The sequence below is a fragment of the Cervus canadensis genome, chromosome 12 (assembly GCF_019320065.1).
Source record: "Cervus canadensis isolate Bull #8, Minnesota chromosome 12, ASM1932006v1, whole genome shotgun sequence".
In the NCBI taxonomy this organism is placed as follows: Eukaryota; Metazoa; Chordata; class Mammalia; order Artiodactyla; family Cervidae; genus Cervus; species Cervus canadensis.
Genome location: NC_057397.1, coordinates 51,083,481 through 51,155,569, shown reverse-complemented (window position 1 = coordinate 51,155,569; position 72,089 = coordinate 51,083,481).

The window sequence follows — 72,089 nt, the reverse complement described above, 5'->3', positions numbered from 1 at the left end:
AACCCAAACCCAAGAAACCAAGATATGCCTGACACATGGAATGGGTAGACAAGATCACCTATCAAAGCTAGATTAAGTATTTTTTGTTATTTTTATTTTTCATTGGAATTATATGACTAATATTTTGATACTAAAAGATTATTAGCAACTTTTCTAAAATATATATCCTACCAATCAATTCACTAATTACCTCTGTAAAAATATTACTAAATGAAGTATATAACCAATATGAACAATTTCTAATAGAACAGTGAGCCAGAATTTTTATGAAGATAATTAAAATGCATTGCATAATGTATAACACAAGTTAGCCAAATTTCATTAAGAACAAACACATATTCCCAACTGTTTTTCTACATGTTTTTCACCTCACTGAACACAGTGGACATCTGACTTGTGCTACATTCACAGTCATATTCAAGTGTGCAGAAAGGTGAAAATTTCTCACAAATTCATTAGTAACACCTGGGACTCCCTGGGGGCCAAGAAGGCACATTAATCAGAAAGATGGACTGAATCAGGTTAGCTAATAAGGAACAGAGCTGCTTCTTAACAACTTGTTTCACATCAACTATGAAAAAGTGCTCCACTTTTGAACTCACGGCTCTAACCAGATAGAGGATCTAGAACAGTAGTCTCACACAAGCAGTGGTGATGAATAAACTTTTTATAAAACTGCACTAGACTATGAATGGGACATTTACTTATGAGCACAACAACTACAAATAAAATATTCTGATTTCACCCTTATCTTTCTTTTTTTTGTTTCTTAAACTTTTTCTAAACCTGAGATGTTAAGGTGTGACAATCTTACATGCAATTTTAACTTTTGATTTCAAATATCCAGATAATTTTGTGACAACTATAGTGAACTTACTGCATTAAGTGATGGAGCAAATTTCTCAAGGTTCACAACTAACTAAAGAATACATGGATTCTAAGCTACTTTACTTTTAGAGAAATTAGTCAAAATCAGAAGAGAGACATGACTAAAATTAATGGAAAGCTATTTTAGTATGAATATGATAATGAGAATATAGCTGTATGCAAAACCCTCCAGTTGGAAGTGAAAATATTTTAAATTTCAAGGGGAGCTTTATTGTTTTTCTACCAATTTCCATACATCTACTAAGCAATATAGTATTTTTCTAATTTAATTAAACTTTGACATCATATATCATCCAAAGCTTTTTGGAAACCTAACAGAGTCAGTTTTAATTCTTTTTATTTTCAGCTTATCAAATCATTAATATTTGCCAATATCATTTAAAAATATATCTTAATTGTCTTCTCTTCATCACCACCATAACTACCATTTTCCAGGTAACCATTATCTTTCACTTAGATACATCCAAATGTCTATCTTTTTCTGTCTGCATCCTCTATAATTTTTATCCAATTAACTTTATAAAACATAAAAAATTTATATAATTTATATCCCTTCTATACTAAATGCTTCAATAACCGTCCACTGGGATTCCCAGGTGACGCTAGTGATAAGAAACCTGCCTGCCAAGGCAGGAGAGGCAGGTTCCATCTCTGGGCTGGGAAGATCCCCTGGAGTAGGAAATGATAACCCACTCCAGTATTCTTGTCTGGAAAATTCCACGAACAGAGGAGCCTGGCAGGCTATAGTCCATGGGGCTGTAAAGAGTTGGACAAGACTGAGGGACTGAACACACACACGACAGCAAACATACTTTCCACTACATATAAAATAAAATTTTCACTACGTATCATCTCACCATGTTGCTTTGTCTGACTTAATTTCAACTTATTATGCCCCTTGACTGGTATGATCAAACCACATTGGTCTTCTTACCATCCCTCCAGTACACCTATTTCTTCATAATTTTCCAAGTGAATTCCTATAGGTATTATTGTGTTTAGATGCATAGAGTGACTGGAATGCATCATTTTATTAAAATAAATATTCCAGTATTCATATAAGTAAACTGATGTGAGAAATATTCTTTACAGAATCCAGTACCAAATATTTCCCTAGTCAAATAATCACACAAAATTGAAGCAGCAAATATGGCAGTTTCACATTATTTAAGCTTAAAAAGAAAAAAATGTGTTCATTACAGCTGTGTTTTGTTAGATTTTTAATGTACCATGAATGTTTGTTTGTGTTGGTGTCTGTCTGAGGTTGGTTCATGCTTTGCCCAGGGACTATTCTCTACCTCTTTCAAATTCTAAAAATTTTCTAAAAGAAGTCTTATTTATTTGAAAAGTTTTAAAAACAATACTGATGTTCCAATTCTTGAGGATAAAATGTGAATTAAAAATGATCAAGTTGCTTCTCTTAAGAAACATAGTCTACTGAGGGAGTCAGAGGGAAAAATATACAAAAACATGAATAAAATAAAATGAAATATCTAGTATGAAGGAAAATAAAGAGAGTGCTGGATTAGATCTTCCTTGAGTTGAAACTTGAGCTGGTATCTGAAGGATGAGAAGGTGCAGGCACTGAGAATAATGAGGGAGGGGGTAGTTTAAGAGAATTCTAGCCATGAAAACTTATTATAACAAAGATAGGTGAGAGTGTGATGTACTGGGGGCACATCCACACACAATAATACCTATCTGAATTAACTTGGAAAATTATGAAGGAATAGGCTTGTAAAAAGGAATGGATCCCTATTCAGAACAAAAACTATGCATGCATAATACACGTATATATACACTTCTAAGCAACTTTACACAAATTTTCGCTCCTCTTTCCTAAGGAGTTAGTATTAACCCTAGCTATGTAAATTATCTTTGTTTGTTTTATTTTGCTTTTCTCTCTATGATTCATGTTTCTTTTGACTAATGATATACATTTATATTTTACATTGAGATATTAATTTTCTATCTCTGGACTGAGTCTTTTATATATATAAGTCTGTATAATATGGCATTTTCAACTTTCTAACCTAAGCATAAATATCTCTGAAAACAGTTTTCTCTTACTTTTTAAATGATGGAACAATTTGGAAAGCCTAATTAGCAAATTGGCTTTCAAATTTGTTTTTAACTCTAAGGCACCTGATACCTGATCATGAAAAACAATGTAGTTTTATATTTTAAAAATATCCTGTAAATAACATGTAGTTTTCCAATCTCCTAGTTAATGTTACATCTTCATTCTAAAGCAAGTCCATACAACAATTCTATGGGGGGATATTTCTTTGTCCTCCCTTCCACAGTAAATCATTATATCTTCAATGCTATCTGTATCTATAATATTTTTGTCTGTATTACTTATGTGTTGTTGTGTCAAAAATAGCCCCAAACTTAAAGGCTTGAAAATACAAACATTTAGTATTTCATAGTGTGGATCAGGAATGTGGAGGTGGTTTAGCTGGACAGTTTTGATTCTTTCATAGGTTGCAGTCAAGATGTTCAAGATGTCAGTTGGGCTGCAGTCAATGAAGTCCTGACTGGCACCAGAGAATCCATCTCTGTGGTGTGTTTCTCACAAGACTGTTAGGAAGAAGCTTTGGCTATTCTCCATGTAGACCTCTCCATAAGGCCGCTTAATTGTCCTCATAAAACGGCAGATGGTATCTCTCAGAGTGAGAAATACAAAAGAGAGGGCTGAACTTTGGGGCCACATATAGTGTGGGTTCCCATGCCTCCTCCAATTCTAACTCATTATGTTTTACGGAACTATGAGAACCACATTCCTCTTCTTGTCATAGTTACAGTCACCTTGTATGTGACAAGTGGAAAAGATAATGGAATGGAGGACATTTACTTTTCGGAGATGGGTAAGATTTTACTACTGTTTAGACACAGAGTAATCTTTTGGAGACTAAGTAAATTGTAGACTAAATTGTCTCAACATTTAACATCTTCATCATAGTTTGATTTTTACTTTAAACTCTTATAGAATGGAGTGAGAAAATTTAAGCCTCAGTAAACTTCCATGTCCAGAGAAGGCAATGGCAACCCACTCCAGTACTCTTGCCTGGAAAATTCCATGGATGGAGGAGCCTGGTAGGCTGCAGTCCATGGGGTTGCTAGGAGTCGGACATGACTGAGCGACTTCACTTTCACTTTTCACTTTCATGCATTGGAGAAGGAAATGGCAACCCACTCCAGTATTCTTGCCTGGAGAAACCGAGGGACGGGGCAGCCTGGTGGGCTGCCGTCTATGGGGTTGCACAGAGTCGGACACGACTGAAGCGACCTAGCAGCAGCAGCAGCAAACTTCCATGTCAAAAGCCTTTATTATACATCAACACACAGGCAATGTAGGTTCCATATGTTTTTGTCAACACAGCAGCAGGTCTTTCATTTTACCTCAGTGATGGATGTCAATTGATTTTAGCAACAGTTATACTATGGTTCCTATCCATTAGAGATGCATCATCACAAATGATTTCCTAAGATATTTTCCTGGGGAACAAATATTTTTTGAATAGAAAAAAAGTGATATCCAGCTGCTTTTTTTCATCATATGTTTTCTCATTTGTTCAGGCTTTATTTATTTATTTTTTTTTTCTGTTTTCTTTTCTCTGAAGTCATGCATGTTTACATGAGGTAAAAGACTGAAGCCTTAGCTCTGTTAATGCAAACCAGGATTCCTGTAAGGCCAGCAAACTGCAGCTTTCAACTTACCATTATGGTACTCTATTAAATATTGGTAGCTGCTTCTCACTTGTTCCTTTCTGATATTGTTTCTCAGTGGGGTTTTGAATAGCAATGGGCTGTATTATTAACCTTAATCATGAAAATATGTCTACTGCATCTAAAGGTAAATGCTTTATTTTGGATGAGACATATGAATCATCAACTTGGCAAAGAATTTCTCTTTAACTTACCAAGCAGTTTTTTGGTTGAGGATCCTAAAGATTTAAATTGCTCATATTTTTAAGAATTATTATTTTAGAAGCAGCAATTAAGTCAATCAATTTTTGATATAACATGATCCCTAATATTGGTGCACCAATCTAAATTTCTGGGAAAGGGTGTGAAAGAATTCTTGGCTTTTATATAGCATGCACTTATTTTCTTCCAAAATGAGAAAATGAACTTATTTTTAAAGGATAAATCAACCTGTGTATAGAAACAAAAATGTAATCTCAAGTTCCTCATAAGAAGCTAGGCGTACCAAAGAATGAAATAAAAATAAAAATATCCCTGCTATGTCACTCTTCAAATCTAAATATCAATTGTTAAACTTCAGTGGTTAATGTCCAGAGAGGAATTTATGATTGTGTAGAAAAATAATAATATTTTATAATAAGGTAATCAAAACCAATTATATCAAATGTGTCCTTCACTAATCAACTGTAACTTGTTCTAACAACTGACTATATATTTAGTTATAATTCTGACTTTCTAAGTTTCTACATCACTTTCCCCCCTTAATTCTACCTCTCTCTGTGTCCATATAACTAAATATTGAATAATTTTATTTAATTCACATGCATGCTAAGCAAGTAGATTTAAAAATTATGGTTATATAAAGTTATTATTCTGAGTGGATTTGTTTTCTTCATTAATAATTTTACAGTTTAAAAATAGTTAATATTTTAAAAATATTCTCAGTCATTTAGTATATCTTTAGATTGTACAGGGAAGTTTTTGTACTTAATCATAGCCGATTTGGACACAAACATTTCCAAATAAGTAGTTTCCAAAAGGCAATAATTGCAGAAGAAATGGTAGATATTCCCAAAGCATGAACTATCTTCCAAGGTCATATGCATACTTAGACAATTTCAGACATATCACCACTGCCTAAATTGGTCATTCATTCTGTGTGACCTTTCATGACTTGGCACTCCCTCCTAGACAATGATAGACTATTTCCTAGCAAGACATGGATAAACTTCCGTCTTACAACTCAACTAAGCATACACAGAAGTGAATAAAAGCTATGGAAATAAATGTTGGAGATGGGCAAGATACAAATTTTAAATAAAGAACCAACTAATAAATTGTCAACTAAGAAAGTTATTATTAGTCAATGGCTTAAGCTTAAGATATTATAGGAACAAGTTTTCCAGAAAATGTAGCAATGACATGAATTGAACAAAAGTTGAACAAGACAGAAGATAGGTTGAATGAATGTAGTAGCTAAGTCATTTAAAAGATACACATTTCTAATGGTATTTGTGGCCTATAGGAAGGTGGTCTATTGTACTTTGATGCCCTGTTTTAAGATCTCTTGGACATTTTGGCCCCCTTGTCCAAATATTTGCTCATTAAAGGCCATCTTCCTTCCTTATTTTATTGACATTCCTGGCTTGCATCTTCAGTCATGCAAGGAACCATCTAATGATGCCACAATCCTTAAGGTTGGCCTTCAAACATTCAATCATTTTCTAAGCTTCTTTGCTTTCAAGAACTTTGTGAATGCACCACGCCATCCTGCAGTAGCTGCTAAAATATTAGTCAGCACTGATTCACTGCATAAATTCAGTGTTGAGTACTTGATATTTTTAAAAATACTGATTCAGCCTCAAGTAGAAGCTGAGCATAGAGCATGGGAGCATAGAGCATGGAAGTACAGAGCATGGAAGAATGTTCCATACAGAGGGACCAGTGTGATAAACATGCAGAGGCATATATGACATTGCTGATTGTTTAAGTATGAGTGGGCCTATCAGCAATGGAGTAAATCAGGAATGTATACAGGACTCAATCAGAGTCCATTTTTCTTTGTCCCAAAGCATGCTTTTTTTCTTCACATAGAATTAAAATATGCAAACATTACCTCTTCTTATAATTCTTTTTATAACTATATACTGCAATTAAAATTATCCAGTTATTGTAAATCAAGTATACTCCAGTAAAATTTTAAAAAATATTCTGTAACCCTTCAAAAAATCTGTAACCCAAGCCTAAATGATAGAAATGGTGAAAAAAAATCCAGTTAAAAACTCTATATATTATATATTTTATGATTCTGAGGAAAATATAGCAAATATTGTTTTACTATTATGTAATCTAAAGCATATATTAAATATAATGAATAGGCTCTTAATAATTTAAACTATATCTTTAAATATAATACATTTAATTTGACAATAGTGTACTCCTTTGAAAATATCCCCATAGGTAAATGAGAGATTGCAGATATGAAAATATTTTATAATTAAGCATATATAGAGGAGGCTTTATAAGATCACTTAAAGCTGGGTGATTTTATTTTAACCTATATTTCACTGTACTACTTACTTTATCCAGAAAAAAATTATTTTATTGTCTGCAGATTATCTGCATAGCAGTAATATCTTTTCCATTTATTCTATATTCTACTATAAAAAAGCTGTATATCTTTGGCAAATCATTTAACACTTGAGACTTGAATATTTCTGTCATAAAAACAGTAGTAATGTTTTGATAAGAAAACGATTACTTAGCAATATTTATGATCTAGGCTTTAGGTATCATTTAAAGACTTAAAGTATGCATTTGCTTAAAAGTACTCCACAACCTTCAAATAATGCCTAGTTCTCTCATGAGGCTGTATTTTTTAGAAGACACTATTCACCTGTCTGGTGGTATTTTTTTTTCTCTCTAGACTGCATAATACCTAGAAAATAAGTGGTATGTAGAAGACAAGGCATTTTTGTTGTTGTTGTTATTTGTTACTGCTGCTATTGCTTCCACTGCTATATATCCTAGCAGTAATGATATTAAAACAGAATAAACAGAACAGGATATGTATGTATGTGTTAACTGACAATTGTAATCATACAACTGGCTCTTTTAAAGTGTAAAATGCAATGCTTTTTAGCACATTCACAGAGTTGTGAAAGTGTCTGCCACTCTAATAAATTTTTGGACATTTTCATCATCCCCAAAAGAAAACCTGTACACGTTAGCAGTCCTTCCCCAGGGTCACTCCTTTTTACCTTAAACATTCTCAATTTGGAAATTTGGAATTAAATTTTCAAGCATACATAATCAATTCTCCTCTCTGATACAGTTTGCTTTATTTTCTCAGTTTGGTAGATAACCCAAGTGATCAGCAGCATTTTTAATCCCTTGTCCTCTGGCACAGTATAATTAAATTGCTTTTAGCTTTTGAACTCTGGTGTTGGAGAAGACTCTTGAGAGTCCGTTGGACAGCAAGGACATCCAACCAGTCCATCCTAAAAGAAATCAGTTCTGAATATTCATTGGAAAGACTGATGCTGAAGCTGAAACTCCAATATTTGGTCACTTGATGTGAAGAACTGACTCATTTGAAAAGACCCTGATGCTGGGAAAGATTGAAGGCAGGAGGAGAAGGGGATGACAGAGGATGAGTTGGTTGGATGGCATCACCGACCCAAGGGACATGAGTTTGAGTAAACTCCAGGAGTTAGCGATGGACAGGGAGGCTAGGCATGCTGTGGTCCATGGGGTCACAAAGAGTCAGACATGACTGAGTGACTGAACTGAACAACCAAAATAGTTTATAAGTAAACTAAATCTTTTGATAGCACTATAAATCACATGAAAATACAATAAATTTCCTTTAAAATCACCTGCTAGCATTTCTAGAGTGATAATATGGATAATTAAGTGTGGCAATGAGTTTATTCAATGAACATGAAAAGTTAGCATTTACAATAATATTAGTCACTACTGAGTGTGATTTATCAGTACAATTAGCAGAATACTTAATAAGAATTTCCATAAGAACACAAAAGAAGGACTGAAATTTACCTAATATCAGAAAAAGAAAACAAAGAAGTTCATGTTGTTTATCAGGTCAACAGAAAAAAAAAAAAAAAATTGGGGAAGGCTTGTTTCCCAAGCAAAAAATAAGACTATTCTGTATACTATTCATATGTCTAAATCTCAGATTTACAGTGATATAAAACCACCTCCAGGGCAGCATTCATTGCAAGGAATGGATTAGTTATTAGGTTTTTGTATTAAAGATGTTAATTTTTTTCTCTCGCCTTGTTCCTGATAAATTTGTTTTCAGGGCGGAATCCCTAACATTACACCAAACAGTTATGCCTCCCAAGAAGCAAGTGGCTTCTTAACGGTATCTTCATTCTTGAGGAAATATGGAGAAAGTTTCCAGAGGAGAATTGATATATTAAATAAATATACATGTTTTCTGCTAGACTAATATATCTATACAGACTTGATGTACTCCTTTTCCTATTTGGAACCAGTCTGTTGTTCCATGTCCAGTTCTAACTGTTGCTTCCTGACCTGCATACAGGTTTCTCAAGAGGCAGGTCAGGTGGTCTGGTATTCCCATCTCTTTCAGAATTTTCCACAGTTTATTGTGATCCAAACAGTCAAAGGCTTTGGCATAGTCAATAAAGCAGAAATAGATGTTTTTCTGGAACTGTCTTGCTTTTTCGACGATCCAGCAGATGTTGGCAATTAGATCTCTGGTTCTTCTGCCTTTTCTAAAACCCGCTTGAACATCTGGAAGTTCACGGTTCACATATTGCTGAAGCCTGGCTTGGAGAATTTTGAGCATTACTTTACTAGAGTGTGAGATGAGTGTAATTGTGCGAAGTACAAGCTGGAATCAAGATTTCCAGGAGAAATATCATTAACCTCAGATATGCAGATGACACCACCCTTATGGCAGAAAGTGAAGAAGAACTAAAGAGTCTCTTGATGAAAGTGAAAGAGGAGAGTGAAAAAGTTGGCTTAAAGCTCAACATTCAGAAAACTAAGATCATGGCATCTGGTCCCATCACTTCATGGGAAACAGATGGGGAAACAGTGGAAACAGTGGCTGACTATTTTTGGGGGCTACAAAATCACTGCAGATGGTGACTGCAGCCATGAAATTAAAATATGCTTACTCCTTGGAAGGAAAGTTATGACTAACCTAGACAGCATATGAAAAAGCAGAGACATTACTTTGCCAACAAAGGTCCATCTAGTCAAGGCTATTGGTTTTTCCAGGGGTCATGTATGGATGTGAGAGTTGGACTGTGAAGAAAACTGAGCACCGAAAAATTGATGCTTTTGAACTGTGGTGTTGGAGAAGACTCTTGAGAGTCCCTTGGACTGCAAGGAGATCCAACCAGTTCATGCTAAAGGAGATCAGTCCTCGGTGTTCATTGGAAGGACTGATGCTGAAGCTGAAACTCCAATACTTTGGCCATCTCTTGTGAAGAGTTGACTCACTGGAAAAGACCCTGATGCTGGGAGGGATTGGGGGCACGAGGAGAACGGATGGCAGAGGAAGAGATGGCTGGATGGCATCACCGACTCGATGGACATAAGTTTGAGTAAACTCCAGGAGGTGGTGATGGACAGAGAGGCCTGGTGTGCTGTGATTCATGGGGTCACAAAGAGTCAGACATGACTGAGGGACTGAACTGAACTGACTGAATATATCTATGGTGGGGGTGGGTAGTTGTCAGTCTTCTGAATCACAATGAATTTGCACAATTTTGTTTGCAGGGCAGAATTCGAGGCCCTACAGTTAGAACTCTGCAAAACACAGTACACGTGAGCTGTGGGTGACTCATTACACCTTGTGTTAATGGCCTCACTCAGTTATTACCTGGATGGTTTTAGAGATTAAATCACCAATCTAAAATGTATTGGGGACTGCAAATCAAGTCTTAAAAAGACAAATGTCTATACAAGCATTGCTGCAATATGGATTATTTTTCAGATTGTTGTGTTAGTCGCTCAGTTATGTCCAACTCTTTATGATTCCATGCACTGTAGCCTGCCAGGCTCCTCTGTCCATGGAATTCTCCAGGCAAGAAAACTGGAGTGTGTTGCCATTCCCTTCTCCGGGGGATCTTCCCAAACTCGGAATTGAAACCAGGTCTCCCACATTGCAGACAAATTATTCATCATCTGACTACCAGGGAAGACTTTATTTAACACAAAAATTTATGATGAGATTATAAACACTAATTTAGTGTTTCTAAACACTAAGCAATGACATTTCTCAATAGTAGGACTCCCACAATTAGTTGGATTTCATACTATATCTAGGATTGAATTTGAGACTTTGCACCAGGCCTCAGAAAAAGATGCTGACTCCTGGGTATAATTCTTGTCAAGGCACCCAAGCAGTGTCGCCTCCAGGATGAGACACTGTTATCACTGTGGATTATAGACTGCCAGCATGCACAGATTAACTTGGGAATGGAGTTTTTAGATTTTTCTTAATTGTGAGCTTTCAGTTGGTAAAAACAACAACAACAACAAAACAGTGTGGCATTCTGTTTACATTCTGTTATGTACAATTATCCATAGACAACAGTCTGTGTTTTCATATTTTAGAGTAAATTAATAATAGTGAAAGTGTTAGTCACTCAGTCACGTCCAAGACTTTGTGACCCCATGGATTGTAGCCCGTCAGGCTCCTCTGTCCATGGACTTCTCTAGGCAAGAATATGGAGTGGGTAGCCATTCTCTTCTCTAGAGGATCATCCTAAACCAAGGACCAAACCCTGATCTCTGGGTTATAAATAAATGTTATTCAAATAAATATTCACAAGCTTGGAAGAAAAACACTTTGGGGAAAAGACATTTTATTCAAAGCTATAGACTTCTCTATTTGAAAGTGCTCAGTGTTAAAGGAGCATCAAATTGTTTTAAGTGAGTTTTCACATTATTTGATGAAAAATATTTAATTTCATAATTTTAAAAAATCTGTAATAGATTAAACTATATAGACAGGTAATAGACACACACAAGAATTTCACAGAAGGAGAAACACAAATAGCAAAATATTGAAGATATTCTTCACTTCATTAATAATCAGGAAAATGAAAACTATAGTGAAACAACATTTACAAGTGCGAAGTAGACCAAAACCAAAGTATAGGCAAAGAAATGGGAAAGCATAGACAGATGAAAACATTAAAATCAGAGCAGAAGTTATTTCTAGGGGCAGCTAGAAGGATGAGTTGGTAAGAACGAATTGGTGTATATTTACTTTTGGCTTCTGGGATCATTTTCATACTTTTGTATGTATTAACTATTATATAAATGATGAAATTCTATAAAAATATGATCTAGCCTTGATTTTCTATCAAATATGTCCTCAAAAATTATAAAGCTATTATTTTACCATGCTCAACTCAAATTCTTATGTCTAATCATATCAGTGATACAAAAATAAAAAAACTGGGTCCTCTCATATCGTATTCAAGAATATTTGAAAAATGAAATATAATTATTTTTTTAAAAAGAAATTCCTTGTGCTCTTGATGTTGTGATCACCATTTTATTGCCAGTCAATAAATTTTGGCAAATGCTGTAGATCATACACTGAAAATGCTGAAAAATCGAGAATTTCTGCAACATTCACAGCCACTGTTAAAGATGTGGGTACTTTCTTATGACATAGCACTTTTCCAGAAAATGTATAACGGCATCTGATTTGCATTTTGGAACTAATTCTGTTTTCTTATTTTTGCTTTTGTACCATAAGTACAGATGTTACTAAATACTTTTGCCAGCTTATCTAATGGTGTGTTAAAAATGAATCCAAACTCTTAAAAAGTCCCTTTGTCGAAAGTTTCACAAAGTAATAAATCTTCTTTGTATTTGCCTATCTAAAATGTTAAATCAAATAAGTAAATAGAGAGCTTTGCAACATTCATAGTTCATTAGTTTAACTGAAAACATTTCACATATTCTTAGCATTTGTTACATCAACTGCATTCGATATACAATGCTACTGATTCTGTTCTCACAGCAGTTTTCACCTTAAAAAGTGTTGCTGTGTTATTGATAAGAAAACAAAGAGCTTTTTAGATCTTATTACGCCCTTCTCTTTCACATGTTATTCAGTAAAATAAACACATGAAGTGTGTATACAGAACATGAAAGGTCTAGAGAACATAGTTTTGAAAACTGCTATATAACCTTAGGGCTTCCCTGGTGGCTCAGATGGTAAAGAATCTGCCTACAATGCAGGATACCTGGGTTTGATCCCTAGGCTGGGAAGATCCCCTGGAGGAGGGAATGGCTACCCACTCCAGTATTCTTGCCTTGGAGAATTACATGGACAGAGGAGCCTGACAGGCTATATAGTTCCTGGGGTCACAAAGAGTCAGACATGACTGAGTGATTAACAGTTTCACTTCACTTAACTTCTTACAACCTTAAGTCGTGGAAAATACTGATAATTTTCTAGGAAAAAGAAAAGAGTTAACTTTTAAAGCAACATTTCATATTCATAATTCCTGTCTTTCACAGTTTAATTACAGATTTAATGCTTTAAACATAATGAAAATATAATGCAAGACAGTATTCTGCCCAAAAGAGTTACATTTCTAATTTTTCCCCACAAAGTAATGAGCAAGACAAAACTAACCCACATCCCAAGCTGTGAGTAGGACACTTGGGTAGTTTGTTCCATTATAGTACGCTGAGAGAGAAAAGGTAAGCGACTATGTAATCTATTTCTGCATAAGAAACCACATCAAAACCAGTGCCGTAAAACGTTATCTCACAGTTCGATAACTCAGGGAGCTATGGCTCATCTGGGTATTTGGCTTCAGAGTTTCTTGGGAACAGAAATCAAAGTGTTAACCATGCTGTAGTCATCTTAAGGGTCAACGAGGAAAGAATCACTCACACACACTCACACTCACACACACTCTTGTTTGTTAGATTCTGCTCTTCATGGGCAGTTGAATAAGGAATTGCAGTTCCTTGCTAGCTGCTGGTTGAAGATAAACCTCAGTCTCCTGACATGTATACATCCCTGTGGAGAAGTTCACAACATGGCCGCTTGTTTCACCAGAGCTGGCAAGTGAGAAGGCAAGAGACAGTGTAAGCAAGATAGAAGTCAGTCTTTATAACCTGACTGTGGAACTGACATCCATCATTTTTGCCATATTCTACTTAGTGGAATTGAGTAATTAGTTTTAGCCCACATACAAGGGGAGTGAAATTTTATAGTGAATACCAGGAAGTGGGATTGTGGGAAACCTCAGAATTTTAATGGCCTCAGAATAACACAGTTATTTCTGAATTTTCATCTATATCTCAGGTTTCAAAACGTGAATACTAATTTCAGAATCTTCACCATAGTAGAAAGATAGATAAATTTTTACAACAGTTTAAAGAAGTTGTAAATGATATTGAAATATGTGTTTGGTTAATTAACTTTTTAAAAGCTAAAGCCAAAAGTTAGTAGGAGATTTAGGCTGATTATTAAGAAATGTCATGTATGTCAAGTTTTTTTGTTGTTACTGCCATTATATTATAATTTAAAGGTATCCATGTCATATTCCTGATTTTAGGTGAAATGTTGGCCATTAAATATGACATCTGATTTAGTTTTTGGTAGACAGCATTCACATAACACCTACCAATAAGAACCTCTGAATTATGAATGACCAGATTAACTTAGGATAATCTTTGTATGTCTTATATTTCCTTTTCCCTCCTAATATATATATATATATATTAGAAGTGGACGACAGAGGATGAGATGGTTGGATGGCATCACCGACTCGATGGACATGGGTTTGGGTAGACTCTGGGAGTTGGTGATGGACAGGGAGGCCTGGCGTGCTGTGGTTCAGGGGGCCACAAAGAGTTGGACACGACTGAGCGACTGAACTGAACTGATATATATATTATATATACATAATATATATATATATATATACACATATTATTTTGAGAGAGATAGAAAGAGCACTTTCTTCCAGTTTTCTTTTAGGATTAAAAAACCCCTTATACTCTAATCCAATCATCTACTTTTAACACTAGCTTTTTTTTTTTTTTTTAACACTAGCTTTTATTAATTAACTGCATACTGGTCTGTGTGCTTACGTGATATATGCAATCATGTGGTTAAAACATAAAAGTGTCTAAGTAACATCCAAAGTCAGATGACTTTTCTTAGGGCTGGCCTCCTTCTACAAAGAATTTTTGTGCTAGCAGAGTTCCTTGTATTATCCTGTATAGTCCCTAAAATGATTTCTCCCCTAAACTGGTTCCTGCTATTGTGGCAATATTCAAAATGTCCCCTTGGTTTAATCAAATTATCCAGAATTGGAAATAAAGAGGACTTGCATAACAGTCTAAAAATTTCGAGCTCACATATTTTATCACCAGCACTGGAACTGATTGGGAAATCAACCTTTCATCTTTAAGATTCAATTTGTTTGCCTGTGTAAGCAAAGATGTAGTAAGCATACAACAATCTATCTCTCCTACTTACTACGTCTAAAAACTGTACAAAACACAGAAAGTAACTATGGAAGATATCTAAAAAGTAAAGAAAAGAGGTGGATTTGAGAGGGTAGTTAAGCCTGGAGATGCAACATGTAAGGGGGATAAATTTCCTTATTTTTCTCTCTTCACTCTTGAGGATTGGATCCAAAATTTGATAACCTCAGTCAAAAAGTTTTGCCACAGGGGTGGTGGCATAGTCAGCTAAAGCTATAAAGATAAATTAAAACCAGTATTAGGGCCAAAGGATCAGGGCAAAATCTTCAACCAGAGATTATGGAAATCCTAGAGAGACGAGAGCTGGAAGATATCTCCTATTTCTATAACTGAGCATGGAAACCTGCACATGTTCTGGGCTTATCTCTGTGCTGAAGTAAAAAGGACAGACCCAAAGAAGTATAACTATAGAACTAAGCTTCTGTTTACATTTCCACCAAACTGTCGAACTTTTGTACAGTTTGGGAAGACCCAAAAAGTATAGCAAAGACTTTAAGAAATGGGCTAAGATTTAAGCAAGTGACCCAAATTCAGACTTCTTCCTGAATATCACATGTGAGGAAAAGACTCAAAACAGCTGAACAAAGGTTTTGACAGCTGAAAAAACATTGGGACTACAGACTACAGAAGGCAAGACATAATTTGTCATCTGAACCTAACTGGAGTGAAGGCCTGTTAAAACAAATATATCTATCAAGAGAAGACTCTTGACAAACTAAACCTCATGGGCCAAGTCCAACTCTCTGTCAGTCTGGTTAAAAAAAGAGAAAAAAAAAAAAGCTTTATTGCACCACATTCACACATATTCATGTGTGACTATCATCTATCATGTCACTTGAGTCTCAGAAGGAGAGGACAAAATTACAGTGCAGACAAATATACATTAAGAAATGATGGTTTAGTATTTCCCAAATTTGGTGAACTATCTGAACATTTACAAATTCCAGAAGTTAATTTAACCCAAAACAGATCGAGTTTAAAGAAAAACATGTCCAAATACACAATAATCAAACTGATTAAAACAAAGATAATTAAAAACCTAGAAAGAGGCTAGAGAAAAATTACATGTTACATACAAGGAATAAAATTACATACAAGGAATAACCTTTTGAATACTGTGGACTTTTCATCAGAAATCATGGAAGCCGGAAAGCAGGGCAATATCATCTCTAAAGCAGCAAAAGAAAAGAAAACAAAACAAACAAATAAAACCTCTGCCAGCCCAGAAAAATTAATTCTCAATTGAAAGGAAATTCAAAGAATGTGTCATCATTAGACCTGCTCTAAAAGAAATATTTTTGATATGAAGGAAATGATACCATAGGAAAAGTCTGAAATTCAAGTAAGAGAAAGAGCAAGAGAAATGTGAAATCTGAGTAAATATAGAAGAATATCTTTCTCCTCTTAAGTTTAAAAATCTGACTTTTGAAAGCAAAGTGGTTTTTAGAGTTTGTAGATACAATACATGTGTCAAATATGCAAAGTGGGTATAAAAGAATATGGTTATGAGACTTCAACATTTTAGTTGAAGTGGGAAAAATAATTTTAAATGATGAAAACAAAAACACTATCATCTAATGGGTTTTCAAATAAGTACATATAATTATTGGGTGATATTAGCAAATGGAGTGTGGCAAAGTACCTAATTCTGTAGAATTTATCCATTTTTTTAGAAGTTGTAATATATTAATACTAGTAGACTACACAATCTTGAAGATACAATCTTCCTGAAGCAAAATAAATTAATAAATGATAGAGAAATAAAAATGCAATACCAAAATATATACAACTGATAAAAAGAAATATGGACACAAAAATAGACGGTCAAATAAAAAATAATAAAATGATAGAAGTAAATCAAATTACCTCAATAATCATATCATATGTACTCATATATACCTGAAGGGGAAAAAAAGACCTCAGTGTATGCTATCTTGTAAGAAATCTCAAGTATAAGAAGACAAAGATAGGTTAGAAGCAAGAGGTTGGAAACAGGTGAACCATGAAATACTAATCAACTGGTGCTGAGAAGATTAATGCTTCTACCAAGATGCAGTAACAGGGCCCAGATTTAATCTCCTTCTTGGAAAAATAAATACAGAAAAGAACACCTGAAACAATGGTTTTCAAAACACTGGATATCAGGCAACAAAGAATAGCATTCCCTCAGATAAGGGGAAAAAAATGAGCTGAGTCCTATGGTTTCCCTAGCTGAGGGTCTGTCTTACTCTACTCAGGCTGCTAGAAAAAAATACCACAGACTGGGTGGTTTAATCAACAGAAATTTCTCATAGTTCTTGAGGCTGTGAAGTCTAAGGTCAGGTGCTGGCCAGTTTTATTTTTGACGAGGACTCTCTCCCCGGCTGGCAGACAGCCACCTTCTACCGTGCTCTTGCATGGGAAGTCAGAGAGCTACGGTATCTGTTCCCTTCCTTAAAAGGGCACCAGTTATTTCAGACTAGCGCTGGGAGAAATATCAATAACCTCAGATATGCAGATGATACTACCCTTAAGGCAAAAGAGAAGAGGAACTAAAGAGCCTCCTGATGAAGGTGAAAGAAGAGTTAAAAAGCTGGCTTAAAACTCAGTATTCAAAAAATGACTATCACGGCATCTGGTCCCAATACTTCATGGCATATAGATGGGGAAAAGTGGAAACAGTGACAGACTTGATTTTTGGGGGCTCAAAAATCACTGTGGATGGTGACTGTTGCCATGAAATTAAAAGACACTTGCTCCTTGGAAAAAAAGCTATGACAAACCTAGACAGAGTATTAAAGACCATAAAGAAAGTTGAGAAGCTAAGAACTGATGCTTTTGAACTGTGGTGTTGGAGAAGACGCTGGAGAGTCCTTTGGACCGCAAGGAGATCAATGTGACGTGACATGAAAGTCGCTCAGTCGTGTCCGACTCTTTGCGACCCCACAGACTGTAGCCCACCAGGCTCCTCTGTCCATGGGATTCTCCAGGCAAGAGTACTGGAGTGGGCTGCCATTTCCTTCTCCAGGAAGGAGATCAAACCAGTACCCTAAAAGAAATCAGTCCTGAATATTCATTGGAAGGACTGATGCTGAAGTTGAAGCTCCAATATTTTGGCCACCTGATATGAACAGCCGACTCATTGGAAAAGACCCTGATATTGGGAAAGACTGAGGGTGGGAGGAGAAGGTGACAACAGAGGATGAGATGGTTGGATCACATCACAGATTCAATAGACATGAGTTTGAGCAAACTCTGAGAGATAGTGAAGGGCAAGGAAGCCTGGCATGCTGTAGTCCATGGGGTCGCAGAGTCAGACATGACTTAGTAACTAAACAACTTATGACCTCATTTAATCTTTATCACCTCCTGCTAGGTCCTAGGTCTTATCTCTAACCACAATAACACTAGGAGTTAGGGCTTCAATATATGAATTTTGGGGGCACACAAACATTCAGTCCATTACAGGCCTTGAGAGAGTCTGCAGACCACAGAACAGGGAGAAGAAGCCTACAAGAAGTCTGGCAGTTAAGCAGATGGAGATGAGAGTTTCTCAAGATCAATGCAACTACAATTTACAGAAGGTAGCGCTCGGGAGAAGAGAGCTGAATCCTGGAAATATGCACAGGTCACCCTTAAAAAATTTGGCAGGATACTAATCATAGCATACAAGGAAGTTACCCATGACCAGAGACAGACTCTCCTAAAGAAGAGCAGAGGGGAGAGTGATTGGCACTCACGTAAGACATGAAAAAGTACCTGTGCCACCAATCAAATTACAAACTCTTATAATATAAGGCATGTTGAATAGAGTACTCAGGAAGGTCTGGATGGTGAAGAATAATTAGTCTAGGAATAAAAGTTGCCTTGACCCAGCCTAACAAATCTTAAAAGCAATACACAATAGGATTAACCTGTTTACGAGTAAGATGAAAGCTTAGGTAATTCTTTGAAACTTCTCAGCAAGGTACCAACATTTCACTTAGAGCTCTGTCTTTAAATAAAAGTGCTTTTCCTAACATATCTCTGATTTCACAAAATATGAAAGTAGGGAACTCTTTTTCAAGAAAAAATATTTTTGCAATTTCTACAAAGTGTTAAAATATTAATTACTTATAAAGTAACATTAATGGCTTATTTTGTTATTTAATGAACACACAGCTCATTCACACTTTGGGCTCTTAACATATCCTTTTGATTATTTCAATGGAGCAGAAAAAAACTTCAGAATACACTATTATTTGTGATCAATTATATTTTAAAGTATTGTACTAAATATTTTTCTCAAAAAGGAGATTTGCTAAAACTTCTCCAATTAAACACTTAAAAATTAAACTATTCTATATAATTTAATAACTTCATCTGAAATTTTAAAAGGGAACCAAATGGAGTAGCCTCTCATTCATAAATTCAAAATACAAACCAACCAGAGATTTCTACAATTAGGATGATGAAAAGTTAAGATTAAAAGGTGACTACTTCCACATAATGTACCTCATGAGCACACTTTCAAAATATATTATCCTCAAACTGACATTTTTCCTCAAAAGTAAGTTATTTATGGCAGTAGTTTAAGGCTTACAGTAATAATAACCTTTTGTATCTAGACAGAAAAAAATTTAATTTGGTGATTCTTATATTAGTTAACATATGCTTTTATAAGGTAATTCTTTTATTTTTTAAGAAAACATTAGCAAATGTAATCATAATACAGAATGCTTAAATTATAGTGTAAATGCAAAGATAAAATTAAATATTTCTAAAATGGACACATTTAACATATTATCAATTTTTTGAAATAAGGCTTCAGTTCTATGAAATCATGTAAACCACTGTCTGTCTTAAGAGCAAAAATAAACAGATGGGACCTAATTAAACTTAAAAGCTTTTGCACAATGAAGAAAACTATAAGCAAGGTGAAAAGACAGCCTTCAGAATGGTAGAAAATAACAGCAAATGAAGCAATTGACAAAGAATTAATCTCAAAAATATACAAGCAACACCTGCAGCTCAATTCCAGAAAAATAAAAGACCCAATCAGAAAATGGGCCAAAGAACTAAACAGACATTTATCCAACGAAGACATACAAATGGCTAACAAACATATGAAAAGATGCTCAACATCACTCATTATCAGAGAAATGCAAATCAAAACCACAATGAGGTACCATCTCATGCCGGTCAGAATGGCTGCTATCAAAAAGTCTACAAACAATAAATGCTGGAGAAGGTGCAGAGAAAAAGGAACCCTCTTACACTGTTGGTGGGAATGCAAACTAGTACAGCCACTATGGAGAATGGTGTGGAGATTCCTTAAAAAATTGGAAATAGAACTGATATATGACCCAGCAATCCCACTGCTGGGCATACACACTGAGGAAACCAGAATTGAAAGAGACATGTGTACCCCAATGTTCATTGCAGCACTGTTTATAATAGCAGAGACATGGAAGCAACCTAGATGTCCATTGGCAGATGAATGGATAAGAAAGCTGTGGTACATATACACAATGGAATATTACTCAGCTATTAAAAAGAATGCATTTGAATCAGTTCTAATGAAGTGGATGAAACTGGAGCCTATTATAGAGTGAAGTAAGTCAGAAAGAAAAACACCAATACAGTATATTAACGAGTATATATGGAATTTTGAAAAATGGTAACGATGACCCTATATGTAAGAAAGCAAAAGAGACACAGATGTAAATAGACTGTTGGACTCTGTGGGAGAAGGCAAGAGTGGGATGATTTGACAGAACAGCACTGAAACATGTATATTATCATATGTGAAATAAATCGCCAGTCCAGGTTTGATGCATGAGGCAGGGTGTTCAGGGCTAGTGCACTGGGGTGACCCTGAGGAATGGGATGGGGAGGGAGGTGGGAGGGAGGGTCAAGATGGGGAACACATGTATACCTATGGCTGATTCATGTGAATGTATGGCAAAAACCACCACAATATTGGAAAGCAATTAGCCTCCAATTAAAAAAAAAAGTTCAAATAAAAAAAAGTGTAAAGTATAATTACAGAACTAAATTAAGATTTCTTTTTACCATGATTTCCCTTTTTACTTTACAAAGGAGAAGTATTCTCATTTTATATAGATTATGGCTTCAGCTTGTTAGAACTCACAGGATTAGTGAAGAAACATATTTAATGTATAGACCTAGGTTTATACTTATGGAATATATATTTTTTCTTTTGATTTTTGGAAATAACTCTGTTTAAGACTGGCTTATTTTTCTGATCAAATAGAACCTATAGAATCTGTTGCAGTCTGGAAAATAATGGCCATTTTGGGAAATGTCATGAAATTCTTGCTAACCAAGAATCCAATCTTTTTCCCAGGTGTATTAGTGAAGAAATTTAGTTACAAATAATACAAATCACTGAAGATGGGGACTGCAGCCACAAAATTAAAAGACATTTGCTTCTTGGAAGAAAAGCTTTGACAAACCTAGACAGCATATTAAAAATCAGAGACATTACTTTGCCGACAAAGGTTCGTCTACTCAAAGCTATGGTTTCTCCAGTAGTCAGGCATGGATGTGAGAGTTGGACTGTAAAGAAGGCTGAGCACCAAAGAATTGATACTTTTGAACTGTGGTGTTGGAGATGACTCTTGAGAGTCCCTTGGACTGCAAGGAGATCCAAACCAGTCCATCCTAAAGGAAATCAGTACTGAAGATTCATTGGAAGGACTGATGCTGAAGCTGAAGCTCCAATAATTTGGCCACCTGATGCGAAGAGCCAACTCATTAGAAAAGACCCTGATACTGGGAAAGATTGAAGGCAGGGGGAGAAGGGGACAACAGAGGATGAGATGGTTGGATGGCATCACTGACTAAATGGATATGAGTTTGAGCAAGCTCTGGGAGATGGTGAAGGACAGGGAAGCCTGGCTTACAAAGAGTCCATGGGGTCGCAAAGAGTCAGACACAACTAAGCAACTGAACAGCAACAATAGAAGTCAAATCAATATAACTAATAAAGTGGATTTAACTTAAAAGAAATAAAATAGAAATCCTAGACCAGGTCCCAAAGTCACCTGGATTGAGAGATTCAAACAGAATCTGGATTTGCTGTCTTTGACTCTCCATTTCCTTTCTCTGTTTGTGAGTTGCCTTATTACCTCTAGATCTTTCATATCAGTTGTATCCAGCTGTACTCATCTGTGTAGAATTATTCTCATAATTTAAGGGAAAAGAGAATGTGTTTTCTTTCAATTTGAAAAGTATTAGTAGAAGACTGATTTATCTGTATTAATTTGGCTTGTGTCAAATTCCTAATCAGTTGCAGCAATTACTGTACCTAGAGGGATAGCTCTGTGGTTGGCTTTTCCTGTATCATGTCCTTTCTTCTGAGTCAAAGGAGGACAGTAAATTATTCTACGTGAATTTGAGATTCTTTTGGTTACTCAAGGCTGGCAAAGAGTTCCCTGGTGGTCCAGGGATTAGGACTCTGTGCTAGGGCCTGGGTTCAATCTCTTCTAAGGCCATGGGTTCAATTCCTGATCAAGAACTAAGATCTTGCAAGTTGCATGGTACAGCCAAAAACAGAATTTAAAAAAAGACTAGTAAGAGGGGCACAAGAAAGATAATTTGATATTATTTACAAAATGAATGTTTAATTAATCAGTGATTTAACATAGATAAGCCTTAAAATACATTACTAAGACCTCTGAGGGGACCTGAGATATTTCAGGAGAAGCATACAGTTAAAATGATTTTCAGAATCATACTAAGATATTATTATATTTGCCTTTTTTCACTATAGTGATATTTGCACTGATTGTTTGAAAGCATTAATGGACAGTGGTAATAGTAGGTGCCTTAGCACAAATCAAAGCAGAGGAAAAAACTATACTAGTAGCTACTCTATTCTTGATTCCACATACTAGTAGTAAAAAAATCAAATCAAATTCAATTTTAAAAGATCAGTTCATTTTAAGGTTTGACAGCAAACGGCAAAATTCTATAAAGCAATTATCCTTCAATAAAAAATAAATAAACTTAAAAAAACATAAGAAAAAAAAGATCAGTTTAAGACTCTTTATGATGAAACAGTCAAAAATATTCAGTGTATTAAATCTCAACAAGAATATACATCTTTTAAAAATTCTGTGTGACAAGATGAGAAATGTGCACAAAGCACCTCTGCTTCATACTGAATTGTATCAAGGAAAATCATGTATGTGGTTGTTTCAATTGTAAGTGGAATTCTCTGTTTTTTTTTTTTTTTTCATGGAACAGCATTTTTGCTTGAAAGAATGACTGACCCACCAACTGTGGCTATTTGAATATTAGTATTTGGCAGAATTTTTTTTCAAAAATTAATGAAGTGAGCTTATAACTCCAAGCATAACCATGGTATTAGTTGTCAATAATGAAATAAGAGCTTTCAAGTGAAAATCAGAGTTTTGGAAAACATATCTATCACTATGAATTTTAGAATATCCCCATATTTAGTTTTCTGATGAAGTTAGTGGTGATATTAAGGAATAGAGGGAATATTGTATAATGTAGCATGTTAACATTTGGAAGAGTACATAGTTCAAAAAATCAATATTTTCTAAATGATGTATGCATGACACTACAAACTACTTGTGGATAAAAGATTCACTCAAAGAACGTAACACAAAATAGATTTTCATGCAACATAACAGCAAAGTTCACTGATGGGTTTCAAATTCATTGATGCGACTATCATTGAAGAAATTATCAATTATTTTTAATTTTTTGGCATCATGTCAAAGAAGACTATCTACAGTTATATGAAGAGACTATCAAAATACTCCTCTCTTTTGACACTAACTGTTTGTGTTAGTGTTTGACACTTAACTTGTCTTCATAGAGGAGGGCATAAAAGAAATGTGCCCACAAGCTGACTTGTGAGCTAGACTGTGGGCAATGGGAGGGTCTCCAACCCATCCCCTGGCCTTGGCATGTGTGTTCTGCTTGCCTTCTCCTTGCCCAGAAGCTACTCCCAGGATGGAGCCTTGAAATACAAATGTGTTGTTGAGGCTATTGGACTGGGTATCTGACTAAACCCAGTCAAGGCTTCTATGTAAACGCTTAAGATTCAGGTTAACAGGTGCAGAATTCTATTCATCTTGGAGGTGATGGAATTCCAGTTGAGCTATATCAAATCCTAAAAGATGATGATGTGAAAGTGCTGCTCTCAATATGTCAGCAAATTTGGAAAACTCAGCAGTGGCCACAGGACTGGAAAAGGTCAGTTCCATTCCCAAAGAAAGGCAATGCCAAAGAATGCTCAAACTACTGCACAATTGCACTCATCTCACACGCTACTAAAGTAATGCTCAAAATTCTCCAAGCCAGGCTTCAGCAATACGTGAACCGTGAACTTCCAGATGTTCAAGCTGGTTTTAGAAAAGGCAGAGGAATCAGAGATCAAATTGCCAATATCCGCTGGATCATGAAAAAGCAAGAAAGTTCCAGAAAAACATCCATTTCTGCTTTATTGACTATGCCAAAGCCTTTGACTGTGTGGATCACAATAAACTGCGGAAAATTCTGAAAGAGATGAGAATGCCAGATCACCTGACCTGCCTCTTGAGAAACCTGTATGCAGGTCAGGAAGCAACAGTCAGAACTGGACATGGAACAACAGACTGGTTCCAAATACAAAAAGAAGTACGTCAAAGCTGTATATTGTCACCCTGCTTATTTAACTTATATGCAGAATACATCACGAATAACACTGGGTTTGAGGAAGCACAAGCTGAAATCAAGATTGCTGGGAGAAATATCAAAAACCTCAGATATGCAGATGACACCACCCTCATGGCAGAAAGTGAAGAACTAAAGAGCCCCTTGATGAAAGTGAAAGAGGAGAGTGAAAAACTTGGCTTAAAGCTCAACATTCAGAAAATGAAGATCATGGCATCTGGTCCCATCACTTCATGGCTAACAGATGGGGAAACAGTGGGAACAGTGGCTGCTTTTATTTTTCGGGGCTCCAAAATCACTGCAGATGGTGATTGCAGCCATGAAATTAAAAGACGCTTGCTCCTTGGAAGGAAAGTTATGACCAACCTAGACAGCATATTAAAAAGCAGAGTCATTACTTTGTCAACAAAGGTTTATCTAGTCAAGGCTATGGTTTTTCCAGTGGTCATGTATGGATGTGAGAGTTGGACTATAAAGAAAGCTCAGCGCAGAAGAATTGATGCTTTTGAACTGTGGTGTTGGAGAAGACTCTTGAGAGTCCCTTGGACTGCAAGGAGATCCAACCAGTTCATCCTAAAGGAGATCAGTCCTGCTGTTCATTGGTGGGACTGATGTTGAAGCAGAAACTCCAATACTTTGGCCACCTGATTGAAGAGCTGACTCATTTGAAAAGACCCTGATGCTGGGAGAGATTGAGGACAGGAGGAGAAGGGGATGATAGGGGATAAGATGATTGGATGGCATCACCGACTCAATGGACATGGGTTTGGGTGGACTCCGGGCATTGCTGATGGACAGGGAGGCCTGGCGTGCTGCGGTTCATGGGGTCGCAAAGAGTTGGACACGATGGAGTGACTGAACTGACTGAACTGCAGCTGCCCAAGATAAGCTTTCTAAGTTCCTTTGCTTACTAAACCGCCACCTACCAGTCTGGAGGGGTATGCGTCTTTCTTTTACCTCTCCATGACCTCTGAATATTGGGGTGGTTTCAGATTACCACGGGAGCCTCTCAAGGAGATTTGTGAACTAACAGTATACTTCCACCAAAATATTACAAATATATAATGCAGAGGCAGACAGAATATTACAGTTGCCATCTACTCATCCAAACACCATAATGATATGTGAAAATGCAAAATAATATTATGTTTCTCACTAAACATTTTATTTTTTAAATCATCATCATTTTTTATGAAGTATCTAAATTTCTGTCCATACATAGGAGATTATTGTTATTGTGCTATTGAGATAATTTAATAAATATTTTTAAATGTATCATTTTAAATTTCTAATTTGGTCAATGTCAATAGCTATAACATACATTAACAAAAGTTTTTGAGTCCTTAATAATCTTTGAGAGTGTGATGTGATCTCAAGATGAAAAACATTTATAATCACATACCAAAAAAACCCACTGAATATCAATGGATTGCATTTGTATTACTAAGCCTCCATAATTACATTGTACAGTGTTGGGGCAGGCAGAACATAATAACAATTCTTTATCTTTCCAATGCTAGTACTGATAGCATTCAACAAAGAATTCCTCACATCAGATTGGAATACTTTTAAAAATTATAATCTGAAATGGCACAGAAAATGATGCATATATTGTCCTTCATAGGTGGATATGGTTTACCATCTATATTTTTAATTTCCCTTTTTAGTTTACAGATGTATAAAGAAATGCCTCCTTCACATTGCTAGTATTTCAGTTTACTACGCATTATGTCTGATGTTTGGGGTTCATTCCAATCTCCATTTTCTCAAAACTGTCTTCCTACTCTAACTTGGACTAGTGTCTTCATATTTTTAATAAAGTTTTATTTTACATGAGTTTCTAATAATCTCTCTTTGTTTCTTGCATTTTAGAACATTATTATAATATTTAGTTTTTCCATGTCTCAAACATACCACCTTTTCTTTTAGTCTATTTCATCCCTTCCTATTCTGTTCACCAAAATGTCATCCTGCTGCTCCCTGAAATGGTTGCTGTCTATCTCTCTTGCTCAGGTGCCATCCTGTCTTCCTGAACTAAAATGAAATAATTGATTCTTTGGCTTTTTTCATCCTCTGTATTATACCAGATTTTTATCTTTTGTCTTTAGTTCTATGAACTTTGACTATGATGGTTCTTGATGTTGATTTCTTTGAGTTTTTCCTTGAGTTTGCTCAACTTCCTTGAATCTTAATGTTTAAATGTTTTGCCAAATTTGGAATATTCCATTCATTAATTTTTTCTGAATAATTTGTATAGCCAAACCCTCTTTCTGCTCTCCTTCTGGGATGTCCAGTGACACAAATCTTAAGACTTTTGTTATAGTTCCACTAGTATTTGCAGCTCAACTCATTTTGTTTTTGGTCTTTTTCCTTTTGTTTGTTCAGATTGGGTAATTTCTGTTGTCTTAGTTTCAGATTTGCTGATTTTTTTATTGTTGTTGTTCTATTTCTGCCGTTCTTATATTGGGATAATACACTGAGTTTTAAATTTTTATCAGTTATTGTATACTGTTAAGACATTCTATCTCTTTGCTGAGACTATATTTTTCATTCATTTCAGGAATTTTTTGCAATTTCTCATTCAGCATTTTTATCATAGCTATTTTGAAATCTTTGTCAAATAATTCTAACATCTTTATCATCATGGTGGTGGCCTGTATTGATTGTAATTCGTAACTCAGTTTGAGATCTTTATGATTCTTTGTATGACAATATTTTGTTGAAGCCTGGACATGTGGGAGTATTATATAATGAGACTCTGGTACTTACTTAAAGCTTCGGTTTCAGTTAGTCTTCTCTGAGAGCAGTCCTGATGGGGGAAGGGAGAATGCTGCCTCATTTTCCAGGAGGATTGGAAGTCTAGAGTCCCCTCCTCAGCCTTTGTAGACACGCAAAAAAATGCTCTTTGCTATGACTAGGTGGAATTGGGAGTTCTGGCTTTCATTCGGCCTTCAATGGTACCTCTTTGACTGGAAGGTTAGGAGTTTGTCATTAATGCATCTTACTGACATCTTGAGGGGAAATAGTCTCATAACTGAGTAGAGGTAAAATTCTGACTTCTTCCTTTGGCTTTTATGGCATTTTCAGAATTTCATGTTTGTTTTACATTTAATGTCTAGGGTTTTCAGTTGTGTTGGGTGGGAGAAAGATGGAAAGAACTTTACACCATTTTTATCAAAAGCAGAACTCCTCAGTTTGTAATAATTAATTCTTTTAGACTTTCTTCTTCAATTTGCAAGTATTTCTTATTGCATGGGTTTCTTGATTTTGTGTGGCTGGAATGTGTACAGAGCTGTCTGATGAACAGGCAAGGTGTTGGCCTTTATAATATATCATTCATACATGCCAGAACCAGCTTTTTTGTTGCCTTCTGTGGTGCTCAGACTCACTTGTACTGAGGTTTCCATACCTAGCATGATAAGCTGAGGAAAGGGTTTGAGTCTCATAATATAAATACATACATTGTCACTGAAGTCCCAATCTTAATATATTAATATTAGTCAGGTTTCTGACGCATTAAAGGTAAATAGCAAGTAATACTCAAACCTTGTGGTTTACAATGACAAATGTTTATTTTTCTTATTCTCTGGTCAGTGGGTAGGTCCAAACTGGTTCTCAGCTGTGAGTCTGGTAAGGTTCTTCTCTACATATCTCATCTGGACCTAGAAGCAAGACTATGCTCTTCTCATGGAGATAACAGAAATGTAAGATGGTAGAAGTAGAGGAAGCCAAGTTCAAGTGCCCGTGTACATCTAAAGCTTCTATTTGCCTCACACTGTTTAACATTATACTGGCCAAAACTAATCATATACCCAAGGGCAATATGAATGAGATGTGGAAATACATTCTGTGTTATACAGAGTCAGAGGCACTCCGATGTCAAATTGTAAAGAGCCTGGGTATGTGATTCTATAACAGAAAGAAAAGGCTGGGGATGATTAAACATTCTATCACAATTAACATTATGCCTAGAAGTGAATAAGCAATTTTTAGCTAGAAAATCATTACCATTAGTGTCTGCTCCACCAAATATCTCAAAGAAAAATGACAGGAATATATCAGTTACTGCACATGAAACTACTTGAAAACCCTAAGTCGTAGTTCAGATGTAAAGCCATGTACGTCTTCAAATCAAAACAAAATAAGTAAACGCTCTTACTAAAAAGCATTGGTTATTACATCTTCCGTATATTTTCACTTAAATAAGAGTCTCAAGAAGTAACCAAGAGGAAAAAATGTTTGAAAGAAAGCCTGATGTATTATACGCAATTTCGAAAGCCAACTCCATTGAATTGTAATAAAATACAATGGAAATTTGTCAGTTACCCAGCTTGGCTAACTATATTTTTCAGACTTACTTATATTAACTGCCTAATTCTTAAAGCTTCACTTCACTTACTACTGTGGAAAGCCAAATGTGGCACATTCTATTTTAAAAGGCAGACAAAAGTCACACTACGTCAAACAGCCCCTTAAAGAAATAGCTCAAGGTTATATTGACATGTGGAAAATGAAGTGGAAAATTGAGATAATTATTTAGATAAATCAAGCGAAAAAATAATACTAACCTTTGCCCCATTTGCTTAAAATTTCTGGACAGTTAAAATGAATTATAAAATGTCAGGGCAGTTGTTTCAAATCTCTTAGCCAATTTCTGAATAAATTTAAGTATATTATTATTTATTAAAAGAAATATTGTACTCCTACTTTGTGTTACCACAGTTCTTAGATGCTAAACCTGTCTTTCACTTTACTTTTCTTCTTTGTTTTTATTGAATATGTGCCCCAGACAAAGTCTTCATAATTTTGTCTGTTTGCAATTCTTTTCCACTCAGAATCTCCATTTTGAAAGAAGGACAGGAATAGCATTGCTGTTATTAGATCAGATTCATGGTCTACATTATTGTTTTATACTTTTCACTGTGATAATATGTTATATGTTAGAGAATTCTTTCTCAGCCTGAATCAATGAAATGATTCACTGAAACAAAAATGTCACCACCTTATAAGCAGCCCTACCAAATGGACTTCCCGGGTGGCTCAGATGATAAAGAATAACCCTGCAATATGGGAGGCCTGGGTTCGATCCCTGGGTTGGGAGATTTCCTGTAGGAGGGTATAGGAACCCACTCCAGTATTCTTGCCTGGAGAATACCCATGGACAGAGGAGCCTGGTGGGCTACATTCCATTAGGTCACAGTTGGACATGACTGAGAGACACACACATACCAACTTAGAAAGTGGCCAGAAAATATGTTGAATGCATCATGTGCAGTTCATATAATGGTAAATTGTACAAATGGAAACTAAAAGACTGCTTCTAAGTCATGTTCACTTAACAATAAGAGCTAATGTACATTGAGTAATTAATATATCAGCCACTACACTAGCTGCTTTACTATTTTCCTCTCCTCCAATAATCCGATAAGCTAAATTCAGTCACTGCCAATTTATAAATAAGAAAATAAGACTTAGAGATTGATAACTGTTAAAAGAAAAAACTATTTCTTTACTTACAACACTCTGACACCAAATGGATGGATTTCCCACAAGAATTTCTTCAATTCCTTGTGGACACCAACTGGGTGTCCTACATTTTAATTCAATTCTGAAACTACCTGAAATTATTACAGACTTCACAGTTGAAAAGCTCAATCACACAGGACAGCCTACTCCAACACCATTTCAGCGGCCAATCACAAGTAGTGGATTTCTAGGTTACCTTCACCCTGTCCAATTTGGTACAAAATCAGTGGTTGCCATGATCCCCTCCTCAGGTTCAATGATTTGCAGTAAGAGGTCACAGAATTCAGAAAACACCGCATTTGCAGTGTGTGCATGTTCAGCTGCTCAGTCATGTCTGACTCTTTGCAGTCCCATGGACTGTAACCTCTCAGGCTCCTCGTCCATAGAATTTTCCAGGCAAGAATACTAGAGTGGGTTGCATTTCCTACTCCATCAGATCTTCCCGACCTAGGGATTGAACATATGTCTCTTGTATCTCCTGTATCAGCAGGTATAGTCCTTATCACTGCACCACCCAGGAAGCCCAACTGTATTTGCTACTCCCTGTTTATAAAAGCACAACTCTGGAACAGTCAAAAGAAAGAGATGCATAGGGCAAAATATGGGTAAGGGGTGCAGAGCTCCCATGCTCTCTCCAGACAGGCCACTCTCCGGGCACCTTAATCCTTGTGTGTTCACCACCCTGAAAGTTTTCCAAACCCCTTAAGTGTTTCTAGGGAGATTCCATTAAGTAGGTAAAATTAATTAGATCATTCATCACTGGTGATTTACTCAACCCCCAGTCTCTCTCCCTTCTCTGAGGGTTGGGAGTGGGGCTGAAAATTCCAACTCTCTAATCACTAGATCATTTCTTCTGGCAACCAGACTCCATCCTGAAGCTACCTAAGGGTCTACCAAGAGTCACCTGATGAACATAAACTCAAGTGTGATTTAAAAGTAAATTTTATGAATAACAAAAGACACTCTTTACACCCTCATCATTCAGTATTTCCGAGTGATGCTCCATAGGAGCAACTGGGAGTGGGTAAATATATATTTCTTACTATATCACAGTATCACACTTATTAAGATCTGTTGAATGTATAAAAGGAAGAACCCAAAGAGTGATAATCTGGCACTTAAAATACATATGATTTTTTATATGTGCACAGGAATTTGGAAGGAACTACATGACAACACCAGAATGAAGTCCTTTTGCTTCATGTCTATAAGATTTAGAATATTTAGGAACCTTTCCTGAGATAAAAACTTGTGTGCTGGTGGTAGCTTATTTGGAAGTTTATCTCAGGAAGCACAGTTGAGGCAGTGGAGTGATGAGACAGGAAGAGGAGAAAAATTTTAATTGTTTTATTAAACTAACTTTTGTAATGGACAACTAAGACTCAAGTCCTTAGGAACTCTGTGAAATATGCCTCAGACTTACACTGCCCAAGAATAGGAAGTCCAGGGTTTTTATCGAAACTCCATTCTCCCTGGTTGAGGTTTACCATTATAGGTATCAATTTCCCTTAATTTCTAGGTTGCAGCTATCTGTGGTCCAAGTAGCATTCAATGGCTTAGGAAGAATTCCTCAGGGACAAACACAAACTAACATTAAGGCACAAAGCATGAGATATGACATTGGTAACACCCATGGAAATGATGGTCGCAGTTAGGCTGAATCAGGTAGACTGAGGACATCATAGGCATCTACTATTGTCATATTTTTCACATTTCCCAGGATGCCCCAGGGAACTCAAAGAGGCACTCTCAGATATTTTAGATTTTTCAAGGGAATCCCAATGACATCTCTTGGACACTGTTTTACAAACTACTTTCATTTATATGTATTTTTTTCCAAATAGTTACTAAGTTGTCATGATATAAATACTTACACTTATTAAGGTGTTTATTCACTATTTAATAAGTAGCACTGTTATAATTTTTTGTAGGGAACTAGTAATGGCATGAAAAGTATTGCTGAAGCAGTAAGAGCATCCTGAACCAAGAATATTTGGGAACTCCTCCACTACTGTACTATTACCTGTTGTAAGCCACACTGAAAATGCAGGGTGGACCCCCATCAAAAATTTGTTTTGTATATTAAGATTGACAGTGCCATGCAAGCAGCAAGAGAGAATGAAAAGTTTTGTTAACTCATATAATGAGGCTTTTTTTTTTTTTTTTTTTAGGCAGGGGAGTGCAGGGAAGGTCCAAAAATGGCTTGAGAGAGCAAGGAGAGCAGTCTAGCTTGAAGTTATTATGTTGGTTCAGAGATGGAAGTAGGATGAGTATTTACACACATGGCTTGAATCTCTCACTAGCTGCAAAGGTCAGCACCTGGGTTGATTTTTTTAATCAGCTTGCCCAGATGTGGGACAAAGAGGCAAAAGGGAGGGTGAACCTTAAAAGCTGTTAGCAAATAACAAAATGAAGACATATACATCATTTAAGTTATTTCTACACTTTAATAAGTGATTACACTTGGATTTAATTCAAACATACAATGAATTAATGCCGTAAATATCATATATATATATATATACATACACACACACATATATATATGCACCCATGCTCAGTCATTTCAGCTGTATCCAACTCTGCGAATCTATGAACTGTAGCCCGCCAGGCTCCTCTGTCCATGGGGTTCTCCAGCCAAGAATACTGCAGTGGGTTCCCATCCCCTCCTCTAGGGGATCTTCCCCACCCAAAGTTCAAACTCACGTCTCCTACATCTCCTTTCTAAATTGCAGGTGCATTCACTTAAACATTTGACTTATAGCCAAAAGTGTCTGTCATAGATTAGGTATCAAGCTAGATAACCCTGGTATGATATCCCATGATATTTATAATCTAAATGAAGAGAGCTATAAAGGCAAACTAGAAATTGAATTTGAAACTGTGGAAAATGACCCACCTCTTGAGAAACCTGTATGCAGTTCAGGAAGCAACAGTGAGAACTGGACGTGGAACAACAGGCTGGTTCCAAATAGGAAAAGGAGTACGTCAAGGCTGTATATTGTCACCCTGCTTATTTAATTTATATGCAGAGTACATCATGAGAAATGTTGGGCTGGAAGAAGCACAAGCTGGAATCAAGATTGCCAGGAGAAATATCAATAACCTCAGATAAGCAGATGACAACACCCTTATGGCAGAAAATGAAGAACTAAAGAGCCTCTTGATGAAAGTGAAAGAGGAGAGTGAAAAAGTTGGCCTAAGACTCAACATTCAGAAAACTAATATCATGGCATCCAGTCCCATCATGGCAAATAGATGGGGAAACAGTGGAAACAGTGGCTGACTTTATTTCTGGGGGCTCCAAAATCACTGCAGATGGTGATTGCAGCCTTGAAATTAAAAGACTCTTGCTCCTTGGAAGGAAAGTTATGACCAACCTGGACAGCATATTAAAAAGCAGAGACATTACTTTGTCAATAAAGATCTGTCTAGTCAAGGCTATGGTTTTTCCAGTGGTCATGTATGGATGTGAGAGTTGGACTATAAAGAAAGCTGAGTGCAGAAGAATTGGTGCTTTTGAACTGTGGTGTTGGAGAAGATTCTTGAGAGTCCCTTGGACTGAAAGGAGATCCAACCAGTCCATTCTAAAGAATATCAGTCCTGGGTGTTCATTGGAAGGACTGATGTTGAAGCTGAAACTCCAATACTTTGGCCACCTGATTGAAGAGCTGACTCATTGGAAAAGACCCTGATGCTGGGAAAGATTGAGGGCGGGAGGAGAAGGGGACAACAGAGGATGAGATGGTTGGGTGGCATCACCGACTCAATGGACATGAGTTTGGGTAAATTCCAGGAGTTGGTGATGGATGGGGAGGCCTGTCGTGCTGTGGTTCATATGGTTGCAAAGAAGTGGACATGACTGAGCGACTGAACTGAACTGAAATGCTATGAAGGCACAAGGAGGATGCTATGTTACAAAGCAACACAAGAGATCTATTTCATAATATGTTGTCTTTTTAAGGCCTCACTGGCAAAAATATGACTTCTATGCTCAGTCCTAAAGGATGAGGAGGAGCTGATCGTATGGTGGAATATGGGAAAACGGTTCAAAGCAAATTGAATATGGATAGAAGGCAGAGTTTGGAATGAGCAAAATGAGTTCTGGAAATGAAGGAAGTTTGGGATAATTAAAAACTAATGTTTGAGGAGTAGGAATAGTATGCTGTGAGGTTTGAGAAATTGGAGAGGAGTTTGGCATTTATTTTGAGTGCCCTGGGAAGCAGTGAATGCTTTTTAAGCAAAGGAATAGCCTGATGTGTTTTTAAAAGACCAAATAGGGCTATAGAAATCTCTGATTGGTATTACTGAAGAAAAGAATATGTTGTTGAAGGAAGAAAAATGCTATCATGAGAATGCAGAGAAAAAGTAATAGAAATATAATGCATTTTTCAAAATGAAGTATTAATACTGATATTTTTAAAGACTATTTTTTATTTCATTACTCATGACCATCAAATACATGCTTTAGGAAAGATAATAGATGGATTGGTAAAGGAAGAGGAGAGAATTGTTTTTGTCAAACAGATAAAGTGATTCCACACTAAAGATTAATGGATGAATGTCTGTTATCTATTTGTACTCTACCTCTCTATATAGAAAAAAGTTTGAGTGCAAATTAACTGTAGATATTATAGCTTGTCTTTAATACTCTATATTTAAAAACACTGATGTTAATTATAAAAATTTCTTATCAGAAATGAAGAGATTACTCATTGATTTCAGTATAATCTATTAATAAAATGTCAATACAGTGTCTAATCACCTTTAAAAGACTGAGTTAGAATAGCTTCTAGTTTTAATTTGTTGGGGATAATGAAAGGAAAAACAATGAAATTAAGTGTTAACTTGAAATGTTTAATATACACCTGGAGTCATGGTGCAAAAAGATAACTGAAAAAAGGCACAACTTTGTTAGACACCTTGATACATTGATTACTTCTCACTGTTAAAATTAAATTAAATTAAATTTTAAAATTAAAGGATAAGAACTTATAAAAGTATAAGATTTTAAAAGTATATTTATAAAACTAAAAGAATTTATAAAAGGCCAATTAAAAAAATGGAATTACATAGTCATTATAATTCAGACATTATAGTTCAGTAAATTAGCTGAATAATTTACAGATTTTTTTTTTTTAAGCAAGGGAATACATTCAGAGCATTCTTACCTCATCATTGCAAAGAGTATATATATTTAAAGCACTTATTAAGCTTAAATGTTTAATGATTTGATGACATCTATCATATATTTTCCATAATGCTTTCCAAATTTACTTACACTAGAATATGAATATATTTATTTCAAATACTTTGTCTCAAAAAACAGACATGCAACAAAAACAACACTTTTTAATATTTATATGTGCAAATGCATTTCATTTGGCATACTAATTTACATTTTAAAGCATCATATACTTATATCATGTTTATTTTTATAAAACATAAGGAGCTGAAGTATAGCTATTAATCTATCTTTCAAATGAAGGCATTAAGACTTACACAGATCTGAGGTCTCAAAACAAATTACTGACAGAGAATGTCAGTCTTGGGCTTTCTAACTTTTTATGGCAACCAGTTAATGTGACGGATAACTTAGTTCCTCAATTCTACACATTTCCTTGTATTAAAGGTCCAATTGATTTTTAAAGAATTTTTCATCTCAAATGCATATTTCCGAATTCTCAGTTTTCACAATCAGTCATACAACAAATGGGGCTTCCCTCATAGCTCAGTCATCTGCCTGCATTGCAGGAGACCTGGGTTCAATTCCTGGGTTGGGAAGATTCCCTGGAGAAGGAAATGGCAAACCACTCCAGTATTCTTGCCTAAAGAATTCCATGGGGTCCCAAAGAGTGAGACACGACTGAGTGACTAACACTTTCACTCTCACTTTTATATAACAAATAGAAACAAAAGCAGAAATTCAAGTTACATTTTCATGAAAACCTTTCAGAAAGTTTGGTGAAGGCATCAGTGAGTAGTAACAGGCTCAGGAGATGAAGAAAATACCAATGTATAAAATGAATATGAGGATAAAAAATAACCTAATTTCTAAGGGAGAATCCTCAAAAAACTAAAGAAGATGCCAGTACCATCTATGAGAGAATGGTGCTAAATAAGGATTGGTTGGAACCTGTTTAAGAATTAGTTTGATCCTTAGCTTTGATTTCAGATCCATTACATGGATTGATTGCTCTATGTACCCTGTCGAAAGCTAGGGATTTATTCTTTGTAAAGGCAAAAGGAGAGGCTACACATTGGGAACTGTTAGGTAGTTAGAATAGGAAATAGGAGCCCAAAATGCCGGTGGCTAAAAGATAAGGAAGGGAAAAGTCCGCAAAAATAGAACAAAGAAAGGTCAAAGGAAGGTCTGAGGACTGGAGTGAGGACCTCAGGTAGAACAAACAGCACTCCTGGCTAGCCCAATTTACATAGGGCAGGCCCAGGGGGGAGGAAAAAAACACAAAAAGAGGAGTCAAAGGGCCAAGGGTCTTTCTCTCCTGCGCACACATGCATTCTCTCTCTCTCTCTTCTCTTCGCATCTTTGGGTTGGCATGCCCTCACGCCTTGAGGATATATTTTCCTTTATTTTCTAAATAGAACTGATCCGTCCAAGAACTACAACATGGACTGTCCGAGAGTTGTGATGCACCGAGGGCTTTAACATCTGTTGCTTCAAATCTTTATTGTGACGAGATAGAACCAAGGAGATTACACTTGCCTGACAGTACCACAGCGTGAGCTGAGGACATGATTACAGTGCCAAAACAAGGGAATTCAATCAGTGTAAGAATGTCATATGCTGAATCCTAAGAGGGTCTAATCTCTGTCTATGTGGTTCTAAGAACACTGGAAGCTAGCCCTTTACCATTTGGGCAGCACCATTGAGAGGACCTTTGCTAAGGAATAGGAAAAGATCACAAGGAAGTACCAAAAATTATTGATATAAGGGATTTTTAAACAAACACTACAACTAAAGCATCCTCAGTGATGCTCAAATTCAACAGAGACCAGCAACTCATTCAGAGATTTAGATTGGGTTCTTTGGAAAGATTTTGATGAAAGGTTGCATTTAGAATATTAATGGGGATAGGTTTGGTAGTTACATAACAATAAACAAAGGAAGAAGACAGAACTGGACAGGAGAAGTTGATTTCGATGCAGTTGTAATTGATCTCTCAGCAGTTCTTGTAGCTGGGATGACTGAATTGTCTCCGACAAAGACTTAACAGCCATCCTCCCTACACATCAATCAATCAGTTCTGCTACTGAGGATAACTGATCTCCAAGTGTCTTTGAACATCTGTGATCACATCCTTCAAGATGATATGACAGTTAATCTGCTGCAGTGAGTTAACTGGAGAGTTTGGAAAACAACCTGAGAGTAAAACTTGCCTTACTGTCACCTCTACCCCAAAAAGGGATACTCTTTTCTAAGCAGATGAAAAGCTATCAGTGAGTGCAAGAGGCATTAGTCTGGCTTTACGATGATGGTGATTTAATGACATTGACATTGATGATTACAGATGTGATGGGAGAGGGGGCATGCACAATATAATCTTGGTAATATTATATGACTTTTTATTTTTGGAAGAACAGAGTATATTCAGAGAGAGTTACTTGTTAGTTCAGTTAGAATGTGTAGGACTGCAGGAGAGCCAAAAGAGCAATACCTTATCAAAGAAAGAGTGCAGTGAAGAGAAATGGAAAGATAGAAAGTGGGAATTAAGGTAGAGCTCTTTAGATGACTTTTGAGAAGAGGTTGGGGGAAAAAAAGAAAATGGAGGTGTTTATCCTAGGAGTTATGTAACACATGATCAATGCCTGTTGGGTAGGAATGCTTCTCCTACCACAGCCCCACTGATTAGAGCAAAATGGCAAATTTGACAAACTTGGAAAAAATTTATCCTTTTCTATCTTTGATTAGAGGATTCTAGATTCCACTATGATGACTGTGATTTAGATAAAAGATACTTGAACAGTGAATTGAAATCCTCCCCTTAGATAAGACCATCACATCTGAGAAAGGAAGTTTAAAAGGATGTGATCTGCTCATTCTGGGCTTTCCAGACGGCTCAGTGGTAAAGAATCTGCCTGTCAATGTAGGAGACGGATTTGATCCCTGGGTTGGGAAGACACCGTGGAGAAGGAAATGGCAACTCACTTTACTGTTCTTTTGCTTGCAAAATCCCATGGACAGAGGAGCCTAGTGGCTATCATCCATGGGGTCACAAAAGAGTTGAACATGACTTGGCAACTAAAAATAACAACAACAATCTGTTCAATCAACACCCACGGTCTTGACTTATTGTAATGATTTAAGTGAATGACCAAAGAGTGATATACAAAAATTCTTAGGATTGTGAGATACAGGTACTCAAAGTACAGTAATACTTAAGGGACATAGGAAATGTTGATTCGAAAAGCCTGGATTTGAAACTGTAAGGGTTGGATACACTATGGATGAGAGGAACAATGTAGTTATGAATTGGAATATGTGACTGGAGATTTTATTTGGTGGTTATTTTACCTAGAAGAAAAGTTGTGACAAATCCAGACAACATATTAAAAAGCAGAGACATTACTTTGCCAATAAAGGTCCATATAGTCAAAGCTATGGTTTTTCCAGTAGTCTTGTATAGATGTGAGAGTTGAACCATAATGGAGGCTGAGTGCCAAAGAGTTAATGTTTCCAAACTGTGGTGTTGGAGAAGACTCTTAAGAATCCCTTGTACAGCAAGGGGATCAAACCAGTTAATCCTAAAGGAAATCAACCCTGAATATTCATTGGAAGGACTGATACTAAAGCTTAACCTCCAAATCTTTGGCTGCCTGATGCGAAGTGCCCACTCTGGAAAAGACCTTGATCCTGGAAAAGATTGGGGGTGGGAAGAGAAGTGGGTACAGAGGATGAGATGGTTGGATGGCATTAATGAGTTAAGAGACTTGAGTTTGAGCAAACTCTGGGAGGTAGTGAAAGACAGGGAAGCGTGGAGTGCTGCAGTCCATGGGGTTGCAAAGAGTGGGACACGACTGAGCGACTGAACAGCAACAACAAATGATACCTACATCAATTGTGGTGCATAATTGAGATGGATGTAACTTGTGAATGGTGCATGAAGTTTTTGCCCTTTTCTCATAGATATCTCCCAAGTTTAACCTTCATACAGTTTGGATTGATCATGCTGAATGGGAGCCATTGGAATTGTCCTAGCTTCCCTCACATTTGGCTATGTAGAATTTCTGGAGGTCACTAAGAGGTCACTGATCTTGTCAAGGAAATTGTGGTGGGGATATTGATTCATAATAATGTCCTGTCGAATGATACTGCCTGGCTAGTGCATAACACAGATGGTTCCTAGAAGTCGAAACTAGACTATGTAGTATTAAGCAAAGTGGTTCTTCTATTTGTGCCAGCTCTTTCTGAAGTGATATAAACAAGCTATACAATAAGTACATAGTTTGGCCAAAAGACCAAAGGGGTTGGTGCAAATTGTACCCTCATGCACAGGAACTTCGTGGATATTTGCCATAGTAAAATTTGAATTTGCTGACTTATTTTATTAATCTACTGCAATGCTACTAATAGAACTTTTTGATGATGATGGGAATGTTCTTGAAATACACTGGCAATAGATTAGGCACTAACTACAAGTGACTATTGTGTATTTGAAGTGTAATTAATAGACTACCTGACTTTTTGGTTAAATTTTATTCATTTAAATTTAAAAAGCCACTTGTGGCAGGTGACTTTCATACTGGACAATGGAAATCTGAAGGCACTAAAAGCTATTAAAAGCCTGTGCTTAGTTGCTCAGTCATGTCCGACTCTTTGAAACCCTTTGAACTGTAGGCCACTAGGCTCCTCTGTCCAGGGGATTTTCCAGGCAAGAATACTGGAGTGGGTTGCCATTTCTTTCCCCAAAGAATGTTCCCAACCCAGGGATCGAACCCATGTCTCCTGTGTCTCCTGTATTGCAGGCAGATTTTTTACCTGCTGAGCCATCTAGGTTTAGCATCAAGAACATATGTGTACACTATATTGACTACATCATGATAATTGCATCATCAGAGGAAGAAACTTAAGAAGAAGAAAAAAGTATAGGGACATATATGACAAATAGAGCCTGGTTCATCAATCTAGCTAATATAACAAAACCCAGACCAATTTGTGCATTCCTGGGAATGATATGGAATAGAGCAGAGACAGTAATCAAATCATTAAAAATAAATTACCTCTAACATCTTTGCAATAAACAAGAATTTCAGAGAACTGCAGAAGTATTTGAGTTTGGCAAAATTCCTTCTCTAGGAATTATTTTTGACCACAATGCTGAGTCACAATGCTACCAAAGATATATCTAATTTGAGGAAATTTTGAGAGGAATTTAAAACAAAAACAAAAAATAGAGTGATACCACAAACTCATTTGGACCCTATGAATCAACTGTTCAGATGAAATTTGCCATCTACACACTAAGAATAAATATATAGTAGCCTTTGGCAGAAATTTAATAGGATTCCTTAGGGGAACCTATTTGCTTTTCTCTCTTCCTGAGATAGCTGCTCATATAACCCATTTGAAATACAACTGATAACTTTTAAACCACTCCCACCGTTGAAGGACATCAGATAACCTTCAAGACATCTTGTCTTGGGTAATATCAGAAAGGTTTTTGAGGGGAGTGACATAACAAAGCACATTGATAAAACAGAAATGGTGTTGTCAAACAAAACACTAAAGGGAAAATTCATCATCTACAGTGTATATGAGCAAGTTGTTACTCTGCTCATCAGGTCAGTAATAGTTCTTTTTGAGAACTCTCTGTTCCCATTACTCCATGGTCTGAGTCCCATGACATCTCAAAAGAGATTAAGCAAACTGCTCTGAATTGAAGGTTTCACAGCTATTTGGAAATTAGCAGTAATAACTGTCTGTGTGTATGTGCACACATGCGCTCAGTTGCTCAGTCATGTCCAACTCTTTGCCAACCCACAGACTGTAGCCTGACAGATTCTCTAACCGGAGGAGTTTTTTTGGCAAGAATACTGAAGTGGGTTACCATTTCCTCCTAAAGGATCTTCCTGACCCAGGGTTCAAGCCCACATCTCCTGCATCTCCTGCATCGGCAGGCAGATTCTTTATCACTGAGTCACCTGGAAAGCTCAGCAGTAATAATAAGCAAATGGCAAAAGCTCAATAAGAGCAAGTTGAAAAATGGGCAGGGTTGAGAGATATCTACTTAACTGTGAATGAAGTTAGGACCCTACTTTCTGGGTAGTATTTATATATTCGCCAGATCTTGGTGTGTATGCCATAGCTTTGTTATGTGGCTAAATGTGAGGTTGTAGATGATGACTAGTAAAAACAAACCAAAAAACCCCACAAACAAACAAGCAAACAAACAAACAAAAACTCTTACAGGCCACCTAAGTTACGGAACTTAAAGAGTTAAAATAGGTCATGTGGATGTCCACCAAAAAAGTCTCAATGGTGACCCAAAAGAGGATGGAAATGCTAAGGCAGATATTTAGTAAGACAGCTGGGTTCATGATATAGGTGTTTATGTAGATATTCAGGCCTTGTACCAGGAGGCTGAAAGAACACTGGGCATCTGAGAAAGAAAAACCCAATGAAGATAAAAAAGGAAATTGCTTGAAAATGGAAGTGGGTGAATTTCCCTGAGGGGAAAAGATGGCATGTTCACAAATAGATTACACTGAACCTTTCTGAGATCACCACAAGCCACAGTTAGATGTTACTGAGTTTGACTGTGCTGTGCTTAGTCGCTCTGTCGTGTCCAACTCTTTGCCACCCCATGGACTGTAGCCTGCCAGGCTCCTCTGTCCTTGGGATTTAGCAGGCAAGAATACTGAGTGGGTTGCCATGCCCTTCTCCAGATTTTCCCAACCCAGGGATTTCAGGAATTGGATTCATTACCATCTGAGGCACCAGGGAAGCTCACTGATTTTGACACCTATGCCATATTAGGCTCTACTTACTTAGACCCAAAGCACTCTGGAAAATACAATTAATGTTTGGGACGTAAAGTTCTTTATCGATTTTGTTCATTTGATAACTATTTTTTTCCCCTCTTAAGGTACACATTTTACTGACACTAAATGGTGAGGAAAACATAATATGAGCTGGACTACCATATTCCTTACCACTCTCTGACTGTTGGCCTCATAGGAAATAGGAATAGATGATTGAAACGCTATTTATTCAAAAGAGGTGGTGAAAAGGTTTAGTGTTGAATTAGTAAGTCAGATTAGTATGTTGAATGGGAGAATTGAATGGGAGAAGAAATTAAGTAAGGACTTGACTAGAAGGCAGAAAGTGAAGAGGAACTAAAGAGCCTCTTGGTGAAACTGAAAGAGGAGAGTGAAAAGCTGGCTTAAAACTCAACATTCAAAAACCTAAGATTATGGCATCCAGTCCCATCATGTCATGGCAAATAGATGGAGAAACAACGGAAACAGTGCCAGACTTTATTTTCTTAGGCTCCAAAATCACTGCAGATGGTGACTGCAGCCATGAAATTAAGTCGCTTACTCCTTGGAAGAAAAGCTATGACAAACCCAGACAGCATATTAAAAAGCAGAGACAATTACTTTGCTGACAAAGGTCTATGTAGTCAAAGCTATGGTTTTTCCAGTAGTCATGTTATGGGTGTGAGAGCTGGACTATAAAGAAAACCGAGTGCCGAAGAACTGATGTTTTTGAACTGTAGTGTTGGAAAAGATTCTTGAGAGTCCCTTGGACTGCAAGGAGATCCAACCAGTCAATCCTAAAGGAAATCAATCCTGAATATTCATTGGAAGTACTCATGCCGAGACTGAAGCTCCAATGTTTTGTCCACCTGGTACAATGAGCTGACTCCTTAGAAAAGACACTTATTCTGGGAAAGATTGAAGACAGGAGGAGAAGGGGACGACAGAGGACTAGATGGTTGGATAGTACCACAGATTCGATGGACATGAGTCAGACATGAGTCACAAAGACTCAGACAACAGAATGGGAAAGACTAGAGATCTCTTCAAGAAAATTAGAGATACCAAGGGAATATTTCATGCAAAGATGGGTTCGATAAAGGACAGAAATGGTATGGACCTAACAGAAGCAGAAGATATTAAGAAGAGGTGGCAAGAATACACAGAAGAACTATACAAAAAGATCTTCATGACCCAGATAATCACAATGGTGTGATCACTCACCTAGAGCCAGACATCCTGGAATGTGAAGTCAGGTGGGCCTTAGAAAGCATCACTATGAACAAAGCTAGTGGATGTGATGGAATTCCAGTTGAGCTATTTCAAATCCTAAAAGATGATGCTGTGAAAGTGCTGCCCTCAATATGTCAGCAAATTTGGAAAACTCAGCAGTGGCCACAGGACTGGAAAAGGTCAGTTTTCATTCCTATCCCTAAGAAAGGAAATCCCAAAGAATGCTCAAACTATGGCACAATTGCACTCATCTCATGCTAGTAAAGTAATGCTCAAAATTCTCCAAGCCAGGCTTCAGTAATACGTGAACCAAGAACTTCCAGATGTTCAAGCTGGTTTTAGAAAAGGCAGAGGAACCAGAGATCAAATTGCTAACATCCACTGGATCATTGAAAAACCAAGAGAGCTCCAGAAAAACATTTATTTTTTGATAAATATAATACCTTTTATTTAGTATGTTATTTCTATTTGTGCCACAATGTTTTCCTTAGTTTGTTCTTTCTTTACTTTCTTTAAGTAGGAAAAACATTCTAAATGACTGTAGTAGGTTTATAAAGTATGACCACTATGTCACATCCAGAAAAAAGAAACTTTGAAATGATTGTCCTCCAAGTTTCTACTTTAAATGTCTTTTTATAACCATCTGTCTTCCTACTATTTATTACCAGAATGTACCAGAGTGATTCAGTCTCTTGATGATATACTTACTGACTTTCAAATCAGAGAAAGGGAAACTTCACTAGATTATTCAGTTTCAAGTTCTTACATATAGATTTACAAGCAGCTAAATGTTTCATGAAAAGACTCATTTCTCTCTCTCTCTCTATATATATATATATATATATATTTTTTTTTTTTTTTCTTTTTAAATACTTGACCTAGAGCTTCAGGGTACCTGTGACCCCCATGAATGCATCTCAAAATATATGTCTGTGGAGTATTCTGCTGAGAAGTAAGGCACCAATCTAGTGTCAGTAAAGTGCCAAATTTGAGGAGCTCAGTTTCTTCCTCTTCCAGCTTCTGAAAGGCACAGGTGTTCCTTGGCTTGTGGCAGCATAACTACAGTGAATGCCTACCTCTGTCTTTGCACAATATCCTTTTTCATTTTTTATTTATATAGGAAATTGGCCTAAACATTTTAATTTGCTTTGGGGGACTATAGGGTTGGTCACAGGGTAGAAACAGAGCCAGTGATTATAATGATTTGCTGAATAGAAGGAAGTAGATGGATTCTGGATTCAGAGATGCCAGAATTTGGGAGCCTCCACTATATGCTATGGAGAAGGAAATGGCAACCCACTCCAGTACTCTTGCCTGGAGAATCCCATGGACGGAGGAGCCTGGTAGGCTACAGTCCACGGGGTCACAAAGAATCAGACACGACTGAGCGACTTCACTCACTCACTGTATGCTGAGGGCTATATAATTTCTCACAGTTACTTATCTACAGATTCAGAGCCTCAGTTCTCCCCTGTTTAAAAGAGCAATAATAATACTTCCCTCTCATGGTGGCTTCCTTAGTGGCTCAGATGGTAAAGAATCTGCCTACAATGCAGGAAACCCAGGTTTGAGCTCTGAGTCTGGAAGATCCCCTGGAGAAGGGAATGGCAACCCACTCCAGTATTCTTGCCTGGAGAATCCCATGGACAGAGGAGCCTGGTGGGCTACAGTCCACGGGGTCACAAAGAGTCAGACACGGCAGACTGACTAACACTTATGGTATTATCCAGTAAGCTATTATGTGGGAAAGCTCCAGGTTGCTTTACTGACACCTAATAAGTAGTCAAGTAATAACTGTTTTCCTTTTTCCATTCTCTTTCTTTAATAAACATATTCATCTTAACAATATCTGAGCTCAAATGATATTATAAGTCACTATATGAAGTAAGTAAGGCACTGAAACACATTTTTTTCTCATCTCTAAATATTAATTAAGTCTCTTAATCAATAAGATTTACATTTGAACTACCACTGCCCTTGCCAGTAAAGAAAATTGACTAATTAAAGAAGAACTGAACACAAATTTTCAATTTTGGTAGAGACAAAAAAATACAACAATTACACTTTGATTAAGTATATCACATACAATGAGTGCCAAGAGTTATAAATATTAAACACTTCATTAATTTACCAGGTGTTCTATTCAAACTTTCTGGTTTCAATTTTTTTTAAAAAGAATATTACTTCTTTCAATGTAAACATTTGTTAGAAAGTTTAGAAAAATCTGGAGAGTCAGTTACAAATAATTGCTTGATTTATTGCTGAGTGGCTGATTTTCATTGAAAGTAAGATAAAATTCAAACAATGCAGTTGATTTAGAAAGGACATAATTCCCCACTCTGTATGTTTTGGATTGTTTATTATGCATAAACCTAAACTCTTTAAATATCCCCAAATTAAGGCTTCCTTATTCTAAAAAAACATTTAAAGGTAGCTCTGAATTCTGAACATTAGATTGATTAAAGCACTGTATGAAGGGAAATTTATAAGAATACATCCCAGCTTTATTTCAGTATTATGAATGTAACATTTTGTTTGTGGGTATAAATTATAAAAGTGGTCCATTAGCTAATTAGTTAATTTTTAAAGACAAATCTTCTCTCCCTGAGCAAATTTCAAATCATTATATTATACAATTTTAATGTTCAAAATCCTTTGTGAACCAACCAATGGATACTATGAGAATTCCAGAATATATATAATCTTCCTTCTTGAATCAACTAAACATAATTTATTATAACTCTACTAATCTAGAAACCAGTAAGAGTACCCATTTTAACATACATGTTAAACTAGAAGTAAGTGAAAATTATTTTCTTACAAGAAATTGTGTACCTTTGTATGGAGCTTTATAATATTAGTTCAAGCTCTTTTTTACTACGTGATCTCATCTGATCCTCACAGATATTATTACACTTGCTTTTGTTCTTTTCAATTAAACTATATCTCATAGGACTTCTTTGAATTGTAGAAGAATTGTGAGTACACAGGTCTCATATATCCATTACCCTGTTTTTCCTGTTATTAACATTTTACATTTGTAAGAAATCTTTGTGACAATTCATGACCAAGATTAGCACATTATTATGAACTAAAGGTTTTTTCAGATTTCATTAATTTGTACTTACTGTCCTTTATTGTTCCAGGATCCCATTATGTTTAGTTGTAGGTCTCTTATGTTCCTTTCTCTGTGGCAGTTCTGGCATTTTCCTTGTTTCAAATAACCTTGAAAGTTTTTAAGAGTACTAGTCAGGTATTCTGTAGAATGCCCTACGATTGGCATATTTTCCTTATGCTAAAGCTAGGGTTTCAAGTTATTGTGAGGGAGATCAAAGATTCTATGTCTAGATTCATTTGTCTCCGTATGGATATCCAATTTTCCAGGACCATTTGTTAAAAGACTGTCATTTCTTCTCTTTGCTCCTTTCTCAAAGATCAGTTGATTATACCCGTGTGTCTATTTTTCAGCTTTCTACTGTGCTGCACTGATTTACATGCTTGTTCTTTCATCAATCTGTATTGTCTTAATTACCATAGTTTTAGATGTCTTGAAGTTCAACTTTGTTCTTTTTTATAAATGTGCTGGCTATTTTGTCTTTCCATATAAACTTTAAAACCAATTTACTGATACTCATAAAATAGCTTGTTGGAATTTGTATTGTATTGAGATTGACTTGGGAAGAATCAACACATTAACAACATTGTCTTCTGATTAATGCATGTAATCTCTCTTAATTTATTAAGTTCTTTTGACCTTTCAGCTTTAGATTTTTTCCTACACTAAATTGGCACATTTTATTATATTTACATGTATTTCAGATAATAGGACATATTATACATGTGTTATTTTTAATTTCAAAATCCAATTGCTCATTCAGCTCAGTTCAGTCACTCAGTTGTGTCTGACTCTTTGTGATCCCATGGACTGCAGCATGCCAGGCTTCCCTGTCCATCACCAACTCCCAGAGCCTACTCAAACTCAGGTCCATCAAGTCAGTGATGCCATTCAACCATCTCATCCTCTGTTGTCGCCTTCTCCTCCTGACTTCAATCTTTCCCACCATCAGGGTCTTTTCCAATGAATCAGTTCTTTGCCTCAGGTATGTCCATTGTAGGTATTTTTAAAAAGCCATGCAATTAAAAGATACTTGCTCATTGGAAGAAAATCTATGACAAACATAGACAGAATATTAAAAAGGAGAGACATTACTTTGCCGACAAATGTCTGTCTAGTCAAAGCTACAGTTTTTCCAGTAGTCATGTATGGATGTGAGAGTTGGACCATAAAGAAAGCTGAGTGCCGAAGAATTGATGCTTTTGAACTGTAGTGTTGGAAAAGACTCTTGAGAGTCCCTTGGACTGCAAGGAGATCAAACCAGTCAGTCCTAAAGGAAATCAGTCTAGACCTAGTTAGCTCTAGGTCTTGTTTTTGCTGACTATATAGAGCTAAAAAATGCTAATAATCATCTGAAACTTTAGCGAGTTGTAATCTTTTTGTAAAAGTAACATTAAAAATTACCAATCACATATCACCATAACAAAGATCATAATAAGGGAAATTTTTGAGATATTTTGAAAATGACCAAAATGTGATACGGAAATATGAAATGAGCAAATATTGTTGGAGAAAATGGGGAAGATAGATTTGCTTGATGCTGACTTGCCACAGTCCTTCAATTTGTGGGGAAAAAATACAGCAATATCTGCAAAGGTCAGTACAATAAAACAAGGTATGTCTATATTCTGTCGGTAATGGAGTGCCTGAACTTCTATACAATAAAAATGATTATAATATTCTTTTACATTTTCACAATCATTTTCTTTTTGTGTGTGTGCAAACAATATTGATTTAACATGACCAATTTTTCCCATTACATGTATTGTGATGTAGACTTCCTGAGATGAAGGTGGCTCTGCCATTAACTGTGTCACTTAAGTAATTTATTTAATCTTTATACACATTAATCTCTTCATTTATAAGGTGAAGATGACAGTAATACCTGCTTTGTAGGATTTTTATGGGGATAAAATGCATTAATATATTATACAAAGGATGTAGCTCCTACTCCATAGAAAGTAATATTTACTTGTTAACTGTTATTGTTTCTTTAATTGCATCCTAAGAATAGAAAATTCTTTCTCTTCCAGAAGATTTATAAATAGTCTATTATGTCTGTTGTCTGTTCAGAACTTTATTCTTGATGTGGAAATATTTAATTAGTTCATGCTTCTATAGACTTTAATGTATAGAATGATTTCTGAGTTTCCATTCATTGTTCCTTTAAATAGCCAATCATTTTTTACATGACTTCAGAAAATATTTTTTCATTTATAAGTTTCATTTTTGCTTGATTTTACATTAATTTTTAAAAGGTCTTTGTGGGGGTTCAATATTTGTCTAGGTTATGATAGCTGCAAAATGTGATATAGCAGGGGTCCCCAACTCCTGCACCATGAACCTTACTGTTGGGAACCAGGCCACACAGCCAGAGGTGAGCAGTGGGCAAGTGACCAGCTTCATCTGTATTTACAACCACTCTCTATGGCTTGCGTTACTGCCTGAACTCTACCTCTTGTCAGATCAGTGGCAGCATTAGACTCGCATAGGAGTGTGAACCCTAATCTTAAATTCAAGAAAAAATTCTGAGATTGCCACAAAATAAAAATAAAGTGCACGATAAATGTAATGTGCTTATATCATCCTGAAATCATCCCCACCACCCCACCCTGGTCCTTGGAAAAACAGTCTTCCTCGAACTCAGTCCCTGGTGCCAAGAAGGTTGGGGATTGCTGTGATAAAGGAGACCTTCCATTTTCTGACTTGAAATTGAAGTGGAAACTTCAAACACAACTAACAGAATAAAAGGAGTGAAAGCGTTAGTCACTCAGTCATGTCCTACTCTTTGCAATCCCATGGACTGTAGCCTGCCAGGCTTCTCTGTTCATGGAATTCTCCAGGCAAGAATTCTGGAGTGGGTAGCCACCCCTTCTCCAGAGGATCTTCTGGACCCAGGAATCGAACCCAGGTCTCTCACATTGCCGGGAGAGTCTTTACAGCCTGAACCACAGAATAAAAGGCTTCTCTGTTGGCTCAGCAGGCTTCACTGGTGACTCAGACGGTAAAGAATCTGCCTGCAGATGTGAGAGAACTGGGTTAGATCCCTTGGAGGAGGGCACGGCAACCCACTCCAGTATTCTTGCCTGGAGGAACCCATGGACAGAGGAGCCTGGTGAGCTACAGTTCATAGGCTTGCAAAGAGTTCGACATGACTGAGAGAATAAGCACAGCTGTTGGCTCAGCAGTAAAGAACCCACCTGCCAATACAGGAGAGGAGGGTTTGATCCCTGGGTCAGGAAGATCCCTTGGAGAAGGGAACGGCAACCCACTCCAGTATTCTTGCCTGGAGAATCCCATGGACAGAGGAGCCTGGTGGGCTACAGTCCATGGAGTTACAAAAGAGTCAGACATGACTGAGAGACTAAATAACAACAACAGCAAAATAAAATATAAGACCTAATTTGAGTCTTGATGCTGAGAGGAGTGTCGGCTTCAGTTCTGTTGACCTGTGAACTGAGCATTAGCAAAATGAAAATGAGAGGTCTTAAATTCCTAATCTTATTCTGCCTTACTCTACCTCATTTTATGAAATTCCTAATATGTTAAGTAAACATAATTATTTGAAAAGTTGTAGTGTAAAATACAATGTCCCAGGTCTGTGTAGTGATCAATTTGAGACATAATGAGTTTATTTTTATCATATGTACATTTTTAGCTTTGATAGAAGAGCAGTCTCTTCCTAACTCATGGTAGATATCCTAGATTAATAGCAAAGATTCATTCCAGAACTGAATTATACATCTTTCCCAGTTCTGACTTTTCTCTTTTAACCTCTGAGAATTATGCTAAGAAGTTATATAACTTAGTTATGAAGGCATTCCTTTATTCCTGAAAGAGGAGTTGAGGACATTTGACTTGCTAAATCACTCACAGGATCCTTTGTCATGCCATATTTGTGAGGCTTGGAAAGATATTCTCAATTTCTAAGTCTTAAGCATATTTTTTTCATTTAATCTGTACCATAAATAAATAATATTTATTTCTTATGGAAGCAGAGAGAATATTTCCCAAGAAAAGTACTCATAGTTTGATGGCAGTAGGGATAAATACTAGATTTTAGATATGGCAATTGTCAAAAAACAATAGCATATAATTACATTACTGCAGCAATATATGGGGATAAAAGATGAAGCGACATCAACAATCACTTTACATTCTAGGTTTTTGCTGAGTCATTTTAACAATGTACAAAATAAAGAATAAACATGACTCACAAAAACATCCAAACTGCAGGCTCTTTATTTTTCTTCTATAATTTTTAGGGTCCTTAATTACCCTTGTGTGCTAAGTTGCTTCAGTAGTGTCCAACTCTTTGAACCCCATGGACTAGAGCCTTCCAGGCTCCTCCATCCATGAAGCTCTGCAGGCAAGAATACTGGAGTGGGTTGCTATTTCTTTCTCCAGGGAATCTTCCTGACCCAGGGATCGAACCAGGGTCTCCTGCATTGCAAGCATATTCTTTACCCTCTGAGCTACAGGGAAGTTCCCTAATTAGCCTTAGAACAATTCAATAGGCAAATAGGAATTTGAACCCTTTCATATTTCTTTAGAATAAATGTTAAAGACATAATCTGGTGTATAAAGTGGGAATATAAAAAGAAGAAGATATTCTCAAAATAATAAAAGCATACATGTAAATATTTATAAAACTGTTCAATGTTATATTTAGAAGTGTTCATAACTCCTTTTATGATTAAAAATTATCTACAGTCATAAAACCATTTAGAAGTGCCTAGATATTTCAAGTGTAATGAGTACAGGCTCACTATTCTTGAAAAAAAAAACTTCATGTACACAGTATTACATTTACACATTAGCGTTTCACTATGCATTTAAGTTCCCAAATGATACATTTTCTATTCACAAAGTAATTTCCGTGCATGAAAATCTCAGGACTATCCTAGAATACAAAAATGGATTAGTTTAAAAATAAAGATGAATCACTTGTGTTGAAAAATCAATTTGAATGTTCTGGGGTAAATTGTATCATTGCTGCAATTCACACCTGTCAAAAATCACTGATTTCTCTGAAACAAAGAACAAAACTGACAGATTTGAAGACAATTTCTGTATCTGAATATTCAACTGCATTTTTCTTCCCACTCTGGTTAATCATATCTTAATTTGTCATTTAAAATATTTTAATACACCAGTTTGTTATCTTTAGGCACAAACATATTGAATATAATAATGCAAGAAACATTATATTCTTCATGATTCTTAGAAAGTACACATTTTATTCTTGAAAATAATCTGAGAGATGAGTCAATTTGTTATACACTCCATTTTTATATTAGTAAAAAATACTAGTGTTCTGTTAAATATTTTTTAATACATGAAAAGTCTAGATTTTAAAAAAATCTATACACTAGATGCAGTAAGGTAGAATATTAAGAACTTCATATCAGACAGAAATAAATTTGGAATTTTTCAAAAAAGCATTCTCCATATATTCCAGCTTTGGTCAAGCACGTTGTAAATCCGTGACCATTTCTGAATATAAAAGATAATTAAAGCTCCAAAACAAAGGGAAACAAATGATTTTTAGATAATGGATATGTTCTCAAGGAGTTACTGAAAGTATATAGATCCTTGATTTTGATTTTGAAGTTGAAAATCATGGAACAAATTCCATGAGGACTGTGTAAACCAACAGCATTTTGTGGAAATATATTTATTCCCATCAGTATCTCTTGTTGAAATTGTAACTTGTTTATGCTAATACCTGATCTCAAAATGCTTGGAAAATAAAAGGAGTCTGTTTATCAGCCTACGATTGAGAGGCTAGGTGTTACATTCTCAGTGAGAGGCAGAGTGGGGAATGATCTGATGTCCATACCTTTGGGGCTCTTAGATTTCAAACTAGGCTGTTCATACCCAAAGACTTGGAGAATGGTAACTAAGTTTTCATAGCTAACAACTTGGCAGTCTCAGAGCCTGAGATGATTGCTTTTACACAAAAGAAAAGAAAGACTTCTCCCTGCTGCTGGGAAGAGCACAGAGATCACACAATATACAGAAGGGTAACACTGAGGTTTAAGTTTCTTATTATGATATTGATTCACAGTTGATGGGGAAGAACCTTTTTGAAGAACTGGGTAGGAGAGTCTTGCTCACGTGGTTTCAAATCTACCCTGTGGGATTCATCCCCATCAAGATGCAGGGCTCTGGAAACCAACCCAATTACTTCCTTGGAAGTTCAATATAGTGAGCTCTCTAATGTTCTCAGGGAGAAACACTACCTGGGGCTTGCAGGTTTTTGTGATGGAGGGGAAAAAAAAAACCAGCAAAAGTAACAGGAGGTAAATAACAGTGGCTGAAGTCATATTTCTAAATACAGCCCCATCAAGTGCACAGTAGCAAATCAGGCCAACTCCTGACAGGCTTCCTGACATACAGATTTAGCCAGAAAAATAGAGCAAGCCATTTAAGCTTCAGACACTTAATTATTTACATAGTCAACAAAAGACAAAGAAGCTAAAGCAGACAATTCATCAAGCTCTTTGTCCCATACACCAAAAAGGGTGAAACTGAAATAAAAGGGGCTAGATGACAACGCAATGCAAGTTCTGGACACCCTGCTTCTGAGAAGCCAATCCTGGAAGGCATTTATAGACTGCTGTTATAACCCACGGTGCACAGGGCAGAACGACTCAGACCTCATTAGAACCTGAGAGATGATGAAAAATTGAGGGATTAAAACTGTCTGTGGAATATAAGGAGGTGAGTGGAAACTGGCCTTGGAGCAGCTTCTCCTAAGCTTTCCATTCTCTTGTGTTCCAGGGGATGGATGACAAGGTGTTGCTCCACCGGGGCTCAGGAAAGTTGGGGTTCAAACCACACTGTCTGCATGACCTACGTGAACACATGCAAGGCTACTAGGCTGTTGCAGTGCAACATATCCCCTACAACACCTATGAAATAAAAGTTTTCAACTGTACACATAGTGCCTAGGGCACAATTTTTCCTTTTGTGACATTTCATTGTCTCATCTACCACCACCAACACTCATACACGCACAGAAAAATACGAGAATAAAGATATTAAAATTGGTTATGAAACACTTGCTGAAACAGCCATGCTACCAACAACAATTTCTCCCATGTAAATTAATATATATGACTTTAAATTCCTCAAGTGTATGAATGTAGGTGATTATATTAACACAGATCAATGTTAAAGCCAAATCACACTGTAATGATTTCCCATCTTAGGTATAGTCCTTGGGTATACTGCAAAAAAGGTCACGATTTTCTCCTTTCTTTATCCCAACCATGTAAAAATAGAACTACCATCTGAAACAGCAATCCCAGTTCTGGGTGCATATCCAAAAGAATATCCAAAAGTCAGAATCTCAAAGACATCTTGCCTTCATTGCACCAATATTCACAATAACCAAGGTGTTAAAGTAGTTCAGCATCAACAGATGGATAAAGAAAATATGTACACACATACAATGGAAGGACTGATGTTGAAGCTGAAACTCCAATACTTTGGCCACTTCATGCGAAGAGTTGACTCATTGGAAAAGACTCTAATGCTGGGAAGGATTGGGGGCAGGAGGAGAAGGGGACAACAGAGGATGAGATGGCTGGATGGTATCACCGACTCGATGGACATGGGTTTGGGTAGACTCCAGGAGTTGGTGATAGACAGGGAGGCCTGGCGTGCAAAGAGTCGCACGTCAGGGGGTCGCAAAGAGTCGGACACGACTGAGCAACTGAACTGACTGACAATGGAATATGATTTAGCCTTAAAAAGACATGAATGGACCTGGAAGGCATTATATTAAGTGAAATAAGTCATCACAGAAGGACAAATACTGCATAATTCTACTTTAATGAGGTATCTAAAATAGTCAAACTTATAGAAGCAGAAAATAGAATGGTGGTTGCAGGGGATAGGGAGAGGAGGAAGTAGAAGTTATTTATCAGTGCATATAAAGTTTATTATACAAGATGAGTAAATTCTAGATGTCTTCTGTAAAACATACATATACATGCTACATGCTTGTAGTTAACAATATGATGTTGTACACTAAAAAATGTGTTAAGTTTAGATCTCTTGTTAAATGTCCCCAGAACAATAATAACAAAAAAGCAAAGGGCACATAGGAGCCTTTGGAGGTGGTGGCTATGTTTATAATCTTGATTGTGGTGGTGGTATAACCAATATATGCATATGCCCAAATTAATCAAACTATATATTAATATTAAATATGTACAGTGTTCTGTATATAATTTACACATCAATAAAGCTACAATAAAAGGGGAGGGATATTTTTAGCTTCCTTCCTTAAATATGTAAAGTCTATATCTTAAACCTTTTAGAAAGGGTTAGTGTTTTGACTTACTTTTGCTAATAGAAAAGACAAGAAGAGACAGGCCCCAGTTCTGAGGACAAGAGTCCTTGAATGCTTTTCTCTCTCTTCTTTGGAACTGTATTTAATGTCAACATGTGTGGTCAGATGCCACTGTCACCAAAGACTCCATACGACATCACCCAACAGGCAACCGAACGACATACACTTGTGGGGGGGGAGAACCGCCCGGCTGAGTCCGGCGCAGGTAAAGAGCCAGGTGCATTAGTTGTTCCAAGTCAATAAATTCTGCTCTGGTTTGTTTTGTGGCAAACAGTAACTGACCTAATTATCTGAAAGACTATGTACTTTTCTGTGTTCTGAATTTTATTACTTAACAGTTACAGATAAAATGTTAAGTAAAACATATGGTAAATACTTTATCAGGGATTTAATTAAAAAAAACTTTTTCTTGACATTTAATTACTTTGAAATATTTATTATACATAATTAAAGATAGGGATAGACTCCTTGAGCTAAGAGCACTTTTGCTTACAGTGTATATATATAACTCATGTATCACTGAGAAAAGACATACATTTGAAACTGAAAGCATACAATACCTTTTGCATGAAACCTGATCTACATTATATATAATATGAAGATAAAATGGAAAGTGACTAAATGCCTAGTATTTTCAGTTTAAAATGCACTTAAATTTAATCATGTACTTAATTGTGCCGGCTTCCCCAATAGCTCAGTTGGTAAATCATCTGCCTGCAATGCAGGAGACCCAGGTTCGATTCCTGGAGAAGGAAATGGCAACCCACTCGAGTATTCTTGCCTGGAGAATCCCATGGACAGAGGAGCCTGGTGGGCTACAGACCACGGGGTCACAAGAGTCAGACATGACTTGGTGACTAGACCACCACCACCACCACTTAACTGTGCAAAACTGGAACATTTTTTGGATCTCTTTAAAAAAATTTATGTGAATACTTTTCAAACTAAGAAACCACATCCTGCTTTAGGCAATACTAAGCATTACAATAATAAAACATACCTAAAATTAAGCAAAGAGTCGGACACAAGTGAGTGACTGAACTGAACTGAAAATTAAGCACACTAAATTATTTTCCTTTAAAATACTATGATTTTTCTGTGAAAGCATTTCATACCCAATATAAATAATTCAAGTAGTACAGACACATACAAAGATAAAGTGAAAACAAAATTCTACCACTGAGAAATAAAGTATTATCCCACATATACCTCTATATAGACACACAAATAGATTTATCATTTGTCTATCTCTCTATCTCTATCACCTCTTACTTCTCTATCTAAATGTGTGTGTGTGTGTGTGTGTGTGTGAGTGTGTGTGTGAGAGAGAGAGTGTTTGTTTGAGGGGATAGCAGAAATATTATATATGTGCTGAGAGAGTCAAATTCTTCCCTCTTTTCACCTATTTCCAGAACCGTTTCTCCCATCCTCTAATTCCTTCTTACTTCAGACCAAGAAATACATACCTGCTCAGTTTGTTTGCCTTCACATTGTGATAAAATATTTTACTGCAAATTTTCAGAATTATTTTTATTTTTGCTACTCATTGGTGTAGCTCATAGGGAATTATGTCAGAAAGCTCAGCACGTTTTTCAAATATTCTCTGGCTATTTAACTGGCAACAATTTTCAACATCTACGGCATTAGGTCAATCTCTTTCCATTATTTGACTGTTTACTGGTGACTTTTTTTTTTTTTTTCTTTTTTGGCAGTGGGGATCATTTAATTAAATATTATGATCAGGATATTTTTAGTAGACTTTTAAAACAGTAGACTTTTCAAAACAGAGACTTAAGAGATGCTAGTTCAATGCCTGGGTCAGGAAGATGCCCTGGAGAAGAGTGTGGCAACCACTCCAGTATTCTTGGCTAAAGAATCCCATGGACCTGGGTGAGCTACAGTGGGGCCTGGTGAGCTTCAGTCCATACAGTCGCAGAGTTAGACACGACTAAAGCAATTTAGCAGGCAAGCAGCTCGATATGTTTTATAACTGGCTAAGATGCAATCAATATTTATTGAATATAGATTATTTACTAGGTACAGTGTGGATAAACTGGGAGATTTGGATTGACATCTACTCACTACTATATATAAAATAGATAACCAATAAGGCTCTACTGTATAGCACAGTGAACTCTACTCAATAATCTGTAATGATCTATATGGAAGATGAATATAAAAAGAGTGGATGTGTGTGTGTGTGTGTATACCTAAAGCTAACACCTGAAACTAACAAAACATTGTAAATCAACTAACTACACTCCAACACAAATTTAAAAATTAAAAAAATTGAATAAAATGAAGTGTTACTCTAGATAGAAGCATAATCTAGGCTTGCAGTTTTCCAGAATAAAAAAATAAAGGTCATACAGTTGAATATTTGTGGCATGTTCTAATAGGGCTTCCCTGATAGCTCAGTTGGTAAAGAATCCGCCTGCGATGCAGGGAATCCAGGTTTGATTCCTGGGTTGGGAAGATCCCCTGGAGAAGGGAAAGGCTACCCACTCCAGTATTCTGGCCTGGAGAATTCCATGAACTGTACAGTCCATGGGGATGCAGAGTCGGACACAGCTGAGTGACTTTCACATTCTTTCTTTTAAATATTTAGAAGGCCACTGCCTTTTAATTTTGTTGAAATTACTGCAAAAATCTATCCCTTTACTGTTGTATACTTTTTATTCTCTTTATTTTTCATGGCTGTAGATTGTACAGAAAAAAAATTTACCTTATTTTGAAGTGGTTTGGCACTGCATTTAGGGGAAATTGAGTTGTATCCACCACAGCTAGTTTCACCAAAAAAAAAGTTCTTCAGCAACTGAAGGGATAATTAAGTAATTGTTCCTCAAGCAAAAAGAAATATGAGAAATAGAGTGTGGTAACTGAAATTGAATGCCCTTTATCCCTGTATGTAAGGAGCTCATTCTGCTAGAAATTACGTCAGTTCATCTGGCAAGGCAAATAAGATAAGCTAATCCTTAACCTTTGAGATACTTAACTGCATTTTTTAAAAATATTTTTTTCCTCCTTTTGAAGTAATTTAGATTTTACGCCTTGAACTTTAATTCATTAGAGAATAAGATGCTAATTATGAGCTATTTGTGTTATCTCAGAAATGAATGACTTTCTTTCCATTAGTATTCTAATTTAGTAAGAAAGTTATTCAGTTGAGGACTTGATTATGAATGCAATCATAGAACTTTCAAAAACTATGAGACTATATCACAGAACTTTCAAAAATCAGCAAAGGTCTAAGGCTTTGCCTTGCATGTAAGCTAATAATTCATGGATCTTGCCAAAGATTCATGGATGTTGACAGAAGGCAAGGGGCTTGTAGGTTAGAGACAAAAGACCTTATTGCTCACTTCACACAGTCATCATGAACTTCATTTTCATGATGTTTTCTCTTATCTTCGAAGTCCCTGGGGGTGATGTGGAATGACTCATTAGATGTTGTACATACAGGGGGAATGTGTCACAGATAAGGGTCCCCAATTCCTAATAATGGGTGTGAGCAAAATGCCTCAGAGGGTGGCATTATTTTTATTTTTTTTATATTTTACATTATTTCAATTTACAAACCTGTCTTCTGCTTTACATACACTATATTTACCTTCTAAAATGTCCCACTATATAAGCACATTTGAAAATATAGTCCAGAACAAAAGTTGTCAGTGCCTCTGCTGGTAAGAGATGCGTAAACACCAGAGATCTATAGAGAATTGTCTCTCAAAAAAAAAAAAAAAAAAAAATGTGGCATTTGAGCAGGAAAGATGACACATTTTTATTTAATATTTAAGGATAATTTTAATTCTAGCTACTCCCACAGGAATAAGTGTTGAGAACTTTAAATCTTTTGCGATATTACCTCATTTACAAGTACAGAATTTAGACTGACCCATTTCCTTGGATGCTGCTTAAAAACATGAGGCCAGAGAGAAAGGGCAGTTTATTACTTGCAGGAAAGCAGAAGACAGTATCAGTATTTTTGAGCTGATTCCCTAAGCTCTAATGTCTATCAGGTGATATAAAAAGACCAAACGACACATAGAGTAACACTATAAGAGAGGGACCCCGAGCTTAGGAACTCTGTATTTTATAACGGGCTCTATGTCTGCCCATTTATTGCCACAGAAGGTGATTTTACCTGCCTTTTGACTTTTCAATATATAAATACTTGAAAAGCATCCAGAACAAAGGATCATTAGTTCCTCACTTGAAAGACATGCAGAAAAATGAAAGACCCATGAAAAATTGTTTCCCAATAGTGAGCTGCTATGAATCATGAAAAAATGGAAGAATCTAGACCTTAAAGATTCTTGGCATAATTGAGAAAAAAATTCCTAGAGCAGAAGGTGCTATATTTCCGCAGAAATACAAATACTCAGTGACTTGGAGACTTGAACAGTTTTTACCAGTTTATCAGAAGGCAGGGAAATGGTAGATGTATTGAAAAACACTGTTTATTTTAGTTTTTTTTTTTTTTTTTTGGTTTTGGTTGTTTTGCTTATAATTTTGGAGGTCTGGAGGTACATCTCTAAACCTGTTGAACATTTATGAAATGAGAACTTACGTATCTGCTCTAAGCCAGTAACTTGGGGCTGGGCTGAGCTGTCGCTTCAGTCACGTCCTCCTCTCTGTGACCCTGTGGGATACGGCCCCAGGCTCCTCTGTCCGTGGGATTCTCCAGGCAAGAATGCTGGAGTGGGTAGCTGCCGGGAGCCGTTATGGGGGGTCCCGCCCGTGACGAGGTCATGAAGAAAATACCGGGCAGGCAAGGCCGTCCGGAACCCCATCCATGACGAGGTCACGAGGAAAGAACCTGACAGGCAAGGCCGTCTAGGATAAGGGACCCTCCAGGTTGGCCTCGGCCTCTACCCCACCCTGTACCCTCCCCCCTTTTTCTGCTGTTGTTCTTGTTTGCCCTGCTGCGGATTCTTGTGTTGCCTGCCAAGAGCTCTCCTGCTCCTCTTTCACTGAATAAAGACCGACTTAAAACCCTAATTAATAAATCTCCTGGACGCTGGTACCCTATGAAGGGGCCAGGGATGAAGGAAATGCTTCAATTCAAACCCTTTTGCTGGCATTCTGGCTTGTGTGATAAATATGTGCTCTCATTGCAAAAAATGCCCTTGATTGTTTTAAACATCCTAAGCACAGTATGCTAACAAAAGAAACTATTAAGCATAGGCCCCTTCACGGGGTGAGAAAAGCTCCACAAATATGATAGCCACGAATGTGCCTAATAGAAAATACTTTAGATAGAGATTAGCTGGCGACTTCTTGCAGGTAGTTAACTTTTAGACTAAGAGCCTGTTTTGTGCCATATCTGCTGTTTCTGCAGTCCTTCGCATTTCTGTTCTGTAAAAATGTAATCCTCTCTAGTTCCCATAGAGATGACGCTTATTAGAAGGAAAATAGATTAATTATAAGAAAAACAGGGTCGGCTACTGAAGTTGCTTAAATCACACCAGGTGCAAGCCATAAAATGTTAGCAGGCCTGAAGGCCAAATGATAAGAAAGACTCTTGTGAACGAAAAATTATGTGGGTGACATCCAGTTTCTGTTGAAGGTCAAGTTGCTGTAATGTTTTGAGATGCCCTGTGTGTAAGCGATATGCACTTCCCCCAAAGATGTTGTTAAGGGTATAAAGGGGCCGTGCAAAAATAAACTTCAGACTCAGCCCCGAGCTTTGTCTCACTCTCTCTCTCCTTCGCCGACGCCGTTCATCCTGAGGGTTCCCCTGGATCCTGCTGGGGCTGGACCCTGGCAGGTAGCTATTCCCTCCTCCAGGGGATCACAAAGAATCCGCCATGAGTGAGCAACTTTCACTTTCACTTGGGGAATGTAGGGTCTCTTATCTTCATTTTGGGCCACACAACACAATTCTAGTCTTTTCATATAAAGCACACCATTTCTGCATATTTTCAAATATTTGCTACATTTATATACGTTTTTTTACTTTGGGTGGGACGTCCCTGGTGGCGCAGGCAGTAAAGCGTCTGCCTACAATGTGGGAGACCCAGGTTCAATCCCTGGGTTGGGAAGATCTCCTGGAGAAAGAAATGGCAACCCACTTCAGTATTCTTGCCTGGAAAACCCCATGGACGGAGGAGCCTGGTAGGCTACAGTCCATGGGTCACAAAGAGTCAGACACGACTGAGCAACTTCACTTTGACTTTGGGATAGCATTATGTATTATCTATTAGATATGGCCTGGAGAAGGGCATGGCAACCCACTCCAGTATTCCTGCCTGGAGAATCTCATGGACAGAGGAGCCTTCTGGGCTACTGTTTATGGTGTCACAAAGAGTCCCACATGACTAAGCGACTTGGCACACCATTAGATATGGCAACTTCTCCTTGTTCAATCACATCCGATTCTTTGCAACCCCATGGACTGCAGCATGCCAGGCTTCCCTGTCCTTTACTATCTCCCAGAACTTGCTCAAACTCATGGCAACTTGACTCTCCCAGAATTAAAAATAAATTCATCTCCTTGTTGTTTTCTCCCCATCTCCATTTTGCTCTGAAACTACCAAACTATTGAGCTACAGCTACCAGAGGACCCTGATAATTTTTGACTGAAAGGAAAACTGATAGTTGTAAGTTTAGCTTATTCAGGGTTTTACAGAGGGTTATAGCCCAGGAGACTGTCTCTTAGTAACTCTGATAAACTGCTCAGGAGAGGCATGATGTTCAGTCCAGTTTTATACTTTGTCAGAACAAGGAACATACACCAAACACAATAGGGGTTTATTCCTTCGAGGTTTCAACAGAGGTTAGCATGTACACAGTCAGCAAGACCTTGGTGTCTGGGAAGGGAAACTTACTTTTGAAGGAGTGTTAGCACTGGTATCACAGGAAAGGAGGCATTTATCTCTATCTTCAAGTGGACATTCTAAACAATCTGAATAATGCACTATTCTCTTTAATGGGTAAAGCAGGCATACAATGGAAGCTTGACAGGGCATAAGACAGGCTGTTGTGATGCACATAAAGTTCAAGCCAACTCATGTAAACTGGAATGGCTTTCCTGCACCTCCGTATTAGAAAATTTCTTCCAGCATAGTTTAGATTATATTTTTCTGTCACATACTGTCCCTCTCTTTTTCATCATCTTATCACTTGATATGATGAAAATTTCTTGACTATCTGTTCAACACCATTCAGGTGTATGGGATAAGTGATTTTTTTGTATGTTTTCTACTTTATTCACACCACATAGCACAGGCAGACAATCGAGAGAAACCACTCTGATTGGACAAGTGAATCTTGATGATCCTCATAAAATCCTCCATTTGTTGGATTGCCCTTTACAGATTCACTCCGGGACTCTATAGATGGCACTGTATTCTTTACTAGCTTCTTTTACTACTATCTTTCAGTCTCCTTATTGCCCATAGAAACTTTTTTTGATATTCAAATGTTCTTTAAGTTAGCCCAAGAGGAAAACTTCTCAGGATCTCGAATACTGCTACACTCTGCCACTTCTTATGTTCTCCCTTTTTTTATCCCCCTTAGGTTTAAAGCAGAGCCAGCCACCTTTATCTGCCTCTAAGATTTTCTAGGTCCAAAGAAGAGACACACATAGGCTATAATCAACCTTAAACCAGTAGCAATATATGAGTTATATTGAAGTAAGCTATTCAAATTCAACACCTTCCAAAGGGGTGATTATAACAAGCTACACAATTGCAAGAGTGTTCATCCTTCTTGTTTATTATACTTAAAACTCTGACCAATGCTTTAAAGCAAAATTAAAATACAAAAAAAGAAACAGTAATGCCATGAAGGTCTTCTTAAAAGAGTAACATTTGAGATCTGAAGGATGAATAGGAATTAACCATGACAGATGATAAAAGACACTAGGCAGAGGTAACAGACCTCTAAACATAATTAGTGGTTAAAAAAAAAAAAAGACTAGAGGCTGAATAAACAGAGATAAATCCAATAAGAATGGAGCAGAATGGGCAAGAAAAAGAGTGAAAGGTGACAAGGATGAGAGGGCTAAGTACTAATTTAAGTTCAGGTTCCTTGTACTATTTCTTTTGTAATTAGTTTCTTTGTATTTTCTTGGTAATCATTTTTTTCTAGCCCTCTTAGAATAATATATTTTATTATATATTAATAATATATATTATTATATAATAATAATAATCAACTGAGACATCATCTCAATTGATTCTCTGTGTTGTTTGTTTCTTTGCTGATTGGTTTGTTTGAAAATATGCGTTACATGTTTCTTTGTATGCATGCGTGCATGCTAAGTCACTTCAGTTCTGTTCGACTCTTGGCAACCCCATGGACTGTAGCCCGTCAGGCTCCTCTGTCCATGGGGATTCTCCAGGCAAGAATACTGGAGTGAAAAAACAAAACAAAACAAAAACAACAACAACAACAAAAGAATACTAGAGTGGGTTGCCATGCCCTCCTCAGGGGATCTTCCTGACCTATCTTTCTCTGTATATTAGAAATTAAAGCTGGGGAAAATGTATCATGGTTGCACATCGTGTGTGGGGTTCACAATTCTGTCAAGTTCTCACAGAGAGCTTAGCATACCCAGATATACTTTTTCTCACCCCCCTAGCATGTGTTAATTTTTAAAGTAAAATTTTAATGAAATATGATGTATAAGGTATACTTAGAGAAAGGAATACAAATTTTCAGAAATCATACATTTGGAACAATTTTGTAATTGTGAATATGTCTGTTTAATCAACATCCTGAACAAAAAATAGAATCAAGAAACTAGCTTCATGTGGATCAGAGGTTTGCTTTTTAAAAATTAAAGCAAATATGAACTAATACAGAAACCCTCTATAATCTAAGAAGAAGAAGGTCTTTCCAACTGTGTTTAAGAATCCAGAAGGCATGGCAAATTTGACAAATTTTACTACAGAGAACATTAAATATGAATATCCATGAAAAATATGATGAAGTCAAATATGAAAATATATTTATAGCCAATATCATAGGTTAAAAACTAATATCCTGAAGTATAAACAGATACATAAATAAATATGTAAAATACCAATAAATCTATAGAAAAGTAGGCAAATGACATGAGGAGACAATTCAGAGAAAAAATATTCAATACTAATGACTTTAACATATGAAAAGATAACCAATCTGCTCAATTATAATATTAGTATTAATACTACATTGGGCAATAATTCTCACCTATAATATGATGAAAATGAAAATTTTTGATCACACACTTTATTGCCAAAGCTGCATGGGAAGTGGCATTTTCATCTGAATTTGTAGCAGTACACATTGTTAATCCCCAATGAATGTAGTATATTTATACACACTTGACTTTTCCCAAGAAATGCTACAATTCTACTTCCGGGAATTATCCTATTGATGGACTGCACACAGGTAAAATGACACACAGGGTTACTTATTGTTAAAAAAAAAAACTAACTGAAGATAGAAAACAAACTATTTTAAAAAGATCTGGAAAGATATAAAAGAGACTTTGGTCAGAGTGACATTATACAGAGGTTGGTGGGAAAGCAAAGTGTGGAGGAAAAGGAATTGGACAATAACTTCTATCCTTTTAGTGTGAAATGTACATGATATTCATGCCAAAAATAACATAGGATAACTGTATGATTTTTTTCAAAAATTAACATACCAACCTATCAATATAGAGATGAACACACATAAAATTACCAGCGACCTTGAAATGCTCCTGTGTTCCCTTGCAGTTCAAAGTCTCACCTGAACTTCTACTACTAATTTGACTTCTGATAATATATTTTAGTTTTCCCTATTTTAAGAAGATTTATAAATGATAGCCTTACAGTATGTAATGTTTGTACTTGGTTCCTTTGACCCAACGTTATGTTTGTGAGAATCTTCTACAAATGTTGTCTTTTGTTGTAGTTGATCATTCTTTTGCATGTTTATTAATTCCCTTGAGTGAACGTATTTATCTGTTATAATTTGATAAACACCTGGATAAGTTTGATGGGAATATCTTGATGGCTTCCAGTTTGAGGTTATTGAAAATAAAAAAAAACTAGTGCTAAAAAATTCATAATGCTGTTATAACCATTCCAGCAAATGTCTTTTTGTGAAAATATGTATGCATATCTGCCACATATACACCCACGATAATTTCTGGATCTGTACATATACATACATCTGAGCCAAAAGAATGCATTACTTTCTCAAAACTTAAAATTCAAAGTACACAAATGGAAATAAATAACAGCATGGAAAATGAATAGTGAGACCATATGAGTTCTTGATTTCTACTTTTTTAGGACTTCAGTTTTCAGAAGTCAAAGAAAAATTATTTACTTTTGGGAAAAAGATCTCTACAATTTGTCTTTTTGAAATGTATCATAATTTTCCCAGTGACTCAACATGTTGATTTTCTTTGTACAGACCACTGGAGAAACAGATTCATGTTATTCAAATCCCCACCCAATATTTTGCTTGGTATATGGTGACATAATAAATACAAATTATATTGATAAGTGAACTTATATTCATTTAAGTAATTGGCAATTTTTAGTGCTGAACTCATTATTTTACTTTAGGATTTTCCAATGTGCTTATTTACATGTTATGTGAGGTCATGAAATTTTCTTTTCTTAATCTTCAGTTTCTTATCTTCCAAGGGGCTATGAGAGTTATTTCTTGGAAAACATATATATGACTGATTATTCAGGCAGAAGCAACAGTCTATAAAGTATGACGAACATACAGTTTTAGCAACTGTCATCTTTATTGCTTTCCTAAGCGAGATGATAACTTTCAAATCATCCAAAACTTTTCTCTTAAATTTGCCCCTGGAATATGGATTGCTCAGATTCAATTTCTGGAAAATATATGGTAATTTGTTTATCTCTCAGTTCCACCTTGACTTTCAAGTTGTATGTTATAGAAAGTTCTTAATATAAAAAAACAAGTCTAACTGTTGAAATAACATAAACTTGAAAATGAAAAGGTGTCAGATGATTATTCTACTTATACATTTGGATCCATGCATATTAGCTGAAAATTTTTAATATGAAATTAATCCCAACTCTATAAAAAATTAGGAACATATTGTGGCTTGTGACTTTATTGATTGCTTTTCCTGAAACATCGAATGAAATGTAAACCTTTAACTAACATTCATCCAGTCATCCCTTTGCATTTGAAAGAGCCCCATGATAAGAAAAAAATGAAAAGATATAATTACTAAGTTCCCCTCAAATAGTGCTTCAGAACATTTATAGTCTAAATAAAAATAAACAACTGTAGAATTGTTTAAAACATATGTACTGTATTTTTTGTAACCATGCCATCAACTTTGTTTCTCTCTGATCAGACCAGTATTCATCTGCCTCTCACTTCCCTTTAATGACTCTAGACACACCACATGGAAGCCAGTGATCGCAAGTAATTTAAAAGTGTGTTACTCACTCAGGCATAAGCAAGGCAAGAAGGTTCCTGGATGAGGGGTCCCACCAGGTCATGTAGACTCCTGGACTCTCTGATGTCCTGACGGAGAGAGGAATGGGACAGGGAGGGAGTGAAGGAGGAAGAGGTATTGGGAGAAAGGGAGGGGGAGGGAAAATGGAAAGAAAGAAAGAAGACATTTAAAGGGGTGTTTGTATTTATACATGTGACAGGAGATAGTAGGCAGGATTTCTGAATATTGCTAAATAGACTAATTCTGAGTAGCCAGTCAAACTGAGGGGGAAAGAGGAGACTGAAGAACAGAGAGGCAGGGCTGGATACTTCACGTGTAACTTGCCCCTTGTTCAGCACAACGCAATTTGCATAGGGCTGGGGAGATTGAGGCCCGCTCACACAAGTGGTAATGGTTTAACCAGATTTCATTTTGCCTTGTGTGGATGACTTATGGCTTTCAATTTTATTTCTCTACAAATATGTGTGTATGTGTGTATACATACACACATATAATTTTTCCTTTCTCCCTTTCAATTTTATTAGCTAATTTTTAAAAATCAAAGGTGAAATATGGGAGACTTGTGTGCTAGCTTATTCTCTTTCATCACAGAAGCAAATTTGAACAAATGCTTCAAATCTAGTGTTTTTCCATAGGGTATGGGTCAACAAAGTATTAAAGCATTTAGATGCATTGTATCTGTTAGGCTTTATAAGTATCAATAACCAATTTTGAATTGTACTTTGTGTGTTAACAGTTGTAATTTCTTTTAACTAAAATTCAGAAATAGTATGTATAATTCCAGAATATAGCACTGCTTTGAGCATCAAAATACTTGTATATTTATTCATATTTTCACCTTTAAGACAGACTTATTTTCATTTGGAAAACAGTATATGAGGATGATCGATAAGGGGTACTGTTCATAAATTATGAACTCTGGTGACTGCTATTCCATTAAGATGAAAAATGTCATAAATATTATTTATCCTCTTTAATTAGGATGTGTTTGGCTTCTAAATGTAGAAATAATTCAATATAGTTTTTTTAATGTTCATCTTATGTGATGACTTTTGTGCTGTTTGTGATTACTGACTACTCTCCACTCCATTGGCTTCTCTCCCTCATGGCTCTCAGAACCCTTTTAATACAGATTATCTTTCTCTGTTCCTTTAAATATTGAGCACATACATCTATTTTCAACTAACCACTAAATATAGGATATATATGCAAATTCTTTAGGCACCAAATTTGAAATACTTAAGATAATATTAATTATGTTTCATCTAAAATAGCTTCTTTTATATTATCTCCTGCCTCTCCTATCAGTAATATCCCTGGGTCAGAAATATCCCCTGGAGAAGGGAATGGCTACTCACTCTAGTATTCTTGCCTGGAGAATCCTATGGACATAGGAGCCTACTGGGCTACAGTTCATGGGGTAGTAAAGAGCCAGACAGGACTGAGTGACGAAGCACACAAGTTTAAAGACACAAAGTCTTCCTCAACTCTTCCTACTCCAATCTCTCTATGCCAAAAAAAACAAAAAAAAAACAAAACACACACACCCTGTCCCTCAAGCCACAGAGGACAAGTTTTTCTTTTCTATAGGTTTACATCCTACAATTCAAAGCCTGTTTGATCTACTTGGAGTGACTTCCTTTTTTCCCTCACCTTCCGTTGCCTAGTTAATTCTTCCTCACTGAACATTCAAAATACTCCTTTGTGTTAGAACTGTTATCCAGATTTTATAGGTGATGGATCTTTGAGGGATTAAGTAATTGTGACATTCTCATTTTGCAGGCTGATCCTTGACATTGTAAACTTAATCATTATGTAACACTACCTAGCCTACAAACTCCTCAAGAGAAGCAGTCATGAAAATTATTCTACATCCTTGTTTGAATTCCTAGCACTAAGTTTAGAGCCTCACACCTAGAAGTTGCTCAGTAAACTTTGGATTATCCAGCTTAAACTACATGCAGCTTCTAGAGTGAGAGAGATCTTTTTTTAACAGGATGCCTCTCACCTGATGTCACTAAACATAGTTTACTCATATATAAATTTACAATAACATTGATAACAATAATAAATTCTGTTACTGAAATACATAATACATTTTCTTATGAAAAGAAGATACAGGCTTTGAGGGATCTTAATAGGAGGTACACTGTTGATTCCGCTAATATCAGTTGAGGATTTTGCCCATAAGGAGGATGGTAGCTGATCCAAAAGGGGCAAATGATTGCTATTTTTCTATTTTAACATCAACCCTGGTGGTTCAGTGGTAAAGAATCTGCCTGTCAAGGTAGGAGATGCAAACAACATGGGTACAATCTCTGTTTGGGGAAGATTCCCTGGAGAAGGAAATGACAATCCATTCCAGTATTCTTGCTGGGGAAACCCTATGGGCAGAAGAGCTTGGAGGGCCACAGTCCATGCAGTTGCCAAAGAGTTGGACACAACTTAGAGACTAAACAGCAACAGCACACTTCCTGTATTCCTACTTTTGTACTGAATCCTCACCTGATACTGGCAGAATAAACAGTGTACCTCCTATTAAGCTTCAAATAGATCCCTCAAAGCCTGTCCCCAGAGCGAATCAATAGTCTGCAAATGAAAAGTCTCTCCAGGGCATTCAGTTGATAGTAGAAAACTATAAGACCCAGGCCCTCATTATAGTCCCTGCTACACCCCTATCTATCTGTAAAGAAACACAATGGCTGATGATGAAGATTTGTCCAAGACCTCTGAGCTATATACTATATCATTATCCCTCATCACCTTGTTGTTCCCAATCCCCAGACTTTATCAGACTCCATCCTTACTGAAAGCAAATGATTAACTGTGATTGATTTATGTAGTACCTTCTTTAGTGTTCCTATGAATAAAACTAGTCAATATTTCTGTCTTCCTTTGAGAAGGACAATGAAACACCAAGACAGTAATGCTCCAGGGTTTTACCAGAAGTCTTTCCTAGTTTTTCACAAATTTTAAAAGTTGATTTAGATGACATAGAATTTCCTGGAGGCTCTAACTGATTGAAATTATAATATAGATGACTTGCTTCTCTGCTGCCGTCTTCTAGGTCTCCAATGGGAAGATAGCATCCACCTTTTAAAGCTTTGGCCTCAGAGGGACATAAATTTTTAAGGAAAAAACTCCAGCTTTGCTAAACCTAAGTTTGTTATCTAGGACACATGATCTCAGAATGAGGGCTGCATCAAGAGTCAGATAGGCCTCATGGTATCACGAACTTCCCAAAACCCAAGACCAAGTACCAACCATAAGGTTTTCCTGGGTTGGCTGGATATTTTTGAAATTGAATTCCAACTGTTCTCTTATCACCAGGCCTTTAAATGCCTTACTAAATACATCAAACCAAACCCTGAAGATGTTACTCTTTATGAATGTTTGATTCTGACAGATTATCTATTGCTCTCTGGAGATATTTCTAGGAAACTTCCCTAATAATGAGTTTTCATGGATCTTATTTAAAGGATGAAGATAGCAAATATTGTGCTAGAAAAGCAATTACAACTCTTTTGAAGAAGGCAACTCAGCCAATGAGAAGCTGTAACAATTTCAAATTTTAGCCTCTTCTCTAGGGAAATCTTATTCAACGGCCCTTCTTCCTTTCCATTGTAAAGGACTCTCCTACTGTTTGTTCTCTGGATTCACCTATGGTTTGCATAGATTACATGTCACTAACTGCAAGTCCTTTGTTATTTCCAAATAACTTTGACCTAGCTGGGAAAACCACTTATCTTTTTGTCATAAAGGTTGACACATCTCTTCTTTGTATGTGTATGTGTGTGTGCATGTACCTAACCTCTCTTCTGAATAAGGTTTATTTTATAAGTTGTGCATCAAAATAGTTTCTGTGAGGGACTTCCCTGGTGGCCCGGTGGTTAAGAATATGCACTTTCACTGTGGGGGGAATGGGTTCAATTCCTGGTGGAGGAACTAAGATCCCACATGCCACAGTGTGTGGCCAATAAATAAATGTTTCCTTGATTTAATCCTCAATAACATCCCATAATACTGTAAATCATTTTCTCCATCATGATCCAGCCCATGCCAGCTTTTCCATCCTTGTATCTCATAACTCCATGAAACATCAAACTGTCTACGGTTACATAAAAACATAATAGTTCCATAATACTTAGACAATTATTTTAGTGCAACTTCTTTCAGAAGCAGAGCCTGAGAGAAGTTTTCAGTGCATAGTTTATTTGGGTATTGATACCAGGAAACACACTTTGGAAAATAGGAAAGAGAGACAAAAGAAAGAAAGTACCAATAAAATGTGTGTTATCGATCAAATCATCACTGTGGATGAAGCTCAATCCCACATGGTGACCACAGTAGCTAAAGAAAAGAGAGTGGGGGGGTTTTACATCAACTTCAGTCATCTCCATGACTTAATACCTGAAATTTTAGGTAAACTGATAATTTATCAGTGACCAGAGAAAGATCTGAGGCAAAAAGCTTCAGAAACTGAACCTCTCTGAAGTGGTCAGGTCCGAGGATATATAGGTGAGGTATTGACAGTATCTGTCTGTGTATCTACCCCAATAGATGGGAAATACTAGAATATACAAACATTTTTATTTATCTCTGGATCCACTCATTTCCTGTATGTTCTTAAGCTCAACAATATCTTCTGAGTTAATTAAAATAAAATAATCAGAAAGTAGCATGTTATTATGTTCCCTATTATTTTTCTAGCATTGTAGAAGAGCCCACCAGCTAAGACATTTTATTTTATTTTTTCAGGATGAACATATAAAATGAGAGCTGCAATAGAGGACATTTAACTTTAGTTCATCTTCTGTAACTGAAAGGAATAAAGGATTTATGGTAAATTTATAGTGTAGTTTTGACCTGTGCTAAAACTATGGACTGTGCTAATTTTTAGTTCTGTACCGACTAGACAGTATCAGGCATAGACTGAAATATCTGGTCACAAGATCAATAGACACGTTAGCTCAGTTACTTAAACTGATAGTGACCACTGCATGCTTTTAGCGGAAGAAAATCACTAGCTATAAGGAATCTGTGACCCAGGAAATGTTGCACTGAAGTTTTCATTTATAGAAAAGAATAACTTTAGGCTGAAGGGAAAATAATACCAAAGGAAGAGAACTTTAAAAAATAAATTATGCTAGTTTCTTCTATAAAAGTAGATGTTTAACTTTCTAACAACTTTCAACCAATCAGGTCCATATATAGTTTGAATGTTATAAACAAAAAAATGTACCTTTTTACAAATTACTTCTTCTACATGTGCATAATTGCTATGGAAAAAATGAGGTGTAGAAATAGTGAATAATTTAGGGAGTTTTATTAGAAAGCACATCACGTAACAAAGGAGACATGATTTCCACTCATTTCTGAAATCAATTCTACTCTCCCTTTCTTCTCTTTCATATATATTAATATTCTCTCAGATTATACTTTTCTCCATCACTAGAGACTATTCCAGTAAATTAAAAACATATAAAGGAGGTAGGGAGATGAATACATAAAATAATTTGGGGCTAAAGAAAAGTAAAATTTTAAAGTGACTTTAAGTGTCAATAGAATCCTACAATCTTGGCATATGAGTAAATTTAAATAATTTAAATTACATG